The sequence below is a fragment of the Emys orbicularis genome, chromosome 5 (genome assembly GCF_028017835.1).
Source record: "Emys orbicularis isolate rEmyOrb1 chromosome 5, rEmyOrb1.hap1, whole genome shotgun sequence".
NCBI classification, from domain to species: domain Eukaryota; kingdom Metazoa; phylum Chordata; order Testudines; family Emydidae; genus Emys; species Emys orbicularis.
The window spans coordinates 88,121,824-88,193,912 of NC_088687.1; the positions used below are offsets into that span (position 1 = coordinate 88,121,824).

The window sequence follows — 72,089 nt, forward strand, 5'->3', positions numbered from 1 at the left end:
CAGGCCCATCCAACTACATCTAAAATCTGTTCTCTATGATACCTGATTTTAAAAGTCTGAAGAAAGCAGTTACATTAAAAATAAAAAAAAACGTTAAACCCATCCTGGTGGTCACTGGTTGTCCCATGACATACAGTTAAACATAATTCCTAGCATTTCAGGGATTAAGGCAAACATTATAATACACACCATCTAATAAGATTTCTAAACAGGTATTAATATTTTGTGATTTCATATTAGAAATTTTATAAATATATGGAGCCCAAGTCTGCAAGTCTCTCTACCCACAAAGGTCCCCTTAAATCAATGGACTTTAAAAAAAAAAAAAAAAAAAAAAAGATAAAATCTCTTGAAGCATCAATGATTAATAAAATGTAAATACTATTAAATTTTCTAAAATATATTAGTTACATGCACATTTTGTAGAAACAAATATAAGCAGAGAATAATGTCAGTTTTCCTCTATACAGATAGTATTTTGAATCCATTTAGTAGTAACATCCTCAAAGCTGAGACAAAGGAATTTCCACTGATTCCAGAAGTCTAATAGCGTCTTTCTTTATATCCAAATAAAACTGCTTCTAACTCAGAAACATCCCATCATGTAAGTTAAAAAATGCTTCCAAAAAAAAAAAAAAAAAAAGGAAGCCAACATCTGAACTTTGATTTCTATTTTGCTGAAAAGTAATAGTAAAAGTTGTTATCTAACATAGGGTCAGATTCATTCCTCTGAAGATAATAGAGTTGCACCTACCTACCCACCCAAACTTTTGTTGGGTTGTTTGCTTTCCATCCACTTTCCTAGCCCTTTCTCCCCACCCAAACTACATTGCTAATCAGCTTCCCCCAACACCAAGACCCTCTCAAGATTGACCATACGTAAGGGTGAGTATTTATCCTTAGGACAATAATAGCTAAGGTTAGAGGATTTATCCAGTCTCAGTAAGAGGAAGGTATTTTTCCTTTTCATATGCTTCTCTCAGAGAGATAAAGGTAGCTAATAGGGCTCTCACCTCCCAGCAACTGTCCTCTGGAAATTTCACTGGAGTACACTAGGTAACCAAGTACCTTCCAGTCAAGGAAAAAAGGGAGTGGAGTTCTTTTCAGCATGCAACCTCTTGTTGTTAATGGCCAGTAGGGGCCACTGGTGCAACAGCACAAATCCACCCCTCCCTCCATTCCAGATACTGCAAGATATCCACAATCCAATCCAAACTGAGGAGTAAAGGAACAAGCTCAACATTAAGAACCAATTCCCCTGTACGGTATCAACACATTTCTGGTTCTGTGCCAAGAAGCTTTTATATTTTTGTGTTCACCAGGGTTTGTGCATGTTATAGTTAAAAAGTAGCAAGAATCCAATGCTGCTCACACACACACACACCGAAAATGGCTTTCCACCGTGTCATAAATTCTAGATGTTGTAGAAGTGTAAAGGTGATTTTTAATATCAGACAACATAATAGACATCTTTGAAGACACCTGTCAAAACTGTGTTCAATGGGTCTTGCCTTACAGTGAGTAAAGGAGAAAGCTAACAGCATAATGTACTTCAGCAATATTGTCCTTTAGATTGTAGGACTATCTATTTCCTTTAGTCAATGAAAGCATTCTGGACGCTCTTTGCTTACTATTGGGAACTTATTAATTAAAAATAACACACATTTTGGGCAAAATAACTCCACATTTTGAAATCCTCCATAACTAATAGTGACACTTCTCAACTATTTAAGCCTATATACGCTAAAAATATTTAAATGATTATGTACCTTTGATAGGTAACACAAATCTTTGCTTTTACATTGAAAAGAACACCATCAAGATATTGTTCATTATGTTCAAATTAATTATTTATTCAGTATTGTTATAACAACTTGCTTCCTGGCTTTTGGACATCAGACCCATGTGCACTGTGCTGTTTATGTATGGTTGCTTGCTCTACTATCACTGATATTTATTTAAAGGGTAATAAAGAACTGAAACATTTGTTTTAGGGGAAAAACCCCAGACTTTGCAAATAGATATATTTCAAATTTTAAATCCTATCATCCCTGAAGATACCCTGTCAGGATTGAAAATAAATATATTTAAATAAAAGCTTTGCCTCCATGTATGTCCACCCTCCTCTTCTCTGTGCAAGGAACTCTAGTACCATAGGCATTTGTTTTCTTGTCAAGAAGCAATGTATGAAATAGACCCGACCCTCCCCCCCACAATATGCATATGATGGACGAGGAGGAAGAGGGAATTTAGCTGTGAAGAAGAAAGCTTTTAGAAATGCTATACATAAGTACTAATTACAGAAATTCCCACTGAGTTCAGTAGAGCCAGGATTTCACTCTATGATGTCCCACACATTATGTCCCAGTTGTTACAGGCAAATAAGAGTAGGTCTGCTTTTGAATTTTTCTTTTAGCACCTGGAGTAACTTTGGAAGGAAAAAAATTCAGATGTGACTTTATATGAAACAAAATAATATTCTTGAATACTGTTCCTATAGTGTATCATTGCTCATAAGCATCTTCATAGTCTGAATTATGCATATCTGCTTACTGGTAAGGATAACCGAACATCTCCTTACTACTTTGATATAAATATATTGTACTCTACTTTGTTAAAAGTGTCTGATTTGTGCTGTTACCATTTGTAAACAAACTTTGCAGAATATTCTCTAGACCAGTGGTTTTCAATCTTTTTTCATTTGAAGACCCCTAAAAATTTTGAATTGAGGTTTGGACCCCTTTGGAAATTCAACCTGTGGTCCGCAGATCCCTACCCTAGAAGTTTTACACTGAAAACTGACTGAACAGAATTCAACTATAAATGTTGCACGTGCTCGGCACAGTATTTGATGCATGAAGGGTGCTAAACTGTGGGCTTCTATGGTAACAATAACACTTCCAGGCCTTTACCTGTAGATGGGGGTATTCACATACTTTTGATTGATCAGAAAAACAGAATGCCTTTTCTGGCATCTGAAACTTTATTTTCTTTAGTTATCTTTCACAGACCCCTTAGACATAGTCTGCGGACCCCAGGGATTGAAAACCACTGCTCTAGACCTACTCCCAATTAATCTCCCATTAGTTCCCTGGAAAAAAATAAGAAGGAATTCAATATTTTAATGATCAAAGAGTATCGTCACTTTGTTATTCATTATACCCTATCAGACCATGACAAAGTATTTTAACGAACAGGGATAAGGAGAACATATGAAAAGCAGTTGCTTTCTTCATAAAATGTAAAATGTTCAGGGCCCTCTTTTGTAAGCAATCCTAAAATTCTTTATACTTTGTCATCACCAATTAATTGTATATAATTGTGCAACCAAAACACCCCCAAATTTTAGCATAGCAAAGGTACAGTTATCCCCTTGGAAGTCTGTCCTTCCCCTTATCTTCCTTGATGTTTTCATCTGGGATATCAATTTTTCACTGAAGAAAGTCTTCATGTGACTGGATCTGAAGTATCCAAGAGGTATTAGCAGCTAGTTCAACACGTCAGTCACGCTTTGTGGTAGGCACTTTCAAGATGCACAAATATAAATTACTGTTAATCTGCTGGCAGCTACCTTTTGACAATTTCGTTCAGCAACTACATTCGATCACAGTTTACTACTACTTAAGAGACATGCACGTTTGCAAACATTAACATTCACTTGTCCTTTCATGTGTAATAAACTGAGCATTTTCATTTGTATGTTCATCTGCTTCTTCCACAGGGTTCTTTTCCTGTATTCCACTATTTTCTGAGCAAGTATCTTCATCTTCCTCATCTCTAGGATGACCTTCAAGACTATGTCTGATGCCATATGCAAAGTAAATAAAGAAGCCTTCCAAAACAAAAACAAAAAACTTAATAGTTTTTTTCAGGCAAACAGTGCATTAAAAGAGATTCCCAACCCCCCTGGATAACTGAACCCGTTTACCTGAACAGTTCCCTGCCTCTGGCATGCAAATTACTACTAGTTCTTCAGGCCTTTGTGCCTGGTAATTTCCCTACATTAAAGACAACTGGCAGTGCTGGGCCCCAGTGCAACATTTCTAATTCCCAGTCATTTGCGTATGCTCTTAGCTGCATTGGTAATGGTGAGTGCTGCCTGTAATTCATGACTGCAATACAAGTTTGGAGCACCAAAACTGACTTTGCAGTTAATGTATATTTCTACAATTCTAAAGTACTGCAGTTCAGAGGAGAATGATAGAGTAGTAGGAAATAGATACAGTAGTTGCAAATACTCCTCTCTCTACAATTTTGACTATAATTATTAGAAAAATATTGATCTTGATTTTACATAATTTTTCTCCTCATGTTTTCTGGTCTGGCTTACAAACACACAGTCTGTACCAACTTAAGTAAATTGATTTAGGAACTGAGCTAGTTAAATCAGTGCAACCTCTTCTTGTGAATACTCTTAAATTGGTTTAACCAACTTAAGCTACATCAATATAAAGCACTTTCTTAAACCAATTTAAAAAACTGTCCATATAAATGGTGTGCACTGATTTAACTAACTCAGTTTCTAAACGAATTTGGTTAAAATCAGTGCTACTGGTATGTGTGTGTGAACAAAGCCTACATAGATTTCTCATTCTCTACCACATTGAATCGCAGCTAACCTTTCAGGAGCATTTTGACACAACCACTTTCAGCTCTCATTTTGTATTTACCATAGGGTGACCAGATAGCAAGTGTGAAAAAATGGGACGGGTGGGGAGTAATAGGTACTTATATAAGACAAAGCCCCGAATATCGGGACTGTTACTATAAAATCAGGACATCGGGTCACCCTAATTTACCAAAACAAATCCTGAGAATACGTTAAATATTCCCTGTTTGGATTTTGTATCACAAAGTGAGTTGAAAGTGCTGCCTCTGAAATAGAGTAGGCAGGCAGAAAAGATTTACCAGACTCAACGTTAATGCTTTCCAGGCCTACATATACATCACCTCTATTTGGAAGAGAGCAGTAAGCTAACTGGAATTAGTCCTGTACCTTTTACAATTCCTGCTACCTCACAACTGCTTGTGCAGTTTTAGCAGCAGATGCATACATCTTCTGAGGTATGTTTTTGTTTTGACTAGTGATATCATTTGACATTTATTGAAAGAAAGCTTTTTATTTGAATAGTTAAAAGAAGATGATTAACTCATTCCTAGAAAGAACCACAAGAGAGGACCCATCAATCCTAATGTAAACAGTTGTTATAAAGTACCTACCAAAAGCCATCCAGAAGCTAAATCTGATCCAAGTCTCTCCACTTAACTGTACCATCAAGTAAATATTCACCAAGATACTGAAGGATGGCAAAAATGGCAAGAATGGAACCTAAGGGGAAATAGTTTATAAGATAGTAATGTTTTTCAAATCTTTCCGCACACTAAATGGCACATTTCAATTTTGTAACACAAATAAAGGGACCGACAGACCCACTCACCAGTGAGAGTAAGACACTTTTCCTGTTTAGTGTAAGGTTTAATCACTAGTTTCTGCAAAACTTATGCTTTCATTTAAAAAAAAAGTTTTGGTCCCTACAGCTGCAAAGAAAACCTTGTCAATTTGCACTGAACATACAGCAATGCAGTTCTGAATTCCTGAATTAATCTAGGTGGGCAGCCTGAAACAATACTTATTTTATTGATTAAAATTTATATTCAACAGCCTTTACCCACAGCTCTCAGCACACTTTATAAAAAATTAAAAAGGATAACATGCCTCAATAAAAAAGCACACTCAATTTATATCCCTGTCCTTCCCAATCACCCTACCAAATAGCTTCCCATACCTCATCCCATCACTCAGCTCATCTCCACTTTCCTAACTGCCCATTACAAAAAAATCCTTGTAGTGTATGTGAAAGACTTATTCATGCTCCAAGGAATCATGGCACACAGTCCAAGCAACTGGGTTTTTGTGCTAAACTGCTCCTCCAGGGCTGGGAGGAAGGAACTCTTCCCTCTAAGTTACAGGCTCTGTAGTAGTGAAGCCACTCTTCAACTGCTATCCCAACCTGAGGGCTGAAATAGCCTCTCTGCTGCTTGCCCCAGCACCCCCAAGTGGTAGGGAATAGCTGGTGGATCTATGTACTAGGCAATTTACCAGCCATATCCAACAAATCAGTGGTATGAAAGGGGTATGGACGGTGCACCCTATGCAAGGCCTCCTCATCCAGTCTGCAGTGAAATCATACCAGAATTGATCTGAGACGGTCTAGACAATGTGGTGGTAAAAATGCCTATGACCTGTCTACACTAGCACTGTGACTATCACCAATGGAGGTACAATAGTGCAATGGTGAGGCATTGTCTGAAAAACACAAGCATAGACACAGACACACACACATACGGTTTTATTAAAACAAATTTAAACTCTGCATTATTTATGTTATCTTACTCACCATAAAGGCTACTTTCTGCTGGCTCTGAGGCTGCCTCCATATGGTGAGAACTATGACTATGAAGAGTACTACCAACACAGCAAGAAGACCAATGCTCCAAGGCTCCATATTAGCAATAAAATGAATCCCATATGTGGTCAGAACACTCAACCCACACACCAGAAAAGCTGTGTGAAAAAGAAAGTAAGAATTGGAAGGAAGTCAAACCTTTCAAAACTGTTTAAATAAACACGCAACTTAATCTGATAAAGCAGATCTTTACCGATAGAGACATTATCAGATGTTAAAATGAAAAAAGTCTGTTTTGACAAGAAAACACTTTATTTTGCCTTATTTTTGACTGAAGGAAAATAAATAAGATTATGGAACAAACTATAAAAATCTGTTTTCCTACCAGAATACTTCATATTTGACATTTGTGAGAAGGTACTCTAAGATGTTACCATTGGATTTGAACTTTTGTTTTGCTTAATTAAATTCCACTATTTATGGAACTTGATTTGAATGTATTGTACTTATTTGGGTATCTGTAGACTTACCTAATAGACCCACCAAAAAGCTAACGGTAGTGGCAGACTGCTCTGTAGGCAAACTGGATGGATTCATCAATGTCTGAAGACTGAAGCGGTGCCCTTGAACCATACTAATTTGAGATTCCCTCTCTGATCCTGTCAGAGCCTCTTTCTCTGGAGAATATTTTGGTTGCTCATAGGTTAAATTGGGTTGGTACCTATCCACAAATAAATAGATATTTATATACAAGACTGTAACAAGTAAAGAAGTTAAGCTTGTGGTGGGGGTTGAAGGATGGTTATAAATACCACAGCAATCTCCAATGATTCCACTCTACACTAGTAGCCACAATAAAAAATAAATTCTGCCCTTTCAAAATTCGTGTGGCATCCCTTCTATCTTCTTTTATTTCTAGGTAGTCTACTTAATCTCTAAATTCTCTGCAAAGGGGCCTCTCGTCCAACACCACCTGCCATACTGGGCACTAACATATATAAAACAATAAAGGAAGATTACACCCTGGTAACCTGGTTTCCCATAGCCTGGACTTTCACAGTTTAGAATGGAACAAGAGAAACACATAAGAACTGTATGCAGTAGGAGCTCTCAAACTGGGAATCGCAGACAGGTGTTGTGGGGGAGTGGGGTCATAATCACCCTTTCCTTTCCATTTTGCTAAATGGGAGGGTAATCCTGAAGGAGTCGTGGAATGGAAAAGACTGAGAACCACGTGTATAGAGGATACTACTAAAGGTAATATATTCTCTTAAAAAGTTAACAATTACAGATCACCATTTTTACAAAGCTAACACCATGTCTCCTAAGATTTTCTGCGATAATAATAAACTAGAAGAGGCTTTTTGTTTATTTTTTAACTATACTGTGGGAGGCAGTTGTTTTTCAGCAAAAATATTTATAATCTAAATAGAAAACAAAATACAATACAAAAGCCCTTCATGAGATAAAGGAAAGAGATGGAAGAGGATTTCTTGAAATACAGTAGGTCTTTTCAATAAACTTTCACTGAGATGAGCATGAGGCAGTCTATAGGAAAAAACACTACGAAACATACTGATTGAATAAGGCTGAAATTTAACACCAGCTTTGGAAGGAATGTAATGTTTTTATATACATGCAACCTTACTACGGGATACAGCGTATTCTCCTGTGAGTGATAAACTAGATGAATTTAAGTTACTATTGTCAGAACAATTGTTACATTTTTCAAAATTACCAGTTTGAGTTCCTCTGACTACTTAATTAGTTTTAACCTTCATTTATTGCCCCAACTACCAGCAATACACACAATTACAAAAACCTGTCTTATGCATTGTAATACCAATGTATCATTGTTATTCAGTTACCTTACATTAAAAATACCTTTAGATTAGCTGTAATTATAGACAAGTGTCACCTATTAGATCAGTGGCTCTCAACCTTTCCAGACTACTGTACCCCTTTCAGAAGTCTGCTTTGTCTTGCGTACCCTCAAGTTTCACTTCACTTAAGAACTACTTGCTTACATAATCAGACAAAAATACAAAAGTGTCACAGCCACATTATTATTGAAAAATTGCTTCCTTTCTTATTTTTACCATATAATTATAAAATAAATCAATTGGAATATAAATATTGTACTTGCATTTCAGTGTATAGTACAGGGGTCGGCAACCTTTCAGAAGTGGTGTGCCGAGTCTTCATTTATTCACTCTAATTTAAGGTTTCGCGTGCCAGTAATACATTTTAACTTTTTTAGAAGGTCTCTTTCTAGAAGTCTAAAATATATAACTAAACTATTGTTGTATGTAAAGTAAATAAGGTTTCAAAATGTTTAAGAAGCTTCATTTAAAATTAAATTAAAACGCAGAGCCCCCCAGACCGGCGTCCAGGATCCAGGCAGTGGGAGTGCCACTGAAAATCAGCTCATGTGCCGCCTTCGGCACGCGTGCCATAGGTTGCCTACCCCTGGTATAGTATATAGAGCAGTATAAAAAAAGTCATTGTCTGTATGAAATTTTAATTTGTACTGACTTCACTAGTGCTTTTTATGTAGCCTGTTGTAAAACTAGGCAAATATCTAGATGAGTTGATGTACTCCCTGGAAGACCTCTGCGTACACCCAAGGGTGTGCGTACCCTTGTTGAGAACCACTGTATTAGATCACAAAAGGAGCACCATTCTATAGCTTATAAGGATGCCTTGCCTTGAGACATTTCTCTGACCTTGTCAAAGGCTTTCTGAAAGTCTAAGTACACTGTATCCAGGTCCATCTAGCCCAGTATCCTGTCTTCCGACAGCGGCCAATGCCAGATGCCCCAGAGGGAATGAACAGAACAGGTAATCATCAAGTGATCCATTCCCTGTCACCCATTCTCAGCTTCTGGCAAACAGAGGCTATGGACACCATCCCTGCCCATCCTGGCTAATAGCCATTGATGGACCTATCCTCCATGTATTTATCTAGTTCTTTTTTGAACCCTGTTATAGTCTTGGCCTTCACAACATCCCCTGGCAAGAGTTCCACACACTGACTGTGCGTTGTGTAAAGAAATACTTCCTTTTGTTTGTTTTAAACCTGCTGCCTATTAATTTCATTTGGTGACCCCTAGTTCTTGTGTTATGAGAAGGGGTAAATAACACTTCCTTATTTACTTTCTCCACAACGGTCATGATTTTATAGACCTCTATCATATTCCCCCTTAGTCTACTCTTTTCCAAGCTGAAAAGTCCCAGTCTTATTAATCTATCCTCATATGGTGGCCGTTCCATACAAATAATCATTTTTGTTGCCCTTTTCGGAACCTTTTCCAAGTCCAATATATTTTTTTTGAGATGGGGCAACCACATGTGCATGCAGTATTCAAGTTGTGGGTGTACCATGGATTTATATAAAAGCAATATGATATTTTCTGTCTTATTATCTATCCCTTTCTTAATGATTCCCAATATTCTGTTCGCTTTTTTGACTGCCACTACACATTGAGTGGATGTTTTCAGAGAACTATCCACAATGACTCCAAGATCTCTCTCTTGAGTGGTAACAACTAATTTAGACCCCATTATTTTATATGTATAGTTGGAATTATGTTTGCCAATGTGCATTACTTTGCATTTATCAACACTGAATTTCATCTGCCATTTTGTTGCCCAGTCACCCAGTTATGTGAGATCCCTTTGTAGCCCTTCACATTCTGCTTTGGGCTTAACTATCTTTAGTAGTTTTGTATCATCTGCAAATTTTGCCACCTCACTGTTTACCCCTTTTTCCAGATCATTCATTAATATGTTGACTAGTACTGGTCCCAGCACAGACCCCGTGGGGGACATCACTATTTACCTTTCTCCATTCTGAAAACTGATAATTTATTCCTACCCTTTGTTTCCTATCCATGAGAGGATCTTCCCTCTTATCTCATGACAGCTTACTTTGCTTAAGAGCCTTTGGTGAGGGACCTAGACAAAGGCTTTCTGAAAACCTAAGTACACTATATCCACTGGATCCCCTCTTGTCCACATGCTTGTTGACCTCCTCAAAGAATCTAGTAGATTGGCGAGGCATGGTTTCCCTTTACAAAAATCATGTTGACTCTTCCCAACAAATTATGTTCATCTATGTGTCTGACAATTCTGTTCTTTACTATAGTTTCAACCAGTTTGCCCGGTACTGAAGTCAGGCTTACCGGCCTGTAATTGCTTGGATCATCTCTGGAGCCCCTTTTAAAAATTGGTGTCATATTAGCTATCCTCCAGTCATTTGGTACAGAAGCTGATTTAAATGCTAGGTTACAAACTGATTAGTAGTTCGGCAATTTCATATTTGAGTTCCTTCAGAACTCTTGGGTGAATACCATCTGGTCTTGGTGACTTATTACTCTTTAATTTATCAATTTATTCCAAAACCTCCTCTAATGACACCTCATTCTGGGACAGTTCCTCAGATTTGTCCAGACCTTGCTGATTCTGGATTGGGCAAATCCCAAACATCTGTTTTCAGTCTCCTAACTTATTGATTCACAAGATGAAAATACACTAGAAGGTCAGGATTTAGCCCACGAAGAAAATTTATTAGAGTATTTACACTATTCACATATAGATCCCACAATTTACTGTGCTTGCTGTATACAGTAGGAGATAAAATATAAATTATATTGTAAAATTAGAAATATGTTTCTAGCTTTGAATGTATCAGTGTTTTGACATGAGGTCCTACTACACCATTTGAAGTTGAAGACCATGTAAGTTATCTTTCAGAAAGTAAAACCCTCCTAGATTTCAAATAAGGTTTTGGATTTGACCTCTGCCCACACTGGCATTACACTGTGTCTATTCCTAGTGTATATCCAACTTTGATAGGACACCACTTCTGGTAATCATTAAATTAAGACACCACACATGGATTAACATTTTAGAAGAGTTAACCTAATTTTACAATATGTATGTATCTAGAATAAAAGTTATACAAACAAAAATTGTATTTTAAATGTATTCTGCATAGGACAAAATAAAATACAGCAGAACAAACAGGGGGGTGAAGGTGGGGCTCACCTGAGGATGAGAACACAGGCTGCTACAAGTGAGTAAGCAAGAAGTGTACCAATAGACATCATATCCACCAGAGCCTTTAGGTCAAAAAGAAATGCCATTATAGCTAAAAAAAAGAAGAGAGAAATACAGAGTTTGTATGAAAGTTACATATTGAGAGTTAAGATTTTTAAGGCAGCTCAAGAGGCTATGTATGGAGTTTATGTAGTTGACTTACTAATAGTAATACAAATGAAACCATGGTAATGCATAAAAATGAATTTTCGAAGTAAAGACCCACATTTTTAAACTTTGGCAAGGCAACTTCACTGTGACTTCCAATGTGTTTCTTCTTCTAGCCTTAGCCCCATCTAGATGGGATTGACTGTTTGAATCCTCCTTCTCCTTACCAGTTTGTTTGAAGCAGATCCTCAGAAATGTCAGAGCTAACCAGATCCTTCTGTATGACATCCATCCATCTAGTTTTGGGTCTTCTAATCCTCCTCTTAAACTTAGAAGTGGAGGGTAACACCCTGTTTTTAATATATTCTTCCTATTATCTTTTCATATGCCCAAAGCACCTACACCTGCATTCTGTCAGCTGTTCTATAATTGATATCACCTTCAAACCTCCCCTAATTCATTCATTCCAAATATGGTCAATCCTAATAACTCCAAGCATCCCTCTTAACATTTTCATTTCCCTTGTATTCAAAATCCTTCCTTCAACATCTCTTTCTCAGTGTCCAACATTCAGAGCCATACAAAAGTACAGGCCTAATTACCATCTTATATATCTTACTTTTCAATTTGATAGGCTTCCTCCTATTGCAGATCATTCTGCTCAGTTCTCTCCATGCCTTTCCTGTTCTGCGTATAAGTTCATCACTGAGTTCACCATTATCCTGTACTACCAAACCTAGGTACTTGAACTTCTGTACTTTTGGTAGTGGCTGGCCCTCCACACTTTATAGACCCGTTGTCTTCCTGCAAGTTACTCTATTTCTGCTGATTTTCATGCCATTTCTTTCAAGTATGCACCTCCATCTCTCTAAATCTTCTTCCGCTTCCTCTTGGCTCCCTCCACAAGCACTTCATCATCTGCAAAAAGCATGCGCCAGGATGCCACTCTGGATGTTCTCTCTAAGTGCATTGAGCACTAACATGAACACAAAGGGGCTTAGTGCCAAGTCTTGATGTACTCCAACTCTTACTAGAAACTGTTCAGTTTCTGACTGTGATAAAAACACCCTTATACATGTCCTGGAGGAGTCTGATATAGTCTTAGACATCTGTTTCATTCCCATACACCAGATGCCTTCTCTCAGAATGTGGTCATAAGCCTTCTCAAGACTGATGAATACTATGTGCGGGGTTTTCCTCTTTTCTCTATATTTTTACACAAGCAAAGATAGCATCCACTGTTTTATTGACTTGACTGGCATGAATCCAAAGTGACTGTCACTGATCTTTACTTCTCTTCATAGTCACAGTAAATAAATTGTGTGTGTATATGCTAATGCATGCATTATTTTTATATTACATGTGTGTGTGTGTGTGTGTGTGTGTGTGTGTATAGATAGATACAGATATAGATCTATAAAAAGCATATACCCCTCCCCACCTTCTTGATGTTATATATATTACACACACACACACCCCTACCTTTTTGATCATGAAGAAAAACAGAAAAGATTAATTCCCAAAAATAAGACTGCAATATTACCAAAAATACCAGTTAATCTGCTGGACTAATAACTAACCAAGGAATACAATTTCCTTAATGATCATGGAAGCACCCTACATTCACTAGTCTTGTGAACAGGGAGGATTGTACAAAAGCTATGAAGCATTCTGTGAGAAGATTTCTCATATATTTCACTGCCAAGGGTGCTCGGAGACCAGCACTGACAGGCAAAGCTGAGGGACAGCAGAATGTGCATATGTTAATTTTAATCCTTCCAGTCTTAATGTGTTCCTGTACATTACAAGTTAATTTTATCATACTCTAGCTAATTATAGCATATGATTATTATATTTAAAATATTACAGTTTTTTACTTTGTATTCTTTTTAATTATAGAATTATTTGTGATCAACAAGATGCGTGACTTTACGGCCAAGAAACTTTTGAAAAAGAATCTGCTTTTGAAGGTTAGCCACATTAGTATTTATTCAGTACATCTCAAATTTCTGAATACACTAGTGGCAAGACAGAAAATAGTACATCTTTAATATTGTTAGCACCATGAATGTAGAACATATATTCATTTTGGCAAGGTAAGTAAATATATTTATATTATCTGATGCAATCTCCATATTTCCCTTTCCCTTATATATGAAAAGCTTATGCAGAGTTTAAAGGATGTTGAGCTTTGAAGCACACAAAGCATCCACAAAAAACCAATCTCACTTTAAACAGTGTTAAAACTACCAAATATATGCTTGGAGAAAAATACTATCAAAATGGCAACAAGCTTATATTTATTGTATTCAAAATTTTAATATATATATAGTTCATACAGATGAATTTTTTCCCCTTAGTAGATATAAAAATTGCAAACAGCTATAAATCTTTTATATAATCGATGCTTACTCAACTTCTAACCATTACTTATCAGAAGAGAAGCCAAACCTGTCACAAAATAGTTGGAAACCAGAAGCTAAACTTTGTTGATTCATTTTAGGTGCACATCCCACGTTGTTGCATTAAAGTGCAAATACAATTCAGGGAAGTATGCAGCACTACAAATCCATTAGGCTCATTAGGCTGCTGCCTTTGATAAAATACGATTGGACTGTAAGCGAACCATTTTGCTGTCCGAAGAATTTCATTATCATAATTATTATATGGGAAAAAGAACAAATACATGTAATTATGTTTGGCCTCAACTGTAGTTTTGACTTGATAACATAGTAAAAGGTCAAAATCTAATCTTCTTAACACTGTTTAAAACTGTGAGACTATCCATGCTAAGATTTAGTAGGAATGCCAGATTACTTTCATGCTGCATTCATTTTTAACAGATCTAGCAAAACTGCATAACATAATTTAAACCTACAAATTACTAGATACACATTTTCTTAAAGAAAAAAGAAAAAAAAGTTACCTGCTGTATCAAAAAGTTTTGTTCTGTTAGAATAAACCACCCACCCACACAATTACACCCCCAAAACTGGCTTTGAATTACTGCTCTTGTGCTGCTGCTACAAAGACTGCATATTTGCATTCATCAATTTACCCAACTGGGGAAAACATTTTCCCTTCTCTTCTTCTGCGTCGGTTCATTATTCCTCTAAAATGAAAAATCACTTTTGATACCAGATTTCCACATTTTTCCAAAATATTACAGAAAAAGGATCTGGTGCAACATGAAAGCAGTCTGGAAAATCGTATTAAGTGTCTCTTTATAAAAGTAATTCTGTATTATAGATTTGTACTTTGACATACAAAAAAGATGAATTAAGGCCATTTTTTAGATTATGAACTATTTGGGGCATGACCATGGCTTCCTATATGTTTGTAAAGCTCTTTGAACAAAAGGGTCCCGACCATGACTATGGCTTTCACATGTTTTAGTCTTGTCTGAATCTCTTGGTCTTTATCATCTTGAGCCAGTCTACCCTCACTTTTCCATGCAAAGCTGACATTACATTGAAATCAGTAGGGTATAATTTGTGTTCCAGGTACATTAAGCAATACAAGAGATATGCATCTTGACAACAATGAAAGAGTTAAAAAAGAAATAAATCTCCGCTTGGAAGTGTAGGAATTTGCACACTACACTTGTAACAGCTCCTGGAAATATTGCTTTGATGCATTCAGTATGTGTGTACGTACACAAATACGTAATGATCCTTTCAAAATAGCTGTATCAAAAATGGATTCGTGCCCTTTATGGGTGAAGAATGTGTAAAATTTCTTCTTTTTAAAAACCGTTTTGTAGTTGCCTTACTAAAGATTATTCAAGATTTCTTTTTTTGTATCCTATAACAAAAATACATTCCCCCTAGTATTTCTAAACAATTAAATACATTAAACTTGAACTAAAATTTCCTATACCCAAGCCTCGTAACAGAGCATAGTCCAATGGCTGAGTTATAAAGACAGTTTTATTCCAGATGCCCCAAAGTAAATAACTGTTTTGTTTGTAATGCAAGAGAAGCCAAACTTAGAACGCACAAAAAGTTGCAAGTTCATTGACATCAAGGACATCACCGCCACCACGATTGCCATGATTTGGAATTCTTATGCCCTTCAATTAGTCAGCAATTTTATTCCCAACTTACATGCATGAGAAGTTAACAAGCAGGCCCTTCTTATATTCCATGCACGTGCATACAAGGTTCAAATCCCAGTTTGAAGAAACCTATGTTTTCAGAGCTTACCAGAGATGACCCCTGCTGTCAATGTGGCAGCAACTGGTGTCTGCCTCTTACTCACTTTGGCAAGAAACCTAAACAGTAAACCATCTCGTGCCATGGCAAACAGAATTCGGGGCAGAGGGAACATAGAGCCGAGAAGACTAGAACAGAAAAATTTAAAGTTCAAATACACATTATTAAAAGCACTGTGTTCTACTGGTAAAGTCAACTAAAATGGGAAGCTAGGAAAAGCTTATTTTCATGTTGTTTTGTTCTTTTGAACCTGTGCTTCCAAAGCACTTGAGATTAATACAAACAAATACACTCTGTGGTAGGAAAAAGGTTATTTTACCTTGAGACAATCATATTTTATTCTTTCAGTCAAAAGCAAACCAAAACTTGCCTGACAGTATTGGATTTCCACATATGCAATGTGTGAAGCAGTGCACCTTTCCTTACAATAATCAACTCTCAGTCTCACCTGCTACTGCACCCGATGACAAAGTAGCAATAACTGGAGTCTTCGTTTTGGAATTGATTTGAGCTAGACATTTGAAAAGCAACCCATCTTCCGCCATAGCATAGATTACACGTGGCATTGGGAAAATGGATCCAAGAAGACTGAGTAAAAAGCAAACACATGCAACATGGCAAAACACAATTCATGCAAGGTTATATCATCGAAAAGAGAAACAATGCTAATTAATGGCATGTTTCACTGAAAACAAAATTTATGATGGTAAAAATATTATAGACCAAAGATACTACAGTTTGGACACAAATAGATTTATTTCGTTTCTGAAAACCACTAGAAGTTTTGTTCACAATTCTGTGGTAATGCAATTGCTTCATTGGAAACAGTAGTAAAATAGCTAAACAACTTTTGCCATCACTGTAGATCTTGGGATACTAGTGGACCAGGAGGATGGCCCTGGTAACACTAGCTATGCAATTAAGCATTATTGTTCCTTGAAAGATTCTGTCAGTCAGCAACAGTGAATCACACAAGCAGTAACACATTCTGCAGCTCCTTATGACAATGTTAATCAATAGTAACTCAAAGTAAGCACCACACAGTTTACACTTAACCCTATTATTTCTTTCAGTTAAAGCACCCAGAGCCAAGCTACCTTATTATTCCTGGTTTTATTTAGGGACTGAAGGTAAACTATTTATTTTAAACCATTGATATTTTCAGAATTTGAAAAGCATTTTGAACTACAGATGACTCAAAGCTCCTTCTGTATTTAAAACATTTAAAATTTGTCAGGTTTCTTCCCTTCACATCAAAATAACCATACTAACAACCCCCACCCAAACAAATAAACAAAAAACCCACACAGTACAGCCATATAACTTCTTAGCCAGCTGAAACTGAGGTTTTACTATACAGCCAGTTTGCCTTTCTTGCTACAGAGAACTGAATACATCACCTACATATATTCAGTGGATGTGCAGCTTTTGTGTTCCACAGAAGCTAAGCCACTTTAGCACTGCTTGTGAAATGTAGCATTAAAATTAAATGCATGTGCAGCACTACCAATCATTCACACTTTAACTGGTTTTGGTGCTGATTCAGGTAAGCACTTAAGTACCTACTCAAAGTTAGCATGTGCTTAAATGCCCTTGCCCAATAAAGATGCTTTTCTGAATCAGGGCCAAGAAATCTGAACTTGAAGAATAAGTAATATTTCCATACTGGTATCACCAAAATCTCTACATATTTTTATTGTACTGTCTTTGTAGAAGGTAATTATGCTTCTTCTCATCTTCAGACTGCATTCTGGTAAATATTGGAAATATATAAATACCGTAAACATTTTAATCTCAAATGACATGGCCCAGGAATAAGTAAATGTTCGGATCAAAGCAATACTCCCAACATATCAGCCTACAACACCGCCAAGTAAAGGAATTATAAGTAAAAGGGGTTTTTTTTAATTAAAAACATTAAAGTGAGATATTACCCCTCTCAGAATAAACTTGGGTGTTAAAAACTTTAAAATACTTTGGAAGAAAAATTAGGAGGTCAATAGTTAAAATGTGGTAACCAATGGTTTTACTTTCTATGTAAAGTTTTCTTCTCCGTTGCTATTTTCTTTGCTCTAGTTTCTATTTAAACATTTGCTTTTATATTTTATAAAATATTATAAAAATCATAAAACTGCTAGAATCCACTTCAGGCATCACTATAGAAAATTATAGTCCCAAAACTAACTGTACAAACACAACTTAGTCTATATACACAGGCCTAAGATTCTTTTAGCTTGTCATTTAGAGCTCTTTTCTTTTTTATAATCTCCCACCCCAGAGTTTTTCACTCAATTATTTTCCACAATCAGTATGCTTGTCTTCTATACATGACTACTCGTGGACTATCTCAATGACATCAACAGTACTCCTTAAATAGGCAAGCCTGCTTCTTTTTTAGGCCAGCTGTTGAACCCATACATCTCCCACTTCTTGAGGCCATTTAAACCACTCTAGTAATGTACATGAGCTCAGTTAGCAGAAAAGGAGAATATTAAGGCTGTTCCTAAATGTAAGTAAATAGGTTCTTATACCACATTACATGTGGGCTATAATATATAGGAAGATGCATGTACTATACATATTAATACATCTCACAATCTAGTCAACTCTTCTCAGTAAAATAATATATTTGGTCACACTTTATATTAAGATTACATTTATAGTTTACCAATGATTATTTATTGATGGATGTTTTCATCAATTGTTATAGAGTCCAACAGGTTGTTTATAATTATGACTTACAATCACAACTCCTACAGATAGTTTATAATGATCACATACTACTCATGTCTGTAACATGCTTATAATATTTATTAAATGTTAACCCTTAAGAAAATGTACCCTCAATATAAAAAGTGTGACCATACATTGAAATATATTGTATTTTTCAATTATCTTATTTTCCAATAAAATTAGTCGTTTTTTCTTCTTTACCTTGTGGACAAAGCACAGAGGGATCCCACTGCTACAATATACTTTGCAGGACCCCATCCAACATATTCAAATGCTACAGGAAGAGGACTTTTCTCATCTAGAAGATAGTATGGCATCATAAGAGTCAAAGCTGCCGAAACACCAAAATAGGCCATAAAACAGACAAGCAGGGAAGTCACAATTCCAATAGGTATAGCTTTCTGAGGATTCCTGACTTCTTCCCCTATGGAGGAAAAACAAACATTCTTACTCATCTAGGAAAACTTTTGCGTCTTTTACTTTAATGTGCATCAACACACAGAAAAAGGTAAGTTTTGCAGTCTAAATATTAAGAATAATAGCTTTAATATTCCATATAGAGTAAAATCAATGATACAGTATGTAACCCAGGACTTTGTGGCCAGCCATAGCACAAAAAATTAAGTTAAGCAAAATGACATTATATACGGAATTTTATCTATATATATATATAAAATTCCATATATAATGTCATATATATAAATAAAATACATATTTTACTTTAGAGAGGCCAAAAATCTATAATTTTCCACTTATCAATACAATTAGTCTTTGGAAAGTTGCTCTGAAATGTCCCTAGCCTCTGTTTGCTAGAAGCTGGGAATGGGCGACAGGAGATGGATCACTTGATGATTACCTGTTCGGTTCATTCCCTCTGGGGCACCTGGCATTGGCCACTGTTGGAAGACAGGATACTGGGCTAGACTGACCATTGGTCTGACCCAGTGTGGCCGTTCTTATGTTCTCTGTGAACTGCCTGCACCATCCCTTCCCCGGGGATAAGTAAGTTGTTGATCTTTTACTGTGTTGAGCTTCATAAGTATTAATTTCACATTAGTCTAAAAGAAGCTCTAAGGAATATGCAGCCTCTGAGTTTGTTTTTTCTAAAGCTACAATGAAGCTAGTTTTAAAAAAAAAAAAAGCAAGATGCCTGCTATATGGGCTTAGCAGAAAGAGCTTATGCTGATCAGTTTCACACTCTGCCATTGCAGATAACTTCAGGCAAAGAGAATTTTATTCACACTGTAATGTTGTTTTTCTGTGGAATGGGAAAGCCACATTCAGGAGTGATCTCAGTCTCTTTCTAGACATGGTGATAGAGTTTAAGAGTAGAGATAGACAGACAAATACAGAGGCAGACAGGGACGAAGAGTAGGATATATATAGTTACACAGTTTGACCACCAACTTTTAACTTCAAATATATATATACACATACACAGAGAAAGAGAGAGAGAGAGAGAGAAACCTCATCTTACCAGTTGTTGCAATGCAATCAAATCCCACAAAGGCATAAAAACATGTTGCAGCACCAGCCAATGTTCCTGTAAAACCATATGGCATAAAACCACCAGCCCCAAATATGCTTGTCACGTTCTTATAGGAAGAATAATTTCTATAGAAAATTGAAATACAACAGAAAAAAGACATTTTTAATTTGCAGTAGAAGAAATCTAATAGTTTTTTATCCCCAGTAACTCTACATGAACACTTTTAAAATGCAGAGTATTCTCAAGATAAGGATCTTTTTACAAAGCTCTCAGTACAAAATATCTTTGTAAGAAGTTTGAGATAAAGATTTTCTATCACCAGATATTCATTAACAACAGAAAAAAACTGGATTATCAAATAAACATTATAAACCCTAGTCCTGCTCCCATTGGAACTAATGGCAAAACACCCATTGACTTTAATGGTACAGGATCAGGTCCAATATCTTGTTGTTAATCACATCCTGTACTGCAGTTAAATAGCTATCTTTAAAAATATACACCGATAGTTTCCCAGGTAGCTAAGGCAGAGATTACTAAAAGGCAAAAAAGTAATTAGTATAAAATTTAATTCTGTTTCGGGACACAAGTCTACATTTCCCAACAAAACAGTAAATCTAAACCTGTTGCTACAATGCATAGGATACCAGAGATGCATGTACAGCAGGAACTGTCATCAGAAGCTGCTTAAAGTAGGACCAAGAAAAATGGAAGAAAATTGACAGATGAAAAGAAAAAGAAAAATTACCCTGTTTGTGCTGTGAGGTTTATGAGAGATTCTTCACTTATTTTCCAGTTGTCAGTATCTCCTTTCACAAAGCCAGAAATCATAACAAAGAGGAGAACCAAGATGTTAACAGCAGTGAAGATCTTATTCACCCATGCGGATTCTTTTACTCCAAAAGACAGAAGACCTATGAAATACAAGAGGGGATTTTAAAGAATTAACATTTCCTTTAGGGACTAAAATAGCATCTTTAACAATGTATACATGCTAATGTGACTAACACCAATTTTAGTATTTAGATAATGATACTAGATCTATGGCTTTTAGGTGTTAGTACTAGGTTAATGAGCACTTCGATACTATGATAGACACTGTATAAAAACTGTAAAATGGAGATTATTTTTAATCCTCTCTCCCTCCAAAGGTTGATGACTGTCTTCTTGACTGACATTAATTCCATTTCTTATCCAGCAGGCAAAAAATATATATGGGAAGTGTAGCTTACTTCTTTACTGTGCCCCCAGTCCATATGTCTATGTGTAGGATATAGTCTTGCAAGCATGTGTGTGAGTTAGCAAAAAAGAGAGGCATACTCTCTCTCTGTAATTATTTGAATTCTCTGCCTACAGTACATATGGTTCAGGACCTGGCACCACGCTGATTTTTAGAATCTCATGTAGAATAGTAAAAAAAATTTAAATTTAGAATTTTTGATAAAATAAAAGTCAAACATTTCAAATGCATGTTTTTTCTTCCATGTTTTGACCAGTTCTAATCTAATTTTATCAGTGCACATCCCAGCGCTGTCCCTAATTCCTAGAATAATGGGGCCATCCAGTAGGTCAGTGGTTTTCAATCTTTTTTTCATTTGTGGACCCCTAAAACATTTCGAATGGAGGTGCGGACCCCTTTGGAAATCTCAGACATAGTCTGCAGACCCTCAGGGATCCATGGACCGCAGGTTGAAAACCACTGATACAGATTATTAAAATAATTAAAGGACACCCATCAATTTAGCTCCTAAACAACTTTGATTTAGAGAGTTTCTTGATCTTTTGTATTGTTGGGCAAATCAGGATATAAAATAAATGTATCTCTATATAGCAGACTATTCTGTTTGCACAATCTGAACATTTTCCAAGGGAGACCCTGCTGTGAAGTTAGACAGGGAACAGTTGAAGCCTGGTCTGTAGTTTAGCAGAATACAAGATGACAAATTGGGATGGGGAAACATGAAATACAGTAGAAAAATCTCACACCATTTCTCTGTGGAAAAAAAAGTATTTCCAATAATGCCACACCTATATGCTTTTCCTCATTATTTAGAGATTAATTCTGAAAATGTTAAGCCTATCAAGATAATGTCTAAATGAAATTTCTGATTCTGTTAATGCAACATAAGACACGTTCTCCGAAACTAAGGAACTATCATATGAGCTGCTCAAGTTTTCTTTGTTGGTGGTATTTTTATTGGCAGAAGAAGTAAATTGTTTTGTAGACCTTTACATCTCCCTCTTATCCCAACCCTCCTAGAAAGAAGTTTCTCAATGGACCTAAAATGATATGAAATGCAGCATGCAAAATGTCTTAAAAATGAATCTCCATCTGTAGAAAGAAAATATGAAGGAACAGGTTACCATGGACTATTCATTTGGACAATAAAAATAAAAATGTGTGAGTGGGGATCTTCACAAACGTCTCCTGCTCCCATTGAAGGTCATTCTCACAGATAAGAGACCTGAGCAATTGGCTAGTGTGCTATAAAGTAGGGTGTGATAGTCTCCATGAAACACCTGTCACTTTGCCACTCCCACTGCTGTAGCTTTGCTTAGCACTGAAACCAGTGAGCTGTGTCTGGCACTACCTGAACTGCAAGATGCCCCCAGATTCGACTCTTCCTCCTCCTCTCTCAGTGGCAGAGAACTGCAAAGTTATTTTATTGCTGGTTCAACTGTACTGGGGAAAGTGACTTGAGGGCAGAAGAGGAAACAAATGGAGAGGGAAAGGGAAGGAGAGAAGTGATGTTTAAGACAAGGAGAATGACAACAGGGTTTGGAAGAACAGAAGACACAGAGAGAGAACGCAAATGAAGAGGGGAATAGACAGAAAGAAAAACAGTGGTCTGGCAGCTACTACCTAACTTTAAGAAGCAGTGCTTTCTGATTGTTTGACAGACAACAACTGGGAGGCCCACTTCAGATGAAGAATGGTAAGCAAACAGAAGAAAATATAGATAAGTAGAAACATTAAAAAAAATAAAACAAAAAACCCAGGCATCATTCCTTTCATCATTGAAACTCTCTCAAATTAAAGACTTTTCCAGAATTTGTCTTTCTAGGCAGCAGATGGCCATCATCCAAGTTAGAATTATTATTGCTACTAATTAAATTTCTTCTCTTTGCATTTCTCACACTCTCTTGTCTTCCCCATTTCAGGCTCAATCAGTTGTACTGATTAATTTCCTCTGCACTCCCTAAGAGGCTAAGATGACCAACTTAAAAAAAAACACACAAAAATATGGATTCTAGAAATTTCTTCCTACTAGAGCCATCAAATCTGGGACTGCCAACTTCCAGCAGCTGGAACTGTGTATGTATTAAAAGGGAGTCCCAATTTCTTGTCTTCTTGAGAGCTGTTTGACCACAAGACAGCCCTGATTCTCATCACTAAGGTTCACTAGATGAACAGTTACTAGAAGAGTGAAGGAAGGAGGAAGCTATCCAAGACTGTCACAAACTGTGTAAACATAAAATTGGTATTCTTGACATTTTTAGCTGTTACAAACAATGTGATTTTGCTCTTTCCTTTTACTCTGGACAAATAAAAAGGCAGACAATATTTTATTTACCAGGGTTAAAAGTCTGGAATTATTACTCCAGACTTCTCGCTATATTTTTTTATATGCTTGTCTTTTTTCCCCCCTTCCTCTTCCCCTGCCCCTTTTTCTTCTTCCTCTTCCAGGACCCAAACTGTAATCTTTCCTCCAGGCCATACTCCTTTGGCAATGTCTTAGTAAGAGAGTAAAAACTGAACTGTAAATGCAACTGCCTGATTTCCATTCCGTAGACCCAGGGCTGGCTCCAGGGTTTTTGCCGCCCCAAGCGGCCCAAAAAAAAAAAAAAAAAAAAAAAAAAAAGCCGCGATCGCGATCTGCGGCAGCAATTCGGCGGGAGGTCCTTCGCTCCGAGAGGGAGTGAGGGACCGTCCACCGAATAGCTGGACGTGCCGCCCCTCTCCGGAGTGGCCGCCCCAAGCACCTGCTTGGCAAGCTGGTGCCTGGAGCTGGCCCTGGGTAGACCCGCAACCATGATGGCTAGTGTCTGCTCAGAAGGGAAAAGTAGCCTTTTTGCTAGTGGCCACAGAGCACTGCCTAAGCATTCTCTAGCAGTTCTCTTCTCAGCAGCAGCAGCATGCATGTCTTTTGAACCAATTCAATCACCCAATATAACATGGCTCAAAAAATGAAATCTGATAGGGGGATTTTGAGTATGCTAAGTGGGCTTCAGTGTCTAAATGAAGTGCTTGGCTATTCCCAAATAGAAATTCAACTGGAAAAGAATTTTCAAGGGACTGTAGCAATTGTAACAACTAATTTGAAACAAAAAGAGATGCATATAATTAAAAAAATAGATTATTAGCTTGTTTAACCTACATAAATTCACTGTACACAACTGGCAGTGAGAGGTACTGGTAGCTGAGTGGGAAGAAATAACCTTATGATTTACTGTTCTGTAAATACTCGTCTTTATTTATTTCCTTAGCCTCATTGTCAGACCAAACCCCTGTTTTCTTCCTGATGACCAAGTTTTATTTTAATTTGCAATGAAAATTATTCCTATAAAATTTATATACAAATAAAGGGGGAATTTCTTAGGGCCGGGTGATCTAAATAGTAAATGTGCCAATAAATGGCTAAATGACACTTGATGATATTCAGACAATGATTGTCATCCTATTACCTCCATTGCAGTCTGACTCCATAATGCTGCAATTCCAATAACTGCTGATAATGTCAGTAATTCACAATCAAAGGAAAAACATTTACAAGACTCAAAACTACTGCTGCTTGAAAATTAGTCCCAATTCGTTTCCAAACTGAAAACTATCCTTTCCTCAGGACTCTGGTTCATTTTTTGCTGCTTGCTTACGGCAGAGGCAAATACGCTGCTGTTCATTTTTGTCAACAACCTCAAAAGCTTCTGAGTAAAATTTCCAAAAATACTTAATTGATTTAGGAGACAAAGCTCAGTGAGACCTAAACTTCTAAGTGCCAAAGTCTCTGTTGAAAATAGGACTTAGGCACTTTTGAAAATTTTATCTTCTGCCATCTTTTAATAAAAGTAAATAATAATTAAGACAGAGAACATTAATACATCAAAAATGCATGCCTACCCACATAAGCAAAATCTGACATTACTGTAACCTTTATCCTCTCTTCCCTCTACCTTATTCTTATTTTTTTAGGCCTGGTCTACATGAGAAAGTTTCACCAGTCATGCCACCCCGTGCATACACTCTTATTCTAGTCTGAGAATAAAATTGTCCTCACAGGGGATTATAGCAATATAACTACATTGGTTTAAATTCACGTTAGCTTATGCCAGTCTAACTTTCCGGTGCAGACAAGCCCTTAGTTTACTGGTTGGGTCAGGTATCTATTTTGATTGTTAACTCTTCAGGGCATGGGCTGAGTCATCTATCTATCAAGTATCTAGCATACTTTTGATGCAAATAAATAATAACAAATACTATCATTCTAAATATGCATGCTGTTTCATATGCTGCATCATCAAAACAGGAGTGACTTTTTCTCATGCAGAACAGCCACTCTGAATGTAAAAACTAGCCATGTTTATTTTCATTTCTGAGGGAACCAGACCCCCATGGAAACAAACTATGGTTAATAGTTTAGTTGTCTGGTGCCAGTGGCTGGGATTTCCTATTGTAAAGTGATGCATTAGTAAAGATGTAATAGAAATAAAATTATTTATTGTTGTCAAAAGCAAAAATCCAGTTAATTTTACCAATGCTCATTGGTATCCAAGGAGTATTGGAAAGTAGTAACCTAACAGCATGCAGAAACAACCTATCCATTCTCCAGACTTGAAGTGCTGAAGGTTCACATTGGATGGATGGATGGACTGTGCTTGTGTCTTGGAGTTGCCTATTAGTGGACACAAATTCTAGCCTGTATAATTCTTTTGCAGACTGGAAGTGGGAAAAAGTTAAGTTGTACAAAAGAAATAGCTTGTGAGGAAAAGATTAAATGAAAAGTTAAGTCAAATATCCACCTTTAGAACAACCAAAAAAAAAATACAGATGCTGTCTAGTTATTCTCTTATTGTCCTTTCTACATTATGGATTTTACACAAAAGTTCTCATAGCTGATTACCTCATGATAGATGAAGTTAAAAAATGTGTGTATATATTTGCTTCTGATTTATAGAGCCACTATATCAATGTTCTGTATGCATTTATATTTCGCTAAAATATAAACAGTATCTTGATAAGACAAAACATTAGAACTATAATTCATCCTTTTTTATTGCTTGTATAAAGATAGGTGCAGAATCTGTTCCCTGCCTCCACTACATTCTCTATTATTAGTCCCCATGACATTCCTAATGTAGAGCTTTCTACTTCTTACCTGCCAGAAGCAATATCAAAAATACTGCAAAGAAGTCTGGATACTCTGCTAGACCAGAAAAATCCATTCTGAAGTAGGTTCTGAAAAACTGACCAATTTGTTTTCCAAGGAGTTCATCAAAGGTGCCACTCCACGCTCTTGCTACACTGGATGTACCTTCATAAAATAAAATAAAAATACCAAAAAATAGGATTTTGCACAAACATAATGGTACAACAGTTAGTACTATAGAAATATCATGTTGCTATTTGTATTTAGGAAGATACAATTATTGTTAAACAAGTGGTCTTTTTCTCCATAGATTTTATTATAGCAATTCATACCTACAAAATTATAGTATAATATATTAAACTACAATAACAATATCCTAATTTACTGCACTAGAAAAGTTCAAGTAAACTCTTCTATAATAGCTAACTTTGATAGCATAATAATCAATAATAATTTTTCATTTAGAGTACTTTTCATTATATTATTTCATTATATTATACTTTTATTTAATCCCCAAACATTCTGAAAATTACAACTGATATAAAATTAACTTCCCTCTGTGCTGGAGTGCAGCCACTTATAAGGTGAAACATGGTATGGCTTTAGCAATGCACAGTAATACCACACAACAGTTTAGGACAGGAGTTGAAGAATAATTTTTCCAGCTGTAATTACAGAAGTTTTAGTAGGCAGAATGAAATTGCCAGAGTTTGAATTTAGCCAGCATGCAAAGGTTAATCCCCAACTCTTGAAAAAACGCTACAGGACCACATGCAATCAAGACCACATTTTTATATCACTCTCAAAAAGCAACATCCCCATCAGCAGAGTGTCCCCTAATATAATACTTGGATGTACTGGGTGAGTTGTGATATAAGCCATGGTCCTGCAATTGAACCTGCACATGCAGATATGTGCACCCACACAGAACATCATTAACTTAATTGACTCTGTACTGCTAGTACTCTGTGCCTGTGCAAAGCCTCAGTTGCAGGATCACAGTACTGGAAGGAAACATGATACTTGAGTCACAAATATCACTTCTTCCATTCTTCCTGACGTACTAGGGTGTCTCTCTGAATCTCTCCCATCCAAGCACTGACATTTCCCAGTCCCAATTAGCTTTATATATGATAGGATATCAGCCCAAAGCTGGTATGTCTGCAGGACACTACATCATTGATGGAGTTACATCAATGGATACTTACATTTCATGATTTGTTTTCAAGTGTAGTTCTACACTGATGGAACCGTCCCTAGATCTACTAACTGTTTGTATCCAGAAACATTTATACTTACTGCTTTTACTCCAACTAGCCCTGCGGAGCCAACACAGCAATGAGAAACTGAATTAGGTTCTATTTTTAATTTTGCATCATCAACAGAATTGTTTGCCACTATTTTCCAATTAGGTACACTTGTTTAAGCTGTTGAAGAGAACTGGTTTGCAAAGGCCTCACAAAGTACCTATTTTGGCTTGAAGAAGCTTTATTACAGGGGATGATGCATGAGAAGGAAATAACCCAGCCTGACTATCAGATGCCAGGGTGTGTCTGAAGTAGCGGCAGTTAAGAAAAAAGAAAGAAAGAGCCCAAACCTACATTTTATTTCTAGTTTTCCCAGTCACCCCATTAGTTTTACACTGGTCTCCCAAACTTACCTATAACGTATGATAAAATGAGATTCCAGCCAGTGATAAAAGCCCACAGTTCACCAACAGTTACATAAGTATACAAATATGCAGAACCAGTCTTGGGAACACGAGCACCAAACTCAGCATAGCAAAGACCTGCCATCACAGATGCCAAGGCAGCAATGAGGAAAGAAATAACAATACTAGGTCCAGAATCTGCTTTTGCAACTTCTCCAGCAAGTACATAAACACCAGCACCAAGAGTGCTTCCCACTCCCAGAGCTATAAGGTCCAGAGTGGATAAACATCGGCATAACTTGGAATCTTCAAGACTGTCCACAGTGACAATTTTTCTTCGCAACAAACACCGAACAAATGACAGAACAGGGCCACAGGGTATCATTTTGGATGTAGAACTAGAAAAATAAAATAGGTCATTAAAAAAACAGAAGGTATAATATAAACAAACCGTCACAATTTAACCTTCCAAAAGCCACTTTGCTGATGGATAATACATTTTGCATTTAAACAACATTGTGGATCGTTAGCAATAAATAATTTATACAGAAATGTCTTCCTACCTCCTCTTTTCATTGCTTTGTTAGATTCAGTTTACTTTCTGACTTAGCTGACTGACTGGAAATGTAAAATATACTATATGACAACTGATTGTGATTACAGTTTTAATTAACTTTAAAAAAAAACTCTAAAAGATGAGAGTCTGCAAGCTAATAAAAACACTTTAGAAATATTTTGTGATGACACACAAAAGATGCTACAGGGGTTTGGGTATCTAAAGACAAGGAGAAAGATTGTTAAAGAAATATGAACTGTCTGAATGTGATTCAACATACCCTCCTTACAAGATAAGATCACATTCATGCATGTACACTGTTCCATGAAAGTAAACAGAATTAGTGATTTCTCAATAAAATAGAAGAGGTAGCAACCTTACCCCACTTTTGTTTTCAGCTCACACACTCTTTTCAGAAAATTTCCATCATATTTAAAACTTAACATAAGGTAAAACGAGAGCAAATAACTTATACTTTATTATTGATGGTTTGCCCTCAACCTTCCCTACAACAGAATCAAAGCGGACAGCCACCACCATATCATACAGCCTGTAAGCTGCTTTACCAATGACATAAATAGGAGCAGGAGCAGCACCAATATTCCTAAGGATTTTGTATTTTCAGATTCATGGCTACAAATAGCAATCTTTTATAAAAACTATTTTGATGGAGCCAGAGCAATTCATGATTAGATTCATACGACATGGAATTTGCTTTTAAAGTTCTCTTTAGTGAAAGCGGTTTAATGTCAATTTTTGGAAGGTTTGTTTCTCTCCCTTCTATCAACAGCATCCCAAAAAGTAATTAATTCTGGAATATGACCAAAGAATTTAACCTTGTAATTATCTAATGAAGATTAAAAAAACACAAAAATATGTATTTATCATACAGTAACTGTGGTTCTTCAAGATGTTGTGGTCAGTATGGATCACACTGCAGGTTTGCGTGCATGAGATTGGATTGCTTTGAATAGCAATGTCCGTCGGTGCCATGCACATGCCCTGCTCCTCCTCATGCTCCTATGCCTGGGCATTAAAGGTGGAGCAGCCCCAAGCCTCCCTCCATTCCCTCACAATTCAAAGTCCTTGTTGCCGAGACCTCCAAAAACAGAGAAGAGCAGGTAGTGGGGATCTCAAAGAACCAAGTGTTAGGATATAGATATTCAAGCCTGTCTGTAAAGGCCTATACTTTAAGAATTTGGGTATATGTTTATCATTTAGCTAGTTATAGAGGTATAAAAAAGAATCAAAATCAGTGTCTGCCTGTATAGGGCCTTTTCTCACTGTGACAGTCTGAGGCCCTGTTCTTAGGCTAAGGCCTTTGGATAAGCAGCAGAGGCAGCCATAAGCTGGAAAGTGTATGGTCACATCCTTACATTCCAAACTAGTCAGATTGAAATAAGGTGCTATTGGGCTGTTAGGAATACAATCCTGTTCTGATAGTGCCTATCACCTCCAGAGAAAGGGAAGAGCCTAGAAGATTTAAAGAAAACTTAGTTTGATAGCATTGTGTGTGGCAAGAACTCACTTATCAATAGCAAGTGTGTGAAATCCTCATTTCTTCGTTGTTCTATCATTGTAGTCTCCACTTCCCTATTGTTTGTCTGTATAATCTCTCTCTGGTTCTGGGATTGTTTCTATCTGTAATTTTGTTGGGTGTAAACCAATTAAGGCAGTGGGATATAATTGGTTATATAATCATGTTACAATATGTTAGCATTGGTTAGTTAAATTTCAGGAAAATGATTGGTTAAAATATAGCTAAGCAAAACTCAAGTTTTACTATATAGTCTTCAGTCAGTCAATCAGGAAGTAAAGGTGGGGGGAATGGGAACAGGGAATGTGGGTGGGGAAATTGGAATCATGTTTTGCTAGGGGGGGGAATGGGAACAGGGACACAGGCAAGGCTCTGTGGTGTCAGAGCTGGGAAGGGGGACACTAAGGAAGGAAATTGGAATCATTGCTTGCTGGAAGTTCACCCCAATAAACATCAAATTGTTTGCACCTTCGGACTTCGGGTATTTTTGCTCTCTGTTCATGCGAGAAGGACCAGGGAAGTGAGCGGGTGAAGGAATAAGCCCTCTAACATCTTGGTGCCGTGACTCGGATGCATCGCATCAGATAGGTGAGTGGCAGCCTGCAAGTCCCCCTCCCTGACAGTCCACGCAGCTGCTTGGAGGGGGTATAGCGAACTCTCGTGATGATAGTTGCGGGTTCTGGCAAGCCAGGGTAAAGGATTTTTTGGATAAATGGATAAGGAAGAACCAGGGCCCACACCAGGTGCAGGGGTCATAGATTCATAGATTTTAGGACTGGAAGGGACCTCGAGAGGTCATCGAGTCCAGTCCCCTGCACTCATGGCAGGACCAAATACTGTCTAGACCATCCCGGATAGACATTTATCTAACCTACTCTTAAATATCTCCAGAGATAGAGATTCCACAACCTCCCTAGGCAATTTATTCCAGTGTTTAACCACCCTGACAGTTAGGAACTTTTTCCTAATGTCCAACCTAAACCTCTCTTGCTGCAGTTTAAACCCATTGCTTCTTGTTCTATCCTTAGAGACTAAGGTGAACAAGTTTTCTTCCTCCTCCTTATGACACCCTTTTAGATTTCTGAAAACTGCTATCATGTCCCCTCTCAGTTGTCTCTTTTCCAAACTAAACAAACCCAATTCTTTCAGCCTTCCTTCATAGGTCATGTTCTCAAGACCTTTAATCGTTCTTGTTGCTCTTCTCTGGACCCTCTCCAATTTCTCCACATCTTTCTTGAAATGCAGTGCCCAGAACTGGACACAATACTCCAGTTGAGGCCTAACCAGTGCAGAGTAGAGCGGAAGAATGACTTCTCGTGTCTTGCTCACAACACACCTGTTAATGCATCCCAGAATCATGTTTGCTTTTTTTGCAACAGCATCACACTGTTGACTCATATTTAGCTTGTGGTCCACTATAACCCCTAGATCCCTTTCTGCTGTACTCCTTCCTAGACAGTCTCTTCCCATTCTGTATGTGTGAAACTGATTTTTCCTTCCTAAGTGGAGGTCAGCCTGGGATGAGATTAAAAAGGAAATGGAGAAAATGTTAGGGGACCCAGAGGGATGGGGGGTGGCTGAGGAGCCCACCCTCCTTCGGTATATGGGTAGTGGAAGAAGGTCCCTGCCCATTGGGACTGAATGCCTTCCAGGGAAAGGAGGCACTTCAGTCCACTTGTGAGAGGTTTGAAGTAAGGGCAGCATTATGGGAAGCTGCCAGTAATCTTTCAAGTTTGGTGGTGTTTCAGCAAGGGCTGCTGAAGGGTTGTAAATTAGTTAGGGGTGGTTAAAGATGATTTGGCACAACAGGGTTTAGAGTCAAAAGCTGAGTTAACAGTCTACCTAGAGACTGGAGCTGGGACTTGGTCCTGGGGGGGGTGGAGAAAAAAAAAAAAAGATTTCAAAGTGAAAAATGGCAGGGTTTGCAGGAGCAGGTAACAACCCCAACTGTTTCAACCCAAGGAGCCGACTCTTGGCTCAGAGCTAACTATATCCTTTAATTCTTTTCCTTCTTTTTCTCAGTTTACTTAATTTGCTGCTGGTAGCCTGTACTTTAAACTGACCTGACGGGCTTAATTACGTGTCAATGTGGATCTCACTATAAGTAACTGGAAGGCTGTATCCCTTCAGGATGGTGGGAACAAGGCGTTTCAGCTGCATCAGTTGAATAGTGGTTGTAGTTTGGTATCCTGAATTTGACATCTGCTCTACCCAGGAGTGTCGGACCCTTGGTAGAAGTGGGGGTGCCATGAGGTCCTGCCCCCTGCTCCTCTCATCCCCCCGAGGCCTTGCCCCCGAGCCAGGCAGGAAGCCGGAGCAGGGCAGTGTTAAGAGCCACCCAGGGTGCCCAGGCCGCTGTGGAGAGCCCCAGACCTTCCACCTGCCATGGGCAGGGGGCCAGGGTACCCAAGAGCAGTCCATACCTTGTGTCCCCTCCCCCTGGGATGCTGTCCAGGGCAGGTGGAGGTCCAGGGCTCCACACAGTGGCCTGTGCTCCCTGAGCAGCTCTTACACCCAGCTCTGACTTCCAGCCTGACCAGGGGGTGGGGCCTCATGGGGAAGAGGCAGAACGGTGTGGGGCCACAGAGAGGGGCTGGGCCTCGTGGCGAGGGGGGTTAACGCCCACCTTAGCCCACCCCACCGGGAAGAGGCTGGCACTGCTGGCAGGAGCTGTACTTTGCGGCGGGTGAGCTGATCACCTTATCACCACTCCACGCCTGCCCAAGGCTTGCAGTTTGGGGGGCAATGCAGCCCCGTCCCCAAACTACAGCCATGTTTAAAAGTGGGTGAGCATGGCCCCCCGGCTCCTGCAGTTCTGGCACCCCTGGCTTTACTCACTAAGTCCAATGCATAATGCTTGATAAAGGTCAGTGGATTACTCCATGTTGCTGCCTGGCAGCTCTCAGAAATTGGCACATTTCTGGAGGAGGCAGAGGATGTTGTTGAACGGGAAAGTTACAGCAGAGTTCAAGCATCAAGACTCAGCAACCAACTGGTAACTCGGCAAGAGACATCGTGATATCAATTTTGGTATCCTCTGCAAGGAGAAGGCTTGACCTTTAGAATGCCCAGATGTGGCTATAAACAGATTGGGTGACGTTTTTTGTCAATGTAATAAAGCAGCATCCTGGGCATATGTAGTGTGTGTAATTTCTTTACTTCCTGTGCCAAATGTGGCTTCAGGAAGAAAACTGGCAGGTTGGTCGACTGGTTTAGATGAAATTCTGAGACCCCCTTAGGAATGAATGTCAGGTGAGGTCGCAGCACTTCCTTGTCCCTCTGGAATGTAATATAGGGGGTTCAGCTACCAACTTCCAAAGATCACTCTCCCTCCTGGGTGAAGAGATCTTTGTGTAATACCATTGAGAAGGAATACACCAGCATTCAGAAGGAGGAATATATTTCCTCATTGAAAGGCAGTGCCAAGGGATGGTATGGGGCTGGTACTGGCTGCCTCTTTGGTACCGAGGACATCTCCAGACACTGCTATTCCAAAAAAATCCAATCTTGTACATGAGATGCATGTGAGCCCATGATGGGATCCACACTAACATATACTCAATGAAGAAATGTACATTTGTAAAAAACGTTGCAACTCAAATGAACGTAAATTGCTTTGCAAACTAATTACAGTATATATGTCCATTATTGCATCGACCATTGAAAGGCAGTTATATGTGGGACAGCAAACAAACGCAGTTTAACAGCATATAGCAACAAAAGTATAGGATAGAAGTGAAGAAAAAATGCATATGACTTTAGGCAAAGCATGGTAGGGAGAATACACTTGCTCAAGTTGAAGTTTGGCCTTCACATTGAAACTAACACCCCCGATCACGACTAAAGTGCCAAAGGATCTTTAGTGACCATTCGTCACAAGTAGTCAGAAGCTTGGTTTTAAGTGTTATCCATAAGGGCTTGTCTATATGAACTGTTTGTGTGCAGCAAGCTGGGGTGTCAATCTACCACATATAGCCTGGTGCACACTAAAAGTTCCGTGGTGTGCTCTGATCTTCCTTGCTGTGAAATGGAAATAGACTAAAAAGTGCTATGGAATACTGCTGCTGTGCATTAAAAGTCCTGTAGTGTACTTAGTTTGATCTATTCTCATTTCAAAGTGGGGTAGATCAAAGCACATTATGGGACTTTTAGTGAATAGCAGCAAGGTCCACACAGACTGTTGGTGTGCAGCTGGCTAACAGAACACAGATTTACACCACAGCTTGCCGCGGACTAACTGTTCCTACAGATATGCCTTAATATAGCACCTCCAACCAGCCCAGTTTAAAAAACATACTGAGGCACTGATTCAATACCACGATGGATAAAAATCAATGTTTTTTTAAAAAAAATAAAAATAGGTTTTTTCCTCAAAAAGCATTTTATAAAAAAATCCTATCTAAAGATAGTTTTAATTAAGATACATTATAGCTCACAGATATCTCATCATGGAATAGGGATTATAAATTCTAATTGTATAGTATGAGACAATATATTCATGTAATGTTTAAGAAAAGTTTTGTAAATGAATTCCAATAGTTTGTGAATTAGGGACCCAATTTTATGGGGTTCCAGGGGCTTCTGTATAGATTATGTAGGTTACTCTTTCTATCTACTCAATGGGACTCAGTCTAGAAGATACTATCAGGGATGCCTAGTTTTGCAGTTCTGAAACTGTGGATTTGTGTCTCCAGAGATAACATGCTTGTTAACAGCAAAAATGTTTTAAAATAAATAAATACTATAGAGAGGTGAGAAATAACACCTTTGTCCCTCTGCAAATTTGTGTACACGGAGTCAATCCCTTACCTCTCTCTAAAAGTGCAAAGTTTCAAAAAGTTCAATGAATAGAAGATTGTTGGGGGCGGAATAGATCTGGACAAGGAGAAAAAGTCTGGAGATAAATGTGAGAAGGGAGGGACAGGTAGTAGAAACAAAAGTGAAACTGTTTGAGCAGCATATTCAAGAAGTCTTGAGGGCTTTCTGAGTGTAGCCTTCATTGATTTGAGATCAATCATACCATTCTCTGACTAGAAGGAAAACCTATAATGGCAGCAGGCTGTAAAAGAGACCCAGTTTGGGAATAAGAACCATTCAAGAAATATATGTTTGCTGATGATGTTTTAAAGAAAGTCACACCAGTGAACTGGTGGAAGTCACTTAAGCACTTGGATTCAGAGACTGTTGAAGTGATAATCTCACTTTTAACAGCAGTAACTTCTTCTGCCGGTGTAGAAAGAGTATTTTCTTCCTTTGGATTAATTCATTCCAAATTGAGAAGTCGTTTGGGACCTGAAAAAGCAGGAAAGCTTATTTGTCTTTTCCAGATTATGAACAAACAGGAAAATGAAGGTTTAGGGTGACCAGACAGCAAATGTGAAAAATCGGGATGGGGGTGGGGAGTAATAGGAGCCTATATAAGAAAAAGACCCCAAAATCGGGTCTGTCCCTATAAAATCGGGACATCTGGTCACCCTAACTGAGTTAGCTGCAGAAGCCAATATTTTAAGTTTCTCATGTTGACCTGGCTGACATAGTCGATTTAATTTGTTTGTTTTTTAAAATATTTCCTTTAACTATTTTAGTTAAAAACAATTTTAACAAAAACAAACCTGATTTTAAAAAACTTGAATGTTTAACTAAATTCAAAAATTCATATGCTTGTTTTGCTAAAATATTATGTTTGCTGTTGAAGAAAAATATCCAGAATACATAACGTTGTTGTTTTAGTTAAATAAAATAATTTAAATGTCTGTCTGGTGATGTTCTCCTCCTAATACAGCATGGCAAGAAAATCCTCCAAATATTAATGATTAACCTGTTGAAATGGAGATAGTTCACCTCCCAATGACTTCATAAATATCTGCTTCAATTACCTTTGGTAAATGAAATAACCAAACAATCATTCCTTTTCTGATACAGCTGTAAAACTAATCTGAAAAGTTTTCAAAATAAATCACTTAAAAATATATAGTGTGTACCGTCTAAAAATGAAATCTACATCTATCTCTGAGTTGTGAAGAATATGTATTAAGGTTATAACAACGAACAAGAATGCACTTTTAATTAGAAATCAATGATTAAATCAAGTCTTCCTGATTAGTGATTTATTTAAATCAAATCCACCCTGTTCAGTACTGACTATCACTTACTGAATCACTAATACAACCTTCTGCAGCACTCTGGCTGAAGGGTATCTCCCATCTAAATTCTTACTTAAGCCTTCCCTTGCTTAGCATATAAGAGCAGATAAGATCACAGTTGGAGGCAGCATTTCGACAAGGTGATTGTGGGTGACTTAAGAATTTTTCCAGCAGAGAGATGTTTACCATGATTACTATATAAATGCAATTGAGTTACACTGTAAAAGCCGGTTTCAGAGTAGCAGCCGTGTTAGTCTGTGTCCGCAAAAAGAACAGGAGTACTTGTGGCACCTTAGAGACTAACAAATTTATTAGAGCATAAGCTTTCGTAGGCTACAACCCACGTCTTCGGATGCATATAGAGTGAAACATATATTGAGGAGATATATACACACATACAGAGAGCATGAACAGGTGGGAGAGGCCTCTCAGAGTTGGTAAGACAACTCCCACCTGTTCATGCTCTCTGGATGTGTGTATATATATCTCCTCAATATATGTTTCACTCTATATGCATCCGAAGAAGTGGGTTGTAGCCCACGAAAGCTTATGCTCTAATAAATTTGTTAGTCTCTAAGGTGCCACAAGTACTCCTGTTCTTTTTACTGTAAAAGCCAAATCCCAAGCCTCCGGCAGGTGTAACGCGCACATCAATCAATCATTCACTCCTATCCAGCACCACACTGGGTTGACCCATTTTGAGAATGGGTGGTTTGATGTGGAAGAGTACACTAGGGAGCTCTAAGCCCCAAAAAAGCAACCCCTGCTCCCATAAGCAGCCCTTTGTGGAACCTGTTTTCCCTACCCTCTTTCTTCAGGCAGGGACCAAAGGAGGTTATTGAAGCCCTGGGAGGAGAGCTGCCATGAAGGGGAGAGAATGAGACCAGGATGTATCCCAGAACACTCTTCTTCCTAGTGATGTAGGAGCGGTTAGGAGGAGGCCCACCGATTCCTTTTCCAATTGATTTCTATCAGAAATAAAGGAATCAGAAGAAAAAAAACCCTCAAACACTGCAACCTGACGGTCTTTATCCTTTTGGATAACTGCTCTGAAGTATGCCTAAGGATATGCTGTAAGAGGTAAACAGCCTCTTAAATGCTTTGCTGCTGACTGTCATGCACATTTCTTTCCAGGCATTATCTTCTAGGGTCCTGGGGGTAGGGGTGGGTGGCTGCATAGTTGCTATGCTGATAGCACTGAGGGAGCCTGTTTCTGGTGTCTTTTCTAAAATGGCTGTTGAAAGACCCTTTCTTTTATAGGCTTCCAATCCCTCCCCATCAGATGACCTCTCTGGTCAGCCTCAAACCCCATAAGGTGATCATTGTGGCCCACTAGGTGTTTTGTTATTTGGTCACCATCCATGTGGAGTCCAGACTTGAAAAACTGGTTTACCCTGGGTGACAGCCGGCTCTGTGTCCAAGGGTGCTTCCATCTGAATGAGTGATCATTAAGGTTTAACAACCATCCATTATTAGTCCTCTGCTAGGTGCAAGATTTTCTCCTGACACCTCCTGTGTGTTTCAGCTCAATATGGAGGCTACAGAACAAGCTTATAATCAAACTGGTGCTTAGAATACAAACTGGAGTTTGTAATTTGATATATATAGAGAGAGAGTACACAGAGAGTTCATAATATCAAAAAATTCATAACTTGTAGCCAGGCAGACCCCTAAACTGTCACAGTACTCATGGGATACAGAGTCCCCTTCCACAAAGTCTCCATACAGCTCTTAAATAGGTTTGACCCTTCCACAGACATGTAAAGTGTTTCAGGACTTGGTCTTAATTTTGTTGCAAAACTTCATAAATAACTGAAAAAAAATCAATAGGTGTATATGGACAGAGTCTGTATGTCTACAGAAAAACAATTTAATCTACCTTTTACATTGTAATCTCTGCCTTCACTCTGAGAAATAAAATTTTGCTTTAAATACATAACATAAAAATTACAAATCACTCCCCAGTCTGGGGTGGTAGAAGACACACCTTTCAATTTAATTACTGTCTTGTGGTAGGCTCTTGAAATATTTCATCCTGAGTTTTGCATTTTTTTAAACTATAATATAAATGACAAAAGTATGTACTGTACAAAGCAAACACTATGTGCAATCCAATATGTGATTTTATTGTTAACATATATGCTTAAATATTCCAGGGGAAAGCTATTTTCAAGAGGTTTTTTGGTACCTTTATTTGTTGTTAAAACATATTTTGCTGACTTCATATTATTTTACAGTACTGCATCTGATAGGCCACTTTTTTAAAAGAAAGTAGTGTTCATATCTATCAAACATGTTGTTTTACAGACCCCAATGCCCCTAGAATATTCAAAATGGAAAGAAATATGGAAACCTTCTCCAGATAAAAATGTAATCCTTCCTCTGCCTCTGTTTCCTTCAAAAAACCTGAAACAAATTGTATCAATATGTTCTCCAACAATACCAGCTCTCCTTATAACTTACTGCCATCTTCAGTTAATTTGGCCTAATTCAATTTTAGCACTGATTTGTCTTTCCTGGCATGAGGATGTTTAACTTTGGTTTTCTTCATCCTCTATGAAATTAAGAGAACAAAGATTTGAAAGTTGCAAAATGTACATACATGAGACTAACATATCAATGCATGATTTTATATGAACTGTACTTTTGATTTTGTGCATTATAAATGCTGATGCTATGAATAAGAACCTCATTGAAGTTTTAATATTTAAAAAAAAGAAAAAACAATGTAATGATATTTAAGAAAAGCAAGACAACTGAACAGATGTCTAAATACTTAGCCTCCTTCAAATAGAAATGGTCTTTGTTTAGGTTAATGTGGAAACCGTCTTTATTTGATTAACACATTTGAAAGGAGATCAGTATAGCATCTAGTTAGAGAAGCATTAATAAGGTTAATATTTTAAGGTATGATATAGTCATCATGGGTCTTGCTTTTCAAAAGCATATAAAATTTTAGTAATTTGTTTTAATATATGTGATATCCATAATCTTTTCAGGATATTAAAAATCTTCATGTGTACTGAAACTGACTGTTTTTTTTTTTAAAAAGAGTTTCTTAGCATGAAACTTTATTACTAACCTTCTGGTTCGATGCAACTTTTTGTTGGACAAGCTTCTGCCTTTCTTATAAATGAGTCCTGCAGTTCTGTATCCTTAAATTTGAGCAGCAACAGTTCTATATGATTTTACCAAACTATCTGCTTTAAAACTGTGGGTTAGGTGGGAGCTGCTGGCTCCTGGGGGTGGAGGCACAGTAACCACAGGTGATTGGATGATAGGAAGCTGACTGGGCTATTTACCCAGCAGGGGAGGAAAAACTGTGTTACTGCTGTTCAATTTAAATCATATTCATTATAGCCACAAAATGAAATCTTTTTTAGCTTCTTTTTTCATATTTAAACACACACATACATGCACGCAATTGGTGTTAAGGTCTGGATGGGCATCTTTGTCCATCACTCAGATAGGAACTTGCATTACTCTAAAGATGTTTGCATTTAAAAAAAAAAAGCACCTAAACGTTCTCTGCCCTACTGGGGAAGGGAAATATCTTCAGATTTCATATTTGCAGTCCTTATAAAAGGAAGATCCAGCATTACAGTACTATTATAAAGCACTCACAAACCCAATCTTCAAACCCACACAATCCAATGCTGAAATGTTTCTGCATAAGTTGAAGTAATTATTTAAAAAAACTGAAATCACCCCTTTGAAAACAGTGTTGTAATAAAATATGGAGTGTAGCTAGAGAGTATACCCCAGTTCTGCTGAATTGTGATAGAGACATGCAGTACAGCACATTCTCCTACATATGGTTTGAAATATGAAAGTGCTAAGGACTGTAATTAGAATAACAGTCCAAATATTCCTGTGACATAACCAATAAGCAAGCCTCAATTTGTTAAAAATTATCCTCCAGAATGAACTAAATCAAAAAGTACAGCAGTAGTTTTATTGCTTCTAATGACAGACAAAAAAATAATCTATGAACAATACAACCCCTACACACCAAACCCCAAATGCAGTAACATTTTTATTCAACTGTTTACACTGTTGTTTTTTTAGTGCATCGTGTCACTACACTTCTCATAATGAAGAGCGCTCTAGATCGTGTACACCCCGAGGTGGAGATACACAATCTCAGAGTGCACTCTGGGAGGCACAGTCCTTCCAGGACCATCCTGATGCTTCAACTAGCCTGCTCTTGAGGCCTGTGTGGAGAAGGAGACAGGGCCATACTCCTCCTCTTCCCACGCTTGTGGGGATAGTTTGCATCCCCAAGTGGGACCAGTCCCTCTGCTCCCTATATGCAGGGTCTGTAAGATGGGGATATGAAAAGCCCCTCAAGCCATACCTTCTGTTCCTACACACAAGGGCCAGAAACAACCTGGCCTTAGCCATTCTAAGTAAGTCCCAATCCTGGAGCCACGGCAACTGCTTGCAGACATGTTGTCCACTTATGTAGAACAATATTGCAGGCCTGGGGCTCAAGACACCATTTCCCATATCAACACAGGGTATTCCTTTATAAAAGTAAAAAAGGGGTAAAGGATTCTTATTCTGAAAAGAAAACAAGAACCTCTTTAAACCTCTGTAGATATTAATTCTTTGCACTTCACCCCTACCACCCCTACTCCATCCTTGCCAACTTGAGCTCTGCCTTCCTCCCATTTACTGTTCTCTCTCCTCTGAAGTGCATGGGACTCCCCTCCTGCTTCCCTAGCTGTCCCTAGGGTTGCCAACCCTCCAGGATTGTCCTGGAGTGTCCAGGAACTAAAGATTAATCTTTAATTAAAGATTATGTCATGTGATGAAACCTCCGCTCCAGGAATATGTCCAACCAAAACTGGCAACCCTAGCTGTTCCATGCTCTCAGCTCTTCCATGCTCCCGGACTGATCTCTCCTCCCCTGCTAGTATCCAGCCTGAGAGAGGGGCCAGCAGCAGGGTGATACAATTATGTCAGGAGTGCAAACTCTTAAGTGGAAAAGAATTCTTGGTAGGAGAGAGGCAGGAATTACTCTTGAAGAACCTTACCCCTACTCCTGCTGCAAGCTAAAAACTTTTCCTTTTCCCAGTACAGTGCCCTCCTGCGATTCCACAAAAGCCTTGAAACTTTTCCAGTTCTCAGGGGACATACACCTAGGGTGTTACCTCGTGTCCTCCAAATTCGATATGCATTATTTTTAAACCAGGTAAATTAGAAACTGGTGTTGAAACATATATTACTGCCCCTCAGAAATCAAAAGCCTGGGGTAAAAATACCCCCAAAGCTAGAATCCTGTAACAGCAGGTGTATTTCTTCAAAATATTCAATAAAAATTAAAAAAAAACTCCTGCTTTTAAGACAACAGCTAATTGCTTCATATTCCACTGAAGATATGGGTCCCTCTTCTTTTGATTTTTCTTCTAATAGCTCAGCCTCTAAAAATAAACGTGGCAGAGCTGCAAGGTGCTGAGTGCCATCAACTCCCTCTGACGTCAGCATGAACAACGGCCGCCCAGGTCAGCGACCCCACTGTTTGTAACCAATAGTAAACTGGTTTGTCTTTACTTTAAACATTCACCACCCAGGAAAGATACAAGCTGTCTGACATTAAAAGACTACTGACGGTCCTGATATTACTGCAGAAAAGAGTATTTCCTTTAGAATTTTATAGCTATGTTCATGGCACCTTGTTGGTAGACGTGAATGTAAATGCATTTGATTTAAGTAGCAATCCTGTGCTGTGTTTTGCTGTCAGACCCCTGCACCTGTGCAGAGCCCCATGTGACTTCAACCGTGCTCTGTGTCTGGCTATATGGAGAACAACGCAAGATTGGGATGTTAGTGATTTAACTAAAAAAACCTGTTTAAGCATTCAGAATGCACTCAGTAGAACTATTGCATTTTAAAGTTAGCTCATCAAGAGTCACGTGTGCACAGCCCCAACTATTTATGGCAAACTCAGCCTAAATTAGCAAAAACAACGAGGAGTCCTTGTGGCACCTTAGAGACTAACAGATTTATTTGGGCATAAGCTTTCGTGTGATAAAACCCACTTAATCAGATGCATGGAGTGGAAAATACAGTAGGCAGGTATAAATACACTGCACATGAAAAGATGGGAGTTGCCTTACCAAGTGGGGGGTCAGTGCTAACAGCACATCAGTACATTGCTTATATTAAACTGTTAAACATATCTATTAAACTAGATATTGTTTTCAAACAATTTATTTAAGCTTTCTTCCTCAGCCCACATATACAATAGCATTTCCTTTAACTGAAAGGAGGATTTAAAAAACAACAACACAGTTTTGTTTGTGTTAATTTTCATAATAAATTGTGAGTGTAGTTGTGTAAAATATCTGTAATGATTTTAGAGCACGGTCTTTTTTTCATCTTAGGCACAGAACAACAAAAATAACAACAGGAAGACAGTTCAAATTCTCTGAGTCTTGGTACACACCACAGTCTTGTATAATAATTACATTTCATTATGGAAACACAATTATGGAAGTGTACAAGTCTCCATACAAGTATCATATAAATATTCATAATCTGGATGATGGGATGGATTGCACCCTCAGCAAGTTCACGGATGACACTAAACTGGGAAGAGAGGTAGATATGTTGGAGGGTAGGGATAGGGTCCAGAGTGACCTAGACAAATTGGAGGATTGGGCCAAAAGAAATCTGTTGAGGTTCAACAAGGACAAGTGCAGAGTCCTGCACTTAGGAAGGAAGAATCCCATGCACTGCTACAGGCTGGGGACCGACTGGCTAAGCAGCAGTTCTGCAGAACAGGACCTGGGGATTACAGTGGACGAGAAGCTGGATATGACTCAGCAGTGTGCCCTTGTTGCTTATTGGGCTGCATTAGTAGGAGCATTGCCAGCAGATCGAGGGAAGTGATTATTTCCCTCTATTCAGCACTGGTGAGGCCACATCTGGAGTATTGTGTCCAGTTTTGGACCCCACACTACAGAAAGGATGTGGACAAATTGGAGAGAGTCCAGCAGAGGGCAACGAAAATGATTAGGGGGCTGGGGCACAAGACTTATGAGGAGAGGCTGAGGGAACTGGGCTTGTTTAGTCTGCAGAAGAGAAGAGTGAAGAGGGGTTTGATAGCAGCCTTCAACTACCTGAAGGGGGGTTCCAAAGAGGACGGTCAGCTGTTCTCAGTGGTGGCAGATGACAGAACAAGCAGCAATAGTTTCAAGTTGCAGTGGGGGAAGTCTAGGTTGGATATTAGGAAAAATTATTTCTCTAGGAGGGTGGAGAAGCACTGGAATGGGTTACCTAGGGAGGTGGTGGAATTTCCATCCTTAGCGGTTTTTAAGGCCCAGCTTGACAAAGCCCTGGCTGGAATGATTTATTTGGGATTGGTCCTGCTTTGAGCAGGGGGTTGGACTAGATGACCTCGTGAGGTCTCTTCCAACCCTAATCTTCTATGATTCAGATACTGCACACTGAACTAATAGTGTTTTTTTACTTTTGTCCTAACTCATGAAAAGAACCAATAATAATTTATACTGTATTATTTTCATCAGAGAGTTTTTAAAATACTACCTAGACAATTTTAGTTGTAATATTCCAAGAGAAAAATAACACTTCATAATATTACTTCCGATCATATTGAAACTCCTAGGGATTTCACTGGTGTCAGGATTTAGACAAAATAAGTATTTTGAAAATGTGGTGTTTCCTCCTACTAGGATTGTTGACACTTTTCCAAAGCAGTAATAAGTATTTTAGGTCAATTTGTAGAAGGGACCATGCTTTCCTTCTAGAACTCTTACCCTTACCCTTATCCACTACAGTCTCTGGCACCCCCGCCAGCTTGTCAACTCCATACCATCAAAAAATCTCTTTTCTTTGTCATTGTTGTCATCCTGACAAGGCAAGGCAACTATCTCTTTATACATGATTATGATGTAGAAACTTAGCCAAACGAAACATTTTTCTAGCATATATTTGCTTTCAAGCAGTACAAAATACATTTCAAAAGCAATGCTTAAAAATGCTACATTAGTGCAAGCCGCAATGGAAAATACCCAGTTCATGTGGACAGTGAGGGGAATAGAGTTTGCAAAACCACATTAGTGTAGCTCATTGTAAGGAGGAAAAGGGAAGTATAGTTATTCATCCTCCTAGGTAGTTGGAACTACCCTGATTCTTGATCTTCAGCACCACTTACAAAATCTGAGACACTAGTCTTCTAGGATTGCCTCTTCTAAACATAGGAGGTCTCCAAATCTTCCCTTTATGAATAAGAATAGAAAGCAATGTGGCCAGAGTCATTAAGGAGATCTCTGCCTTGCAAACACTGATCATGGCTTCCAGAAAACACATGCTTCTTGGATGCATCTCAGGAGCTTGCTTCTCTAACCTGGCTAAGATTTCCAAGCTATCTCCGGGAGAATTCATTAGGACAAATAGGATTTGCTTTTGACCTAGCATCCGTGATAGAAAGGAGATTATGGCAAGTTAGTTTTGGTACTAACTGGAGTCCTCAGAGCGCTCTGACCCTTTCCGTTTGGTTCCAGGATTGGGTACAACACAATCTATTGCTGGTCTTGTGGGTTATATAATATCCTTAAAGCAATAAAGATAAGAGGGTGAAATTCTGGCCCCACTGAACTCAATGGCAAAACTCCCATTGATTTCAATGGGGTCATGATTTCACCCTGGTTCTTTCAAATTTATCAGCTGCCTTTGATATGACTGAACATGTGGTTCACTTCGCTTTTCTAAGAACTGATCCAGAGAGGAGTATGATTATGTGAATTAGATGACTGCTGTTCTGCTTTAAGCGCTGTCCCACTTGGACTATCATGGAACTCGGTTCTACCACCTTTTCTGCTCCTTTGAGGAAGGTACAGCCACCTTTTGTTAACGAGATTTGCAGTTTAAAGGTCCTGTTGCATACCCGGCTGCATCTGAATTTTCAGATAGAAAACATATTTTTTATACTACAGCTATCTTTATCTAGTGCTAATAGGTTACCACTATTCTTTTCAGATCTGGACATCCCCACCTTACCTGCGTCTTTGACACCTTCCGACTAACTTTCTGTAATGCACTCTACTAATCAGTTTGCACACTAAATTCCAGTTATAATTAATGGCGTTGGTTTTGACCTACAAAGTGCTTTGTGGATTGGGTCTTGCCCTTAGAGGCTACCTCTCTCCTCCCTAGCAACCATATTCCACTTGGAATCATCAGCTGCTTCGGGCAACGGTTCTTAGGTTTGTATACCCCAGGGCCAGGCAGGAGGACATTCTTGCTGGAGGGACCTCCCATGTGAAATTTGCTTCACCCCTTGATCGGAGATAGCTGAGTTTGTAAGCTTGAGAGTATGTTACCAAGCCTGTTTACTCAGGCTTTTCCAGAGGGGATGGATGAAGCAGTGAAAGCTCTTATATTTTATTTTTTGTCGGGAAGGCTTCTTTCAGAAGTTTTGACATGTTGTCAGTGTAGAAGAGTTTGAGGCTGCTGAAGAATTTTTAGTTCGTGAGTCTAGAAATTTATGGTCAGCAAATAATTTAAAGTAGAAAAAAAAACACTGCATCCTGATTTTCTTGTGAAAGGAGACTCTTGCATAGACTGGAAATGAAACACAGGAGTAATCCAAGGGACACCATGATTAGGGGACTGGGGGGAAGGGAGGGAGGGAGGTTAAACCTTCCTAAATATGAACACAGAGCTGCAGCCTCACAGCTATTGCCATTGACTGATCTGGTAGGTATAATCTCTCAGAACGGCCGTAAGGGGCTGCCTTGATAAATCTGTAAAGGTTTAAATGTCTAAAGAGCTGACCCTGCAAAATCTTATGCATGTGCTTAACTTCACATACCACTCAGCATGTGTGAAGTTGAGCATGTGCATAAGTGTTTGCATGATCGGGGCCTACACTTGTAAGTCAATAACCAAAATCTTCTTTGCCAGCAGCACTCTGTGAAAAGCACTGGAAGTCAGCAGAACTATGACCTCTTGTTTTATTACCTTCTTGGTTTGGGATTATTGACATCTACAAAGACTAGAGAACAAAAGAAGTATTATTAGAGTACATATACTATGGTATATATACACGTGTATTACATTGAATGCTTTTACCATTAGGGGCAGCATTTTTCCAGAAGACTAAGAAATATAGAAGCAGAATACAGTAAAAGATAAGAAATAAAATTGGGAATTTACTTGGGCAGAGTCTGATCTCAATTACCCACCATTACGCCATGCTATTCCAGCGTAATTTGCCCTCCGTGTTTTTTTTGGAATTATATTATATGACAAACTCATACTAACAGCTGAAACATGACTACAACCATTGCCATACCCAGGGAAAAGTTATGACTCAGTTTGTAATTTTAGATCATTCTGATACCAAAGAAGTATTATTGGCTAGTGTTGCATAAATAGATTCACGCATTACCACCAAGAACCTTTTTCATGTCTAGATTAATAAAGTCATTAGAGATCTAATGTAATCTTCTAGGATGATCCCATGCTTAGGAGCTACAGACCAGGATAATTAAATACACAGTTACTTCCACATTTTAGTTTTAAGGCTCTTGATAGAAAAAACAAGTAAAATTTTAAAAGGTCATATTATTTCGAAACACAATAAAATAGCAGGGCATTAGTTCACTGCAGTTTTAAATGTGCCAGACCTCCTGGAAGCTTTTAAAATATTATTGGTTTCCAAGATTTTATATCCACGTTGTCTTAAAATTAAATGTTTTATTCTGAACAGTAATAATGGACAGTTCTTAACTACAATGATTCAAAGCCACTAAGTAAAATTTCAAGTTGTGCAAGCTGAGAGGCAGTCTCCAAACTAAAATAATAAACATCTTACTGCATTAGAGATCCCTCAAAGAGAAGAGAATGGCAGCACCAGCCAATGTTTTCTAAACTCTCACATTTTCAAATGTACTAATCAACATTACCAATAAACCATCCTATTTAAATGTCATTATTATCTCACTTTTGTGGCATATACTGAACGGGCTCAGTTCTGCATAATGATGAGTCCTTCCAATGAGATGCTGAGCAACCAAAACTCAGACTGACTTTAGCAGAAATTCAAGTCTGGGCCCTCATACCATGGAATGCACACACTGACAATCAGCAATCCAGATTAGAGTCCGGCGTGGGACTATTTTTAATCCCACTCCTGCTATTTTGGCAGCAGCTCCTATGAGACCTGGGGGATCCCAGTCCTGCTACAGGGCTCTACACTAATCCCATGCAGGGTTCTAATTCAGACACTACATCTGGTTTCTTGTGACACCTCACACATACATTGTGGACCCAATCCTGCAGCTCTTACACAAAACTCCCAATGAAATCTCTGGGCTGAAGTCTCCCAGAGACATCAGTGGAAGTTCTGCCTGAGTAAAGACTGTAGGATCAGGAAATAGGAAACTAAACAAATACCTAATTTAAAAAACAAAACAACAAAATACACACAGACAAAACCAATTACAACTATGATTCATTTAGGGCTAGATTTTATGCACCTTGCTCATGCTGAGCAGTACCTTAGTCTATGAATTGCTGTGGAATACTTGCAGTGTGGAATAAAGTACTATTCAACATGAATAAGAATGACAAAGTCTAGCCCACAAACAGGGTGAATAGGTGAAAGAGGCTCTTGTTAACAATTTACTACACCAAAAATAAAAGTAAGGCACAAACATTTTAAACAAACTTAAGTTGACTCTCACCTGTTTCGCTTTATCTGGATAACAAGGATTAATCGGGAAGTGTACAGCAAGCATTTGCTTTTAACATGGTGACTAAAGTTGCAGGTTGCACTTTTAAAAAATTAGTTCTTTAAAGCTCCCAATAACTCCCCCATACTCAGAGTCATAAAAAAGGATTCATAATGTTTAAGACTCCAATGAAAAATGTGTATAAAATTAAGAATAATTCTTTAGAATGTGATTTCACACACACACACACACACACACTATTCTGAAAATAATACCAGGTTCCTGCAAAGAAATATCAGTTACAGTGTGAGAATATACAGCAATGCTATTTATGTGGACATCTAAAAGCACACACACATACAAATTTTGAAGAGAAAAAAATTAATTAAGCTCAATAATTATGATTTACATAATTACAATTAGATACTAAGAATAGGATAATTCTAAAACAGGCAGGTAGACTAATTTCCCAGGAAAATAAATGTAATTCTCATACCTTTTTAAAAAATTTAATGTCTTTTACACATGTATAAAGACAAGAAAAATATTTGTTTCAGTTTGTTTTGTTGTCTTATGATCTAATCAGACTGTTGACATTCTACTTCAACCTATGGTACATACTATATTAAATAGAGTTATCACTTACCAATTCTCTCAAGTTTTCCTTAATTCTCTTTTCAGTTTGTTTTTAGAAGAAAAATCATACAAAACAAAAAATAGCTAGTCACAGCTCCATTTTCCAATTTTTTTTAGAGCGGCTCAATTATCTGTTGATAAAACACTGACACTACTAGACTAAGGCAAGCACACAGAGTAGTTTTGATAGTGTGCAGCTTCAAATGTAACAAAGAGAAGGATTAACAGATTTCCTTAGGAACAAACTCTTAATAGCTCTATTGGCCCCCAGTACTGGTCATTTAATCTGACCTTCAAGATATCTCAAACTGTTACACAGCAGTACTATATATCATCATCTGAATCCCAGATATTCCCAAGAGACCTACAGAAACTGCTTGTAACATTGCCACATAGTGCTGTCCCCAACTCCTCTCCACAGCACTGATTTATAAAGCAGCCCATGGGAGGAACTAGCTATTTAAAGTTATACTCTCAAAATAAACTTTTTGGGGGAGGGGGCAGGGGGGCACCAAAATCCATAACAGAGTAAAGTTTGGAAGTATAAATGTAAGAAGCAAGTTTAAATAGCAAAGATTGTGACACAAACAGATGAAAGCCAAGAAAGTCAAAGTTAAAGCTAACACTCCCACTATAGAAAATAAATAAAATAAAGCACAACAGCCTCTTTTGCCAGGCAGCAGGAGACTGAAATGAAGAAGACTCTAGTCAGTTTCATCAAGCCTATTCAAAATCCCTCTGCAGGAGTGAAACTGTCCAGAATCAAGTCCATTCCATACTGCTGCTTGGCAAAGCTATAAGCAGCAGAGGTAGGCACTGGAGAATAGATTCACAAGAAGGACTTAGACACCAAACTGTCACTTTAGGCACAATAAGTCCACTATTTAGACACCACTGACTTTCACAAAACCACCACTCAGGGGCTGCCTAACCCCTGTAGGCACCTAGGGTACATCAACACTGCAATAAACAAATTACAGAACTGAGTCTCAGAGCCCAGGTCAATTGACTCGAGCTCTCGGGGCTCATGTTGTGTAGACATTTGGGCTTGGGCTGGAGCCCGGGCTCTGAGACCCACCTCTTCTGTGGGGCCTTGACCCCAGACCAAGCCTATTCATTTACACACCATTTTATAGTCCTGCAGCCCGAGTCCCATGAGCCTGTCCAAGTCAACTGACATGGGCCAGCCACAGCCATGCCACATGTCTTTTATTGCAGTGTACACATACACTATGTTTCCACCATTACATTCTTCCAGGTGCCTAAATTTTGGCAGCTGGATATGTGTACAGCTGCCTAATTCCTGACACCAACCAGCAGCTCAGTACCTAACTCATGCCTAAACCCTGATGGGATTCACAAACAAGGTGTTCCCCCACCTTGGAGAATGTCTACTGGGTCAAGCCCCACACACAACATAGGGGGCAGAGGTTCTGCTGCCACCCTCATACCCAGTGGTTAGAGCTCTCACCCAAGCACCCATCTCCATTCTGCCTGATGTGGAGCAGGGACCTAACCCAGATCTCCCATCTCCCAGGTGAGTGCCCTAACCACTCTTCTCTCTCACTCTCCTCTGCCCCAATTAATACTTAATGGAGGGATTGGCAACCGTTGGCACGCGGCCTGCCAGGGTAAGCCCCCAGCAGGCTGGGCCAGTTTGTTTACCTGCCGCATCCACAGGTTCGGCCAATCGCAGCTCCCACTGGCCACGGTTCACCGTCCCAGGCCAATGGGAGCTGCGGGAAGCGGTGCAGGCTGAGGGATATGCTGGCCACGGCTTCTCGCAGCCCCCATTGGCCTGGAGCGGTGAACCACGGCCAGTGGGAGCCGCGATTGGCCGAACCTGCAGACACAGTAGGTAAACAAACCAGCCCAGCCCGCCGGGGGGCTTACCCCGGCGGGCCATGTGCCAAAGGTTGCTGATCCCTGACTTAATGTATACACAGTGAAACATCTCCAACAGCAGAGGCTGCAAGCCCCAAAGAATACCCTATAGCCAGTCATTAGGGCACTCAACTGAGAGGTGGGAGACCCAAGTCTCACTGCCTCTGCTAGGCAGAGGGGGGATTTGAACCCAGATCTCCTACACCCTCTGTAAATGCTATATCCACTGGGCAAAAAGCCTGGGGAGAGGGAGCAATGTCACCACTTTTCCTGCTTTTTTTGGTGAAAAACCACTAATCTGATTTGGGGCCCTGACTCCCGTTGAGAGTGGAGAGTAGACTATACACCTCTCTTAGGCATTTCCTACAGGCTACCTTAGACAGATCTCTGCTTAGCAGGTTGTCTCTTGTGAGTTCCTTTTTTAGGTGTCAAACTCTCCCCATGTATTCTATAGGGAGCCTAACTTGAGGCTGTGAATTCCTCTAGACAGCCTAAAGCTAGGTGCTGCAACGCTGAGAATTGCAGTGCTTAAGTCCCCATGGTGAATCTAGCCCTGTGAGGACCACCCAACAAAATGGAAAATGGAGGTGAAAAGAGCAGGAGATACTTCTTTCTCCTTACTCTCCCACCCCCACAGCAGCCAGGAGGCTCTGGGGAAGGGAAGAGTACTAGCGATACCCCATCCTTGTCAGTGGTGAGGCAGGGATGGGGACTGAAACATTTCCCTTCCCACAGTCATAAGTGCAGAAGCTCCAAGTTTATTTATTAAAATCACCTACTAGCCAGAGGCTGATTAAAAAATGGAGCCCTCAATCAGGGACTGGAGAATAACATTGTGATGGCACTTGGGTAAGCAGATCTTCAAATCAAGACTGGATGCCTTTCTGGAAGGTACGCGTTAGTCAGATACAAGTTATTGAGCCCAGTACTGGAGTGACTGGCATGGGTGACTGTTATACAAGAGATTAGACTAGATAATCAAATCATCTTTTCTTACCTTAAAAGTCTAGGACTTGAAGCACCTTCCTCCATCTAGTGCTGAGTACCAGTCATTTCCCCAGGCTCTTTGCTAGTGTAGGGTTACCATACGTCCAGTTTTTCCTGGACATGTCCGGCTTTTTGGTAATCAAATCCCCGTCCGGGGGGAATTTCCAAAAAGCCGAACATGTCCGGGAAAAATACTCCCAGCTTTGCCGGCATCCCTGGCTTACCTTAGAGCGGGCTCCGGCGACTGCTGCTGCTCCCTGACTCCTCAGCTCTGTAAGAGCCGAGCTGCCCAAGCGCTACTGGCTTCACGGTTTGCAGGGCAGCCCCCAGACCTCCAGACCCTGCGTCCCCAGCCGGACGCTTCCCCTCCCGGGCTCCGGCTGCGCTGGGGAAACTCCCGGCCGGGGGTGCAGCGGGTCTGGAGGTCTGGGGGCTGCCCGGCAAACAGCGCTCGGGCAGCTGTTTCGCGTGGTTGGGAGGGAGGAGGGGGAATGCGGGGCGCTCAGGGGAGGGGGCAGAGTTGGGGTGGGGCCGGGAAGGGGCGGAGCCTGGGCGGGGTCTTTGTGGAGGGGCGGAGTTGGGGCGGGGAAGGGGCGGGGCCAGGGCCCCGTGGAGTGTCCTCTTTTTTAAAACCTTAAGTATGGTAACCCTATGCTAGTGGGGCCTTTCACCCAGCAGATTAAACCTCTGCTAGTAAATATCCGGTACATTTTTCAAGTCCTAACAAGGCCTTATGTTCCCCTTGCATGTAAGAGCAACGGCAGGAAATAAAATATCAGCACCCCATTCCATTCCTTTTGATGTGCAGTTACTGTGCTACATTTTATTCACCTTCACCATAGGACTGATGGGGATGTTACTATGCATCATAATGAACCAAACCAATAATCCAGCTAGACAAATATTCCCTCTCTAACAATGGCCTATGATGGATGTTTGAAGGGAAAATGAACACACTTCCCAAAATACCTAGCTAAGCATGTAATAACAACCTATTGAGCAGACTTTCTTCTTTACCATGGGTAGTGATTAGTTTATAATTTGGATATTTTTCATAACCAGTATCTTAGCTTATGTAACTGCAAATACTACATTTATCTCTATAAATGTCTAAACTTTTTTTTAAACGTTGATAAGCTGTTTACCCAAATATATGGCAGTGAATTCCACAGATTAATTATATGGTGCATAAAAAGTATTTTCTTTCATCAGTTTTCAATTTGTATCCTTTACTATTCATAGTGTTGTCTTCTTCTATTTATCATTTTCCATAATATAAGCATCCAACCAGACATTATTTTATTTTATCATATTATATATGTTTGTCTCATATATCCATCCATTTACTCTTCTCCTTTCCAGCCGAATCATCTCAGGATTGGCTTGGGTTTTTTTTTTCTTTTTCTTTTCTTTTCTTTGGGGGGGGGGGGAAGAGGAGGGAGCGGAAGGGGTGGTTGTTTGTTAGTTTTGTTTTGCTTTTTAAAATCTTTCCTTGCTTGGAACATCCTCTCTAGACCTGGTTGGAAACGGTTTGTTTCTCACAGAAAATTTCAACTTCAAAATCAAAATTTTCTGTGGAAAGCAGAAACTTTTAACAAACAAACAAAAATGTTTAATTGAAAATCCAATTTCTGTGGAAAATTCTCAGCCAGCACTGCTCCCCGTCTTATCCCTGAAGTACTCCACTAACAGTCATTTTTTCACATTGGGAACTGGCTGTAAGACTCACCTGGAGGTTGATATTCCTACTTATTTGTTATTTCTTATGTTGTTTTTAACCAATAACAGGGGTGCTTTACTTCTTACCCCATGGTTACCAGGTTTCCATAACAGCCTCTCGTGTAAGATTTCAGCAAATGCCTTAGAAAGTCTCAATTAAATCTACAGTTTCTACTTTTTCACTAAAGTGTTAACTCTTTAAAAATTAAATTCTAACAAATTAGGAAAGCATGATTTACCCTTACAAATGCTACACTGATTTTCCCCTTACCATATTGCAGTCCCCTACTCTGTAACTGGATCTTTCACATTACTCCCAAATTTTTATATGGAGATATACCTATCTCATAGAACTGGAAGGGACCCCGAAAGGTCATCGAGTCCAGCCCCCTGCCTTCAGTAGCAGGACCAAGTACTGATTTTGCCCCAGATCCCTAAGTGGCCCCGTGGGTTTAGCAGGCCAATGCTCAAACCACTGAGCTATCCCTCCCTTGATACTAAGGGGCAGCTAACCAGTGTAATTCCTAGGCTCACATTTAGCTCTTTGTAAAGAGGAAGCTACAACATTGACCACCTTCTAGTCCTCTGATTGCTGTGCCATTTTTAATTATTTTTTTATTAGTAGCTCAGCTACTTCATTCTTTAATTCCTACAGAATTCTAAGAAAGAGGCTGTCTGGTCCTAAATTTATTATAGTTTTCTGTCGCTATTTTCTCTTTTCCATATCCACCACTAGAAGTAATTTCATGATAGGTATATCCCCACCAGTCACAATAGTAAACTCATGCAAATAAGTCAACTTCTCAGCACTGCCAGCCTTTGGGTTCTATATGAAATGCAGGGAGGTAGAACTAGAAATGTAAGGGCTAAGCCTTTTTATTTAAAAAAAGGTAAGCTTCTAGCCCTTTTCCTAGTGAAAATAACATTGAAATGCAGACCAATGTAAACACATTATTAGGGTTAGAAGCTTATTACTGATTTTTCCTAAAGATCATGGTTACTCACTAGGATGACCAGGTGTCTGGTTTTCGACCGGAACACCCGGTTGAAAAGGGATCCTGGCGGCTCTGGTCAGCTGGCCATTGACTGTCCAGTTGGCGGCGCTGCGCAGCGGGGCTGGCAGGCTCCCTGCTAGCCTACGCGCCGTGCGGCTCCTGGGAAGCAGCCAGCATGTCCCCCTCTGGCTCCTAGGTGTAGGGGCAGCCAGGGGGCTCCGCACGCTTCCCCCGCCCCCCCAAGCACCGCCCCCGCAGCTCCCATTGGCCAGAAACCACAGCCAATGGAGCTGCAGGGGTGGCGCCTGAGGACGGGGCAGCGTGCAGAGCCGCCTGGCTGCACCTCCACGTAGGAGCCAGAGGGGGGACATCCACTGCTTCCGGGAACTACTTGAGGTAAGTGCCGCCTGGAGCCTGCATTCCTGTGCCCGGCCCAACACACACACCCTAACCCCCTTGCCCCAGCCCTGATCCTCCTCCCACCCTCCAAACCGCTTGATCCCAGCCCAGAGCACCCTCCTGCACCCCAAACCCCTCATCCCCAGCCCCACCCCAGAGTCTGCACCTCCAGCCAGAGCCCTCACACCCCCTGCACCCCAACCTCCTGCCCCAGCCCAGAGCCCCCTCCTGCACTCCAAACCCCTCAGCCCTCAGAGCCCCCTCCTGCACAGAAAACACCTCACCCCTGGCCCCACCCCAGAGCCTGCACCCCCAGCTGGAGCCCTCACCCCCTCTCACTTCCAACCCACTGCCTCAGCCTGGAGCCCCCTCCCGCACTCTGAACTCCTCATTTCTGGCCCCACCCAGGAGCCCACACCCCCAGCCAGAGCCCTCCCACCCTCCCACACCCCAGCCCCCTGACCCGGCCCAGTGAAAATGAGTGAGTGAATGAGGGTGGGGAGAGCGAACGACAGAGGGAGGGGGGAACAGAGTGAGCAGGAGGCGGTAATTCAGAGAAGGGGCAGGGCATGGGTGGGGCCTCATAGGAGGGTCAGGGCAGGGGTCAGGGCAAGGGTGTTCGGTTTTGTGTGAGTAGAAAGTTGGCAACCCTACTCATGACTCCCACTTCACCTGCCCTAGTCCTGGGTAGGCCTTTGAAGTTGAGGAAACTGTAGTCACTGTTCCCTTGATTTCTGGAATGACTTTATATCTGCCTGCAGCTGTGGAGAGCACTGCTTCACAATGGCCACCACAAGACCCTTCCCAGTGGGATGGGCAACCTTTAGCTGCAAGGAGGGGCAGCAGCTCAATAGCATGAAAGGTAGCATGATCTAGTGGTGTAAGCACTACTGCTAGGATGACCAGACAGCAAGTGTGAAAAATCGGGGCGGGGTGGGGGGTAATAGGATTCTATATAAGAAAAAGCTTCAAATATCGGGACTGTCCCTATAAAATCAGGACATCTGGTCACCCTAACTACTGCATTCTACTCCTGGCTCTGAGACAGATTCCTTCTGCACATGAAGCTTCTCCTACTTCTACAGCAAGAGGACACGGGGAAAGCTAGAGATCCCATATGAACATTTTTTTATATAATATGAGTTACTTAGATGCATAAGGAAAATATCTCACTAACCCTGAACCAAATCCTCAAGCCAGCCATTTGTATAGTGATACGATCATGGTAGGGAAAAAATGTTTTGCAGGTCTCCCAAAAATCCCAGGGCAGCCATTTCCTTCCCCTTGAATGTAGCCTTTAAACCCTTGTGATCTAATGGACTCAACAACTTTACTTTTCATACACTTTTATTTTTCTCCGTAATGTTGGATCCGTTTCCCATTTTGAAGTACCAGGAACTACTAACCTCCCTGAATCGAACTGATCTACTACTATAAACATTCAAAGGTACTTGGGAATTGTGCTCTAGAGCACATGGCATCTTCCCTTTCCTTCATTCTCATACAAGTAATTACATTAATGGAGAAGGTATCTCACACAGTGCAAGGCTGCATTAAGAGAATATGCTCCAGAGATCCTTTTAAAATGTTAAGGATGACTATTTTACTTAACTTTTCTCAAGGAAGTAAGTGGGGAAAGTTATACAACATGCAAGGAGGAGGGGAGGGATGCTTCTTATTCACTTGAGAGTAGAACTGTAATTTAAATAGGAAGGAGGCTAGCCTGCATTATGTTACCAAGTATGATTTGGAGGGAAAAGATCCTTACAATACTACCTCACTGCTGTCCATCACATGATGACCAAGAAACTTTTATTTTAGAAGAACTGCAACACAGTCTCAGGGATCGATTTAGTTGTCGGCAAACAGTTTTGTAGCATCTCTAGAATCAGATTTTAGGATAAAAAAGTAAACCACTATGGCCATTTAATCTGATCCCCTTCCACATTTCATTATTTAGGATGTTTCCATGCTTCGTTTCCAGTAAAATTTAATCCTCCATTGAAAGGGATAAGAAGTCCAATAGTGGGCTCTGGTATTCTTGCTTGGAAAGTCTTTTTTTCAATATGTAATTGTTCTCACTGTTCAGAAATTATTCGTTATCAGCCTGAATTAATTTCCTCATTAGTGTTAGGTCATATTATTTTAAACCTCTTTCAGATAGTACTGTATACACATCTTCAAAGGAGAAAAAGGATTATGGCAATTATTTCTGTCTCATACTCCCCTACTTTTCCGGGGGGGGGTGTACAGAGCTCGAGGCGGGGGGGGCAACTATCAAAACAACAAGTGATATTCTTTCATTAAACTACTTCAAAAAAAAAAAAAAAAAAAAAAGTGTACTTGATGCCACAACTCCCAGTAGTTCATGAGTAGGGCCCTACCAATTCACGGCCATGAAAAATGCGTCACGGGCCGTGAAATCTGGTCTTTTGCATGTTTTACCCTATACTATACAGATTTCACAAGGGAGACCAGCATTTCTCAAATTGGGGTCCTGACCAAACAGGAAGTTGCAGGGGGGTCACAAGGTTATTTTAAGGCAGTCGTGGTATAGCCAGTCTTACTTCTGAGCTGCCTTCAGAGTTGGGCAGCTGGAGAGCAGCGTCTGTTGGCCAGGCGCCCAGCTCTGAAGGCAGCGCCCCGCCAGGAGCAGTGCAGAAGTAAGGGTGGCAATGCCATACCATGCCATACCATGCCACCCTTACTTCTGTGCTGCTGCCTTCAGAGCTGGGCAGCCGGAGAGTGGCAGCTGCTGACTGAGGGCCCAGCTCTGCAGGCGGCAATGGGGAAGTAAGGATGGCAATACCATTCCATGCCATCCTGCCTTCTGTGCTGTTACAGACGGTAGCTCTGCCTTCAGAGCTGGGCTCCCGGCCACCAGCTGCCGCTCTCCAGCTGCCCAGCTCTGAAGGCAACGCTGCCACCAGCAGCAGTGCAGAAGTAAGTATAGCACTACTGCAACACCCCCTACAATGTCCTTGCGACCCTCCACAACTCATTTTTGGGTCAGGACCCCTACAATTACAACACCATGAAATTTCAGATTTAAATAAACTGAAATCATGAAATTTACAATTTTTAAAAATCCTATTACCATGAAATTGACCAAAATGGACCAGGGCCGGCCCACAACATTTTAGCACCTGAGGTGGGGAGCTCAAATGATGCCCCCATACCCTCTCGCTTGGGCCAAAACTTTGAAAGGTCTCAATTCTGCCTTCTTCCTGTTCTACTCCTCTCATGGTACTGCTCTGCTACCTACCCCAATAAAGGAGAACTAACAACTTAAAATGCCTTGTTCAAAAATTTTAAGTAACACTTAACTTTCAAATGCCTGAACAGCAAAAGTAACTTTTATTGTCTGCATAGTAAACACTGGCATTTTTATCTGTTTGAATAATCAAAGTGATGCTTTCCGTGCCTTCTTGGTTGCAAAGATTTGAACTGCTTCCTGCTGAAGGTCCACAGTCTGAGCCAGCTCATGCTCTATTGAGATGATTGCAAGGCCGACCAGCCTCTCCTGTGTCATTGTGGAGCGTAGATGTGTTTTTATTAACTTCAGCTTGGAGAAGCTGCGTTCTCCACTGGCAACCGTTACAGGAAGCGTTAGAAGTATGCGCAGAGCAACAAAAGCATTTGGAAAGAGGGTGGTCATCTTATTTGTGCACATATATTCCAGAACAGCCTTTGGAGTTGATCCTGCTGAAATGTATTTTGAAACGGCTTTCAGTTCATCACCTAAATCACTCGCATCAATATCACGCATGTCATCATGTGTCAACACTGCCTCTAGTGCCCTGAATTGCTGGTGTAGGTCTTCTTCAGATATAGTGAGGCGTTTTGGAATATCATACAACATCCCAAATATACTGCTATGTTCCTTGAGCTGCATGAAACGTTCTTCAACTGACTGTATTGCACAATCTAGCATCTGGTTAAAGAATTCAACTTTGAATTGTTGTTTGGGGTCTCTTATGGGATTATCCCATGCCTCGTAATCAAAATGTCGTCTTCTTCGGTGACTCTTGTATTCTTGAATGGGGGAGAAAATAGCTTCAGTGTGAAGTTCCTCTGCCAAGTTCTGTGCACTCTTCAGAACGTTTTGAAATCCCTCATCTGACCGGTAAGACTGTAGGTATGACTTTGCTTTGTCCAGTTGTTCCGTCGCTCCAGATATATCAAGGTCAACACCTTGGAGTCTCTTGCTTACAACATTTATTTCAAACAGTATGTCATGCCACAACACTAAGCCACACAGAAATTTGAAGTTATGTATGTTTCTGGTGATCCTATTTCCCTCTGCCACTGTTCTCCCAAGAACAGTTCCTGTCATAGCATTATCCTCCATAATGGCAACTATGGCATCATCTATCTTCCCAATATGGTGTTTGATAGGCTTTATCTCCTCCACTCGACTTTCCCATCATGTGGCACTCAGTGGTTTCAGTGTCAGAGAGGATGTTCCCAGATGTTGCTTCAAAATTTGCCATCGATGAGCTGATGCAGAGAAAAATACATAGATGCTTTGAATTACATTAAAAAATTCAGCAGCCTCACTAGAAGCTGAAGCTGCATCACTGACCACCAAGTTCAATGAATGAGAACTGCATGGGACAAAAAAAGCTCGAGGGTTTAACTCTCAGATCCATGTCTGCACTTCTCTGTTCTTTCCTCTCATGTTGGCACCATTATCGTAACCCTGACCTCTGATATCAGCTATCACAATTCCCGTATCCTCCAGCTTTTTAAGAAGCACATTTGTCATACCAACTCCTATAGTATCATCAATGTCAATAAATTCTAGAAAATGCTCTCTGACAGTCACCATTGCAGGGACATTTTCACTAGGTTCTGTTGTTGTTACAAAATGCACCATTAAAGTCATTTGTTCCATATGGTTGATGTCAGGTGTGCAGTCCAGAATAACCGAGTAATATCTTGCTGACTTCAGATCTGCCACAATCTTCTGTTTGACTTTTGTTGCCAGTAACTGTATGATCTCATTTTGAATTGTTTTTCCAAGGTAGTGGTGTGTGTACATTTCTTGGGTGGTGACTCTTCTTAGATGCTCCTGGAGTACAGAATCAAACTCAGCCATCAGCTCCACAATTTTAAGGAAGTTTCCATTGTTTGGCACATACAGCTAATCTGAAGTGCCACACAGTGCTAGGTGTTGGGTAGCAAGCACTCTCACAATGGCAATGAGCCTTTTCAGAACATTTTGCCAGTAAAGAGACTCTGATGCAATCTTCTCTTGATGCTGATCATCTATGGTAGCCTTTAACCTTAGTCTCATCTCAAGCTCTTTCCACCTATGGAATGCTCTCTGGTGATTTGCTGCCTTCTCATGGCATACCAGATTTCTAGCCAGATTTTTCCAGTCCTTTGTTCCTGTAGAACCCAATGTGGCTGGAACATTAGACTGGAAGAATTTGCAACAAAAACAGTATGCAGCATTCTGGGTTTTTGAGCACATAAGCCATGGCCTCTCCACTTTGTCACCATTGGGGATTTCACGCCAGTAATGTGTTGGATGGAAACTTCTATTTTCATTGTCTTTGGGGAACATGACGTTTTTCACTTGCTGTGACCCATGCAGTACAAGGAAGTCCCTCAGGCTACCGCTCAAGTGGGTCCACAGTCCTGGATCATCTAGACTTAAGGAACTAAACTCAGCAGCAGCTGTTTCTTGCGCTTCCACCACACTCTTCTCTGATCTACACTTTTCTTCAGGAATGTGCATGGTTACATCCATTTGAGATGAAGATATGGATGCTGCAGTAGCTGCCAGGTCATCTGCATTCTGACTAACTGGAAGATCAGGCATCTCCTCACCACTCATATCCTCACTGGGGCCAGAAGGCTCACCATGAACATTTGTGTCTATGTATCTCAGGAGAGCTCCTTCCTGCTTAGATAGAAAAGCTTCCTTTGCTTGCTTGCTTTTTCTGAATGCTGCCCCAGAGGGGCGTTTTCTTCTTTCACTCATGACTGCTGTTCTGTGCCAGCTATAATGGATCTCAACACTCAGTTGAAGGGGACAAATAAGCTAGGGTTACCATAATGAACATTGAAAAAATAGGACACTCCACGGGGGGCCCTGGCCCCGCCCCAACTCCACCACTTCCCCACCCCCATTCCAACCCCTTCCCCAAAGTCCCCGCCCCAACTGCGCCCCCTCCCTGCCCCATTGGACCCCTTCCCCAAATCCCCACCCCAGCCCTCCCTCCTCCCCTGAGCGCGCCACATTCCCCCTCCTCTCCACTCCCTCCCAGCCACACAAAACAGCTGCCTCCTCCCCGGGCTCCAACTTTCCCGGCTCCCGCCACTCTCCAGCCCATGTGCCCCCGGCCAGGCGCTTCCCCCGCGCAGTAGCAGCCAGAGCCGGGGGGGGGGGGGGAAGTTGCTTCAGGCCCCGGGCCTGCCCCCGAGCTGGGCATCCCAGCTCCCACCTGCGAGGCTGCATCCCAGCTGCGGCCTCCCTCTCTGGCCGGGCTGAAGCAGAGAAGTGCTGCATACGTGGCCCGGGCCTTGCCCCCGGGCTCAGGGGGCCTCTACCCCGCTCCCAGCGGGACCTGGCGAAGCTGCGGCAGCTCAGGCTGGGCAGCTGCGGGAGGCGGTGCAGTGCGGGCCCTTCCTGCGGGGGGGGGGGGGAGGAATCTCGGGCTCCCAGGAGCTGTTGCCGCACGCCAAAAAACTTTCCCCTGCGCCGGGACCCTCCCCCCAGCAGTGGCTCTGCGGTTGGGGGGGAAGGAGGCAGCCCCGGCTACACGGACCACTGGCGGGGGGGCTCCTTGCATGGCCGGGGCGGAGGGGGGAGACTGAGGCTCTGCCAGAGCCACGGGGGATGCTCAGAGGAGGGAGAAACAGTCGCGGGTCCCCCCCACCCGCAGCTGGCTGCAGAGACACCACTGCTCCTAGCCGTGGGGCGCGGGGTTGCAGCAGCACTGGGGGGCGGGGGGGTTGCAATCCGCAGGCTGCAGCGAGCTGACACCCCAAGAGGAGAGAGGGGCAGTGGGTAGGGTTATCACACGTCCGTATTTTCTGGACGTTTTTATATATTTAAAAAATCCTCCAGGACGGCGATTAACTACTAAAAAGCCAGACATGTCCGGGAAAATACAGACATATGGTAACCCTAAATAAGCAGGCTGGTAGCAGGGCCTGAGTGAGGGAAGATATCAGTGTCTTAAGGGCCTAACTGGCTCCTACTACTTCAGTTGACTGCCTGTTCTCCTCATGTGGGTTCAGGGAAGCAGCAGGAAACAGGAAGCTCCCTGAGAAGCTGGTGTTAATCAGTCCAGGCTCCTGGGGGTGCTAGAGAGGTACATAAGAGGCTCCTCCTCCTCTCTCTCCCTGCAGCTCCTGCTGCTTTCTGTTATTCCCTCAGAGGGTGACCAGACAGCAAATGTGAAAAATCGGGAAGGGGGTGGGGGGTAATAGGAGCCTATATAAGAAAAAGCCCCAAAAATCGGGACTGTCCCTATAAAATCGGGACATCTGGTCACCCTATTCCCTCTCACCTTTTCTCCTGCCTGCCTGTTATGTCTCTTGTGCCCTCCTTCCTCCAGCACAGCACTCCACCATCTCTGTGCATCTAGAGCAGAGAGAATACATATGCACCAGCAGCAGACCCAATTTTCTACACTCTGGGTCCTAGTGGTGCCCCCCCCCACAGTCTGGCACCTCAGGCGGCCACCTCAGTTCGCCTCATGGTAAGGCCAGCCCTGAAATGGACTGTGAATTTGGTAGGGCCCTATTCATGAGATAAACAGTTGTGTACTGCTGGACAATTTTACAATTAAATATTTATAATTAATCATCTTCTATTTGCTGAATTTTTAAAAATGCAACTTGCTAACATTCTCTTGCTTTTTTTATACCATGCATATATAGATGACCTCACAGTATTATGACCAAAAAAAACCAACAACAAAACCCCCAGCTTTTATAAGCTCCCACAAACAGAAAGCTGAGAACCTTTTGGATGTACCCGCTGTTTGTATTCCACATTTCATTTATCTCAAGTCAACAGAGTGAAGTTTATTTAAAATATTTTTATAGGAAGGTTTCAACAAGTCTCATTTGCAGGAACAGTCTGTCTGCAAGCAAAAAGCACAGTTGCATCATATGGAGTTGCATACACTATCTATATTGCTTCACACAATTCATAAATACAAATTCAGAATATATGAGAAGTTATACTGAGCACATATCAGCTAAACATCACAATGCCCCAAACTTAAATATAATCATCATTTTCCACATATTAAAAACTTGAAGTGTCTTTAGCTGGTTTCAAGAATCTCCTGTTTTAGATGATCTGTGTTTAAAGAAAAAAAAGCTGTCACGTTACAACCAGAATTTACATACGTCTCAATAGTTATGCTCTTTGAATTTTAATGCATATCTAATTTTTTTCTGGTTTAGATATTTATTGATTTACAGATTCTATTTAATTTACTTTGCAATTGAGCTAAAGTAAGTCACAGAAGCATGAAGCTATCCTGTTCCTATTCACTCTCCAACCCTTCCCCCGCAACTAAAACAGTTATCAAATGACATACAACACGTTATTTACTACTATCAACTATTAGTACAATTTTCGGTTTCAATTAAAGCTGGGCTTTGAGTTCTATTTACTTTCTTCCCACTCTCCAAAAAACACATACAAAAAATCGAACTACAAACAGATTTCCATGCTTTTTTCTAGAACTTAAATCATCAACTTATTTTATGTGAGATACAATAGGCCAAGTTCCTACTCCAAATATTTTTTCAGTTAACATTTGAGAGTTTCTATGTATAATATTGTCTACATGTGCATAAACCACCACACGATCATCAGTGGATAATAAAATCAGCAATAAACACAGTGGGAGGAAGATACACACAGATAAAAAAAACTCTGTGAAACTGAAACAGTCTATTTGGAATAAAAAAACCTCCAAATAATGGAAATAGTAAAAAAGGAATAATCTTAGGCCAGCAGGTTACCAGGCTTCCACGTCTTCAGGGAAATGAAGAACCTCTCAAATAAAGAAATGGATTGCATATCAATCCCTAAAATTTGAAGTTTATAATGGAAGTGCTGACTGACAGACCTTTAACTATAAAGCTTGCTCATAACTGCTGGTTTATTTAACTGAGCAAAACTATCAAGGATTAAATGTTATGCACTGTCACAATTAATCTGCTCCAAAAATTCCCAGATGTACATTTTGCTTTCTAAGCATTAATCAGAAAGAGACACACTTAAATGCTGATTTTGAAATAACTACAAGGGTTTTAAATGGGAAACCAACATACCCGCATCCCAAAATTCTGGCTACATTTAGTATAAATGGAGAGGAATTCCTCTGAATTTCATATGAAAATAGCATTTTTCCTCCTTGGTAGAGTGCATTTTTTTGGTAAATGTATTTTACAAAAAAAATGTATTTTATTGGGAAAATCTCCCCACAGTAATTGTTATCCTCACAAATAAAAAAGTGCAATAAAACAACCTTGTGAGGGAGGATTAACCCATATAAAATCATAGAGGGCTTTGTAAAATGCACTTAATCCTGCAAGGTTTTGGGCACCCACCACTTCCTCTGAAGTTAGCAGAAGGTGAAGGCACTCTGTATCTCCCACCTTGAAAAATCAAAATCTGTATTAGCAGGGAAACAAATTATCATTTATGGTCCTACATGCTTCTTTCAACATGAAATCACCATAATTATAAATCTGCAAAGTCCCAGTAAGAGCCCTTTTTTAGAACGTTAACCTTTGACATTAAAATGTAGGTATTCAAGCCATTACGGCATTATGAATATATAATATCTACTTCAAGATAATATAAATCCTAGCATCTAGCATTTATTTATAACTAAGGCAACTAATGCCAGAGAGTTCTGTTTTCAAGATACATTCTTTGCTTTAAATAGCAGCTCTACAGTTACTGCATCAGTATCAGGGTATGAAATTCATTACCACTTTCCACGTAAATATATTTTGAAAAGTCTTCAACTTTCTCAACGATTTGGAAGTACGGGAATAAAGCATAGGACTGATGTTGCAATACTGGTGTCATCAAGAGCATGCAGCACATTACAAGGTACACATGGCCATGCTTTTTATGTTGTACCTCATGAAATAAATTGGGAAGTTGATCAGGAATTTCCAAGTGGTAGAGCAAGGGTAGTGTCAAGTTCACCCCCTGTTAACCCAAACCCACGTGTTGCAACTTTCCACACTGCTTACATAGCATATGCTACAGAGAATACAGAGCACTCAGCTTTGCAGCACAGTATTGCATTGCTTATAACAAGGCTTTGCTGCAATTCCTTTAAAGACACTTCAATGAGCTACAAATTACTTGATAAAGCCACAGGCCTGATTCACCACTCTTGCACCCAGGGCCGGCTCCAGGCACCAGCTTGTCAAGCAGGTGCTTGGGGCGGCCGCTCCGGAGAGGGGCGGCACGTCCAGGTATTCGGCGGCAATTCGGCGGACGGTCCCTCACTCCGCCTCGGAGCGAAGGACCTCCCGCCGAATTGCCGCCGCAGATTGCGATCACGAGTTTTGTGGGGGTTTTTTGGCTGCTTGGGGCGGCCAAAACCCTGGAGCCGGCCCTGCTTGCACCTTATTCAATCACTTACAACTTGTGCAAATTGGTGGTTGAAAAGTACCACTGTGGTGAGTAGCACTTTGTACTGGTATAAGTAACTAAATAAGGTGCAAAACAGTGGAGAATCAGGCTAAGGAAGCCCATTCAAATCTCACATTGGTGAGAACCATGAATAATTGTTATCATCAATGGAATTACTTCAGGAGAGTACAGTACAAAAGCAATGTTAGAGAGATCAAAATTGGGTCTATACTATCATGATGCTTATTAAGACAATTAACAAATATCTACATGTTCTGGATCTCCACAGAGGAAATTATTTAAATTACATTTCCTTCCCTGGGTATCTAAAACTGGGAACACTGACAGGACCAAAACACAAAAAAAGTTGAGATTAGGCTATGTATCCCTGTCCTGCCCAGTCAATATGGCACTCCATCATCTTCAATTTACAGAGACAGTAACAGGTAGAATAATACAGAGACAGTAACAAATGCATCCAAGGTTTTGTGACCATCGCTGGTCAGTCCACACAAGAGGTCCACTTCCTAGACACTACAGTGCTAATAAGCGATGGTCACATAAACACCACCCTATACCGGAAACCTACTGACCACTATACTTACCTACATGCCTCCAGCTTTCATCCAGACCACATCACACGATCCATTGTCTATAGCCAAGATCTAAGATACAACCGCATTTGCTCCGATCCCTCACTCAGAGACAAACACCGACAGGATCTCTATCAAGCATTCTTAAAACTACAATACCCACCTGGTGAAGTGAAGAATTGATTGACAGAGCCAGAAGGGTACCCAAAAGTCACCTACTACAAGACAGGCCCAACAAAGAAAGTAACAGAACACACTAGCTGTCAACTACAGCCCCCAACTAAAACCTCTTGAGCGCATCATCAAGGATCTACAACCTATCCTGAAGGATGATCCCTCACTCTCACAGACCTTGGGAGACAGGCCAGTCCTCGCTTACAGACAGCCTCCCAACCTAAAGCAAATACTCACCAGCACCTATACACCACACACAAAAACACCAACCCAGGAACCAAACCCTGCAACAAACCCCTGTGCCAACTCTGTCCACATATCTATTCAAGGGACACCATCATAGGACCTAACCACATCAGCCACACCATCAGGGGCTCGTTCACCTGCACATCTACCAATGTGATATATGCCATCATGTGCCAGCAATGCCCCTCTGCCATGTACATTGGCCAAACCGGACAGTCTCTACGCAAAAGAATAAATGAACACAAATCTGACATCAGGAATTATAACATTCAAAAACCAGTAGGAGAACACTTCAATCTCCCTGGTTACTCAATAACAGACCTAAAAGTGGCAATTCTTCAACAAAAAAACTTCAAAGTGAAACTGCAGAACTGGAATTAATTTGAAAACTGGACACCATCACATTAGGCCTGAATAAAGACTGGGAGTGGTTGGGTCATTACAAAACCTAAACCTAATTTCCTCCATACTAATTTCCCCCTACTGTTACTCACACCTTCTTGTCAAGTGTTTGAAATGGGCCACTCTCATTACCACTACAAAAGTTATATTTCCTCCCTTAGTATCCTACTGTTAATTGAATTGTCTCATTAGACTGACCTCACACTTGGTAATGCAACTCCCATTTTTTCATGTCTTTATACCTGCGCCTGTATTTTCCACTCCATGCATCTGATGAAGTGGGTTCTAGCCCACGAAAGCTTATGCCCAAATAAATTTGTTAGGTAAGATTTAATTAACCTTTTATCATTTTTGTTGCTTTGCTCTGGACTCGCTCCAATTTTTTCACTTCTTTCTTAAAGTGTGATGCACAGAACTGGACATAGTACTCCAGCTGAGGCCTCACTATTGCTGAATAGTGAGGAACAATTCCCTCCCAGGTCTTACATACAACACTCCCGTTAATACACCCCAGAATGATATAAGGATTTTTTGCAATTGCATCACATTATTGACTCTCATTCAATTTGTGATCTACTATAACTCCCAGATCCTTTTTAGCAGTACTAATGCCTAGACACTTATTCCCCATTTTTTACTTGTACATTTTATTTTTCCTTCTTATGTGTACTACTTTGCATGTGTCTTAACGGACTTTATTTTATTGATTTCAGACCAATTCTCCAATTTGTCAAGGTCACTTTGAATTCTAATCCTGTCCTCCTAAATGTTAGCAACCTCTCCCATCTTTGCATCATCTGCAAATTTTATAAGCATAGTCTCTATTACTTTATCAAGTCATTAATGAAAATATTGACTAGCACCAGACCCAAGGGACCCCACTAGATACGCCCCCCCCCCATTTGTCAGCGAATCATTAATAATTATGCTTTGAGTTGTGCACCCACTATGTAGTAATTTAGACCACATTTCCCTAGTTTGCTCATGAGAATGTCATGTGGGACTGTATCAAAAGCCTTACTAAAATTAAGATATATCACTTCAACAGCTTCTCGCCTATCCACTAGGCTAATAAACCTGTCAAAGAAGGAAATTAGGTCAATTTGGCCTGATTCATTTTTGACAAATCCATGTTGGCTATTCATAATCCAATTATCTTCTAGGTGCTTACAAACTGATTGTTAAATAATCTACTCCAGTATCTTTCCAGGTCTTCTCTTGATCTCTACCTTCCCATTAATATCAGTGAAACACCTCTTTATCACTTAAAGATATTTCACCCTTCCTTTCTTACTAAATTAGCTCACTATCCTTTCCAGCTGGGGTTACTCTATCTAAAAGCTAGAGTAACTTCTGTTTGCGTCACTGCTGTATATGGAAGGATACAAGGGAAGAAAAATCCCATAACAATCTAAGAGGAGAGAATGTGTGAACCCCCTTTAAAAAAACCACCACACACACACACACACACATCTCCATATTGCCAACCCCAAGTATTCAAAAATTCTGTGTCAGGCCCCAAAGAGCCCAGAGATTGGATTAAAATATCATGCTTTTAAAAAGAATAATAAAAAATTGAAAGCCGGAGGTGAGATGTCCTTCCCAAACTTCCCCCCTATAATTATGTCCATGATTAAATCCCATTCTCGGGAGTATGGGTGGTTGACTAGACCAATAACAGGCCCATAAGGTCCAGCCCAGGGCACAACACTGGGGGGCATGCCTGTTTCTTCCATCTCCCTCGGAGAGACAGAGGGGAAATAAAGAGACTATTAATTTCTTTCCTGATAAGTTTTAAGCAGTCACACCAAGGAGCCCTGAAAGGAGGGAAAGGGACAGCCAAGATAGAAGAGGCGAGTATTGCTAGGGAAATAGTGTCGGTGAGGGGGACAGCGGGATCTTAATCAATGGCCAACTGATTGGCATGCATTAAGCAGATTCAGCTGTGCTAGCTTCGGCTGGGGAACTGCATCAACTGCATGCCAGCTGTGTGCAGCAAAGGAGAGGCGCAATGGAGGGCAGGGAAAGAGCTGCAATACTGGACAAGGAATCTAGCAATCTTTTTGCACCTGAGGGAACACTAATGTGCCTATAGGTGCTCATTTGGTTGAGATCACCCAGTCTATACTTCAGTTCACTCACTGGTTAGCCCTAACACATGGCTACTATGGCAACTGACTAATGTCCGGAAATAGAGATAGAAACCAAATAAGAGTATTTAAGAAGACATGAAGCACTGGAAACCAGATTCGCACTGCATTCAGGAAAAGGGTGTCTATTTGACACTAAGACAGAAGGCGTATCAGAAGGAAGAAACTGTTCTGCCATTCTTCCCAAAATAGATGAACTGTCTTCCAGGTAAGCTACAGAAGCATTAGCCTCCAGTACACTTTCAGAACCTGGTTATAAAAATCCACCAGAACAGTGAAAACTGACACTGTGTCCGAGTGCAGACCACCAGGAAAAGATCAGGTATTACTAGGAAGAGATTTCCAACTGCTTCCAATACTATGTGTATGCAGAACCAGGGTATTCTTTGAATTTGCTTTTTCAGGCCTATAAGGCAGAAGGATGATCTATTGTAACCTCAATGGAAAATTCAGCCATGGAAGAGGTTTCATCTTACTGAAAGCCTGAACAAGGACCCAACAACCTCTGAAATCCAATATCTGCTGGGTTAATATGGTGACTAGGATCATCTCTTAATTGTGTGCCAGGTTCTCACTAGCATTTGGTAGATCATTAAAAGAGAGAAAGTATAAAATAAGACATCCAGTTCTGAAAGAGCATCTGGAGCCACTTCCTGCCCATATTAGTACTCTGTGGAATACATGAGCCATTTCTTCAGTCTGATGCATCCACTAAATTATTAACATTGTTCAATAGTTGTTTTTTTAAAATCAGCAAAAGATTTGGACAGAAATGGATGAATTCTAAATTCCTACCACACATATGAAGAGCAAGATTTAACAGAATGCTATAGTACATAAAATGTACTGATATTCTTTTATTCAATTTCCACTTAAAAAAATCCCCCACAGATGATGTGAACCACTATGCTTATTTAGGTTAGTCGGACAACATTCTGTCATCCCCCTTCTGTGTTATTCCAGCTGAGTTTTTGTGGGGGTAGTAAATCCAGACACCAATCTATATCCCCTTCTTGATAATGATCTGTAATGCATATTTGCTACACAGCTGTTATATGGGGGATTAGGGAAGGGGGCAGCATGTCACACTCAATCTAAGAGTACTGTTAGCTGGTCTAATAAGAATCTCATTTTGAGAGGCAAGGTGAGTGAGGTAATATCTTTTATTGGCCCAAGTTCTATTGGTGAGAGAGACAAGCTTTCAAGCCACAAGGAGCTCTTCTTCAGGTGTGAGAAAGGTACTCCAAGTGTCACAGCTAAATGCAAAATGGAACAGATTGTTTAGCATAAGTAGTCATCGGGGCATCCCTGGTGGGTGCGGGGCCCGGGGCGGAAATGACGAATCCATCATGTCCGGGACCCGTCACTTCCGAGACCGACCGTGCTGGGCAGGGGAGGCGGTGCCTCCCCAAACAGCCAGGTGCGGCCCCGCTCACATTCCGCCCCAGGGCCCCGTTTTGGTGGGGCCACTGGGCTCCAGGGGGCTGGGGCCACGCCACCTGCCTTCCTGGGGCTGGGGAGGCTGCACTGCCGCCGTGCGCTCTCCCTCCAGCGCTCCGGGGCTGGGGAGGCTGCAGCAGCGCCGCCACGTGCTCTCCCTCCCAGCGCGCTCTCCCTCGGGTGGAAGGGGCAGGGCGGGGGGCTAGCCTCCCCCAGCCAGCGGTTCACGTGCCAAAGCGCGGGGCCTGGAGCGGTTGCCCTGATTCACCGTACCCTAGGGACAGCTCTGGTAGTCATCATATATTCTAAGGGACCATTCAAGGTAGAGTGGCTTGCATCTTGCCTCTCTAATATCCTGGGATCAGCACAGCTACAATTGTACTGGATACAACCTCATTTTGAAACTACATTTCTTCTCTGCATTGGTTTCTTTGCCTGAGCTGTTATCTACCAATACAGGAAAAACATTCTGTAGATTGTCTCTGTATTCTCTTCTTCTGTATCATCCTGTCTGACCACCTTTGCCAGTTCCATGCCAAGAGGCTGTTCTTCCCCACCTGTACATCTCAAGCAGAGAAATTCTGACTTCCACAGTAAAAAGGATAAAGGGGAACCCCCCCTATTTCTAATAGTTCTCATGCTCTCATTTATCCAGTTACTTCCTGGAACTTCTATTTTAGACAGCTTTGTATAGATTTTTTGTTCTTGTAAATTAAAGCTTTGTTCTTTGCTGGCTAGTCTCATCTATTCTGCGTGGAAGAACAAAGCATCACTATAAAATCCTTCACATATATATTTGCTACAAAATAAATCCTTTGTATACCCTCTTTCAGCCCTAAACATGGTCTTCCATGAAGACTAGAATAAAAATGCCCTTCAGACAATCCTCCAGTCCCGAAGAAGTGGGCTGTAGCCCATGAAAGCTTATGCTCTAATAAATTTGTTAGTCTCTAAGGTGCCACAAGTACTCCTGTTCTTTCTCCAGTCCACTATTATTCTACCTTTCTCACCTCTTCAAAAGTTTGCTTTGCTATCAGAAGTTTCTCGCTCTTTTTTTTTTTGCATGACGTTACATAGCCATCATAGCATCCAAATTTCCTTCTGTGCCCACGTCTATTGTTATGACCCGCCCATCAAAATCTGGCCCTTCTTTTACTGAATCAATATTTATATCCATTTAAATATTTAGCTTGTATTTAAAAGAAACATCTGAGCAATGTCATATGCCAAAAATGTAAGTTTTAGGTAGATAATCAGCTTCTGTCAAAGTCCATCTTGTCACATGAAAAGAGCAGCTGTCAGCAATGTGAGCACTAGGTGACCCAGGCAAAAACGTATATGTAATCCAGCAAGAGGTGATTTTGGACAAGTGTCAAGAGATGCTAGGAAATACATTATTTGTCTCCTATTCAAATCAGAAGTTATCGATTTTGCAGTGAGTTCTAGAGAGTTTAAAGGTTGACACACACTCATTGCATCAGACAAAGTAACATGCATTTTAATATTCTCTCCTCTCCACTTTAGTAAATTGAGTGATCCCATGAGCCATTCTTACAGCATTTGAAGATATGCATTTGGAATCTCTAAAAGTAGATTTTTTTAAAAAAACGTCTATTTCAATAAAAAGAATATGAAAAGTAGAACACAACACAATGCGCTTAAGATGAATACTAAATGTATCAATTTTAATACAAACTTCAGCCTAAAAAAAAAAAAAGAGGAAGGCCTTTGTTTTTTATGTATCTGTAGCATTGTACTGTATTTAATGAACGTTAGCTAAGTAGTCAAATAGGTAGCATTTTCTGAATGATCCCAATTTG

The 72,089-nt window shown here is 40.3% G+C and overlaps 1 protein-coding gene across 2 annotated transcripts; it reads right to left on the minus strand.

Annotated features, from left to right (window-relative positions):
- Nucleotides 1-3,647: 3,647 nt before the first annotated feature.
- SLC7A2 (solute carrier family 7 member 2) lies at nt 3,648-28,452 on the minus strand. Of its 2 annotated transcripts, none has more exons than XM_065404757.1 (11): nt 28,077-28,452; nt 26,426-26,581; nt 20,800-20,965; nt 20,040-20,176; nt 18,764-18,986; nt 15,821-15,957; nt 11,457-11,559; nt 6,938-7,128; nt 6,399-6,565; nt 5,221-5,329; nt 3,648-3,832 (listed from the first exon to the last, which is right to left on the minus strand). In XM_065404757.1, exons 1-11 carry the CDS (start codon nt 28,450-28,452, stop codon nt 3,648-3,650), a joined length of 1,950 nt encoding a protein of 649 aa, XP_065260829.1. The 2 variants fall into 2 exon arrangements, with proteins under 2 accessions (XP_065260829.1, XP_065260828.1); XM_065404756.1 differs by lacking the exon at nt 15,821-15,957 and adding an exon at nt 16,278-16,417.
- Between the last annotated feature and the right edge of the window lie 43,637 nt (nt 28,453-72,089).

Excerpts from the sequence above, each read along its gene's own strand:
- SLC7A2 (XM_065404756.1), bottom strand. The coding sequence starts at position 28,452 with ATGATACCCTGTGGCCCTGTTCTGTCATTTGTTCGGTGTTTGTTGCGA. Across the intron at positions 20,966-26,425 it reads TTTGATATTGCTTCTGGCAG|GTCTTCTGTCTTTTGGAGTA; the intron begins GTAAGAAGTAGA and ends TGTATTTCATAG. Across the intron at positions 3,833-5,220 it reads TAGCTTCTGGATGGCTTTTG|GCTTCTTTATTTACTTTGCA; the intron begins GTAGGTACTTTA and ends TTGTTTTGGAAG.